Source organism: Salarias fasciatus, chromosome 17, assembly GCF_902148845.1.
Source record: "Salarias fasciatus chromosome 17, fSalaFa1.1, whole genome shotgun sequence".
Lineage (NCBI taxonomy): Eukaryota > Metazoa > Chordata > Actinopteri > Blenniiformes > Blenniidae > Salarias > Salarias fasciatus.
The window spans coordinates 14687910-14747132 of NC_043761.1; the positions used below are offsets into that span (position 1 = coordinate 14687910).

The 59223-nt window shown below is 44.5% G+C and overlaps 7 protein-coding genes across 7 annotated transcripts; 3 read left to right on the top strand and 4 right to left on the bottom strand.

The window, feature by feature from the left end:
* Positions 1 to 2640: 2640 nt before the first annotated feature.
* LOC115404557 (angiopoietin-related protein 5-like) lies at positions 2641 to 4929 on the bottom strand. Its single transcript, XM_030113948.1, has 6 exons — positions 4738 to 4929; positions 4629 to 4656; positions 4444 to 4535; positions 3623 to 3740; positions 3080 to 3259; positions 2641 to 3005 (listed from the first exon to the last, which is right to left on the bottom strand). Exons 1-6 carry the CDS (start codon positions 4804 to 4806, stop codon positions 2710 to 2712), a joined length of 783 nt encoding a protein of 260 aa, XP_029969808.1. The 5' UTR covers positions 4807 to 4929; the 3' UTR covers positions 2641 to 2709.
* A 5972-nt stretch (positions 4930 to 10901) lies between these two features.
* On the top strand, positions 10902 to 14338 carry LOC115404665 (NXPE family member 3-like). Its single transcript, XM_030114069.1, has 6 exons — positions 10902 to 10913; positions 11121 to 11549; positions 11705 to 12000; positions 12075 to 12145; positions 12262 to 12465; positions 13733 to 14338. Exons 1-6 carry the CDS (start codon positions 10902 to 10904, stop codon positions 14296 to 14298), a joined length of 1578 nt encoding a protein of 525 aa, XP_029969929.1. The 3' UTR covers positions 14299 to 14338.
* Positions 14339 to 18355: 4017 nt separating this feature from the next.
* Positions 18356 to 20860, bottom strand: LOC115404244 (angiopoietin-related protein 5-like). Its single transcript, XM_030113492.1, has 6 exons — positions 20641 to 20860; positions 20532 to 20559; positions 20347 to 20438; positions 19527 to 19644; positions 18992 to 19171; positions 18356 to 18917 (listed from the first exon to the last, which is right to left on the bottom strand). The coding sequence occupies exons 1-6, from the start codon at positions 20707 to 20709 to the stop codon at positions 18622 to 18624; spliced, it is 783 nt and encodes a 260-aa protein (XP_029969352.1). The 5' UTR covers positions 20710 to 20860; the 3' UTR covers positions 18356 to 18621.
* A 9219-nt stretch (positions 20861 to 30079) lies between these two features.
* LOC115404666 (angiopoietin-related protein 5-like) lies at positions 30080 to 31464 on the bottom strand. The gene is made up of 5 exons (XM_030114070.1): positions 31452 to 31464; positions 31261 to 31352; positions 30772 to 30889; positions 30475 to 30654; positions 30080 to 30360 (listed from the first exon to the last, which is right to left on the bottom strand). Exons 1-5 carry the CDS (start codon positions 31462 to 31464, stop codon positions 30080 to 30082), a joined length of 684 nt encoding a protein of 227 aa, XP_029969930.1.
* A 3760-nt stretch (positions 31465 to 35224) lies between these two features.
* On the bottom strand, positions 35225 to 36617 carry LOC115404667 (angiopoietin-related protein 5-like). Its single transcript, XM_030114071.1, has 5 exons — positions 36605 to 36617; positions 36414 to 36505; positions 35917 to 36034; positions 35620 to 35799; positions 35225 to 35505 (listed from the first exon to the last, which is right to left on the bottom strand). The coding sequence occupies exons 1-5, from the start codon at positions 36615 to 36617 to the stop codon at positions 35225 to 35227; spliced, it is 684 nt and encodes a 227-aa protein (XP_029969931.1).
* Positions 36618 to 39295: 2678 nt separating this feature from the next.
* On the top strand, positions 39296 to 46803 carry rtel1 (regulator of telomere elongation helicase 1). Its single transcript, XM_030112989.1, has 30 exons — positions 39296 to 39565; positions 39878 to 40076; positions 40186 to 40279; positions 40363 to 40444; positions 40558 to 40618; positions 40834 to 40909; positions 41050 to 41134; positions 41276 to 41341; positions 41442 to 41598; positions 41682 to 41720; positions 41801 to 41876; positions 41944 to 42041; positions 42126 to 42181; positions 42295 to 42366; positions 42449 to 42530; positions 42621 to 42753; positions 42877 to 42990; positions 43131 to 43171; positions 43276 to 43361; positions 43470 to 43547; positions 43639 to 43716; positions 43887 to 44033; positions 44121 to 44236; positions 44376 to 44499; positions 44580 to 44760; positions 44843 to 45000; positions 45076 to 45628; positions 45708 to 45896; positions 45972 to 46079; positions 46589 to 46803. The coding sequence occupies exons 1-30, from the start codon at positions 39464 to 39466 to the stop codon at positions 46660 to 46662; spliced, it is 3525 nt and encodes a 1174-aa protein (XP_029968849.1). The 5' UTR covers positions 39296 to 39463; the 3' UTR covers positions 46663 to 46803.
* Positions 46804 to 47296: 493 nt separating this feature from the next.
* Positions 47297 to 57908, top strand: slc13a4 (solute carrier family 13 member 4). The gene is made up of 16 exons (XM_030112998.1): positions 47297 to 47469; positions 51370 to 51498; positions 53169 to 53305; positions 53398 to 53573; positions 53667 to 53730; positions 54145 to 54184; positions 54259 to 54345; positions 54431 to 54615; positions 55388 to 55507; positions 55725 to 55826; positions 55984 to 56085; positions 56246 to 56364; positions 56765 to 56886; positions 56976 to 57137; positions 57213 to 57350; positions 57475 to 57908. Exons 1-16 carry the CDS (start codon positions 47347 to 47349, stop codon positions 57610 to 57612), a joined length of 1944 nt encoding a protein of 647 aa, XP_029968858.1. The 5' UTR covers positions 47297 to 47346; the 3' UTR covers positions 57613 to 57908.
* The last annotated feature ends 1315 nt before the right edge of the window (positions 57909 to 59223 follow it).

Here is a 59223-nt window from a genome sequence, read left to right on the forward strand (position 1 = left end):
GCTAAATGCAGACACAACTATTATTATTGGCCAAATCTCTTGAGTGAAGAGGGAAGGATGGGATTATTCAAAAACTGTGATTTGATTTTCAGAATCAAATCATGCTGAAAAATGAGCCAAAAAATACACGACTCGGTGCAATTAAAGTGAATATACCTCTCATTGTTTACACAAAAAGTAATCACTTAAGCTATACTGAACAGTATCGGTCTGTGTGGAGTTTACATGATCTCCCTGTGCATTTGTGTGTGTGTATGTGTGTATCATCTAGTGTTGACTCAAAGGCCTCATGACCCTGAACTGAATGAAGCGGGATAGAAGATGGATGGAGGGCACTTTTGTTTGAAGTCGCTCACCTCACGTTATTCTGAATTTGTGTTTGGTGATATAACTGTAAAATAATACATATTTTTAACAGCCTGACAGATCATTGAAATGTTAATATTTCAGTGGGTATACGGACGAGCAGTTCGTCTAAATCGAAGTTTATATTTGAAGGACTTCTATGCAAATATTGGCTACAATATAAAGCGTAATATAAAGTGTGATGTGTATTTATTTCTTTTTTAGGCAACTAACTATGACTCTCAGTGCAGTTCATACTGCAAATTGTTTTAGAGTACCAGACACAACAAAAGACTGAGACAGCAGTGATGCTGCCATCAACGCCAGCAAACTAGCATTAGCCTCAAAGCCCTGCAGTCAGGGTGAGTTTGTAAAAACATGCAGAATAAAACAGCTTGAGGAGAAGCCTTCACTGTATTTTGCACCTGGAGGTTTTATTAAAATTGGCTTTATGTTGAGTTTGCCCTCATTTTTGGTTTGTGGAAAATAGACATTTTCATTATGTGTACACTCCTCCACAGCAAAGAAGAGCTTTAAAATTTCAGTTTAAAGGTTATATTTTTACTGCTTAAGATGAAACTGGGCCGCATGTTGAATCACTCACTGTCAGCAGTAGATTGATGTTTTTTACTTTTTACTTTTAATGAAATGAAGCCATAGTTAGAAAAAAAAAAAAAAACCCTCTACCTAGGTCTGTTTATATGCAAAATAAGACTCATCAGATAAATGCCATCAAAAAGAATGTGATCAAACTGGAAAGTTCTTTGGTAGTTTTCACAGAAGGAGGGCAGAGTGACAAAACTCGCCCCACAACATTGAGGCGCCCAAGAAGAAAATGATCTTGGAAAGCAGGTTTTCCAACTGTTCTCCTCCTTAGCACGACACTTTTGAATTATGAAGTTTTATGTCTTGATGCAACAAGTGCAATCCCTCGTGTGTGTGTGTGTGTGTGTGTGTGTGTGTGTGCGCCCAGTCCTTTAATCCTTTAAATCCTGATGAAAGATTATTGATAAATGTAGCTCAGCTGCTGGCGTACCAAAATGCTGCATCCCAAAGAGCTTTTCCGCATCTTCTTTTACTATTTTTGATGGACTTGCACATCTTCTTTGGCATGGATTACATAAGAAATAGAATATAAGGGATGTAAAAAATGGAAATTTAATCTTTATAACAATTACTGATGTCGTTTTGCACTTGTTGGATAACCTCCAGAAAATGTTGACTGACTTGTGTTGGGATAACATTTTAGTTATATTTAATGTACATAATGTTTACAAAACTACTGGTGAATACTGAATTAGAATGTTTTGGGAAAAACCAAGTTGATGTCTGACAATCCACTTTGCACTGACGTGTGTGTGATTATTTTTTGGGGGAAGTTTTGATCCACTAATTCACTGCTGCTGTGGTTTGTGCGTAATGTACTTTTTTTGGGGTGTTTTCCGGTGTGTGTGTGTTTTGTTTTGTTTGTTTTTTTTTTACTTACATTGCATCTTTTCTGACTTCTGACTGAATTTCTTGTTGTAATTGAACAAAACACTGCTCCCAAAATGAAAAATACTCGGAGGCAGTTCACAGCATCTGTCGTTTTCTTTTAGTTTTCCACCAAACAGTGTGTCCTCAGATCAGATGTGTTTTCAAGCTGTTTCTTTCATCTTTGTTGAGCCGTCCTTTTAAGCGCCTTACTAAAAGCAGCGAGTGGTACTTAAATGACACTATTTTTGCCTTTCGTTCAGAAGTTTCCTCTGAATCTCTGAAGCATCCACGGTTTCTGTGCAACTATACACAGAAGTGTCCTTCCTGTTTCATATAACATCGTGAATGTTGTTTAATGATGCTGGGATTACGCTCAGATATCTCTCTGAACAGATGACAGTCTTTGCACTACTGTTATTTTTTGTTTTTTGCTTTTCGCTTGTTCTTTACGTACTGTCGAGCTGAAGAAAGATGCCTTCTCAATGAAACCTCCTTTGTCTTGATGACATTCAAACCTGGGTGGCCTTTAACTTTTTCAATTTTAAATGAAAAAAGAATTAAATAAAACAGGATTGATGGTGGTTTGTCCCAGCAGCTCTTGAAAAAAAACAATGTGTTCTTTGTCTTTCGACCCATCTCGAGAATTTGCACCTGTTGTGTTGTTATCGTTGTTTTTGTCTATTTATGTACAACCACTTGTTTCAGCTGTGATTATTTTTTAAATAAAGTTGAGTTGATAGAATCTGTGGAAACGAGTTTTACATGTCGGGTGATTTGGCAATCCTTTTGTTCAACGCTCAGGTAAAAGTTATAAATGAGTCACTCAGCTCAGTTTGTCACTTTGTTTAATGACATGAATGTTTTTCCACATGGAATGAAAGGCTCATCTCACTCAGACTTGATCATCATTCTGGTGGCCTTGGCCGAGTAAGGCGTCGGCTTCTTCCAGGTCCTCCAGTGGAGGCCCGATTTCATGCCGATGTGGTCGCCGGACTCGTGGTAGTCACCATTCAGAGCGGCGGAGCCACACCGGCTGAACCACCACCCGCCGTCCGACTGGGCGCATTCTGACACGGTGATTTTGCCGGAGATGCAGGGGTCGCAGTCGTCGTGGTCTCTGTCCGACGTGCTGAAGCCAAAGCCATTCTGGTCCATTTCATACTTTTCACCTCGGATGGCGTCACCTGCAGACAGGAAGTTCATTCAGCATTAATGACATCAACTTGTTCTGATGTTGGAGTTTAAGAGTGACCATTACCCGCAGTTCCTGAGTATCTCCCCACGTGGAGTTCATAAGCCGTGTTTCGATTCCCCAGATTAAAGTTCTTGTATTCGGCGTAAGCGGTTCCACCTTCATGGTCCCACAGGTCCACCCTCAAGGTCGTCCTCTTGGACCGGGTCAGCCAGTGAATCTTCTCCAAACCCAGCCAGTGGTCCCCTGAATTGGAGATATCAGAACTGTCCTTTTTGCGATTGAATCAAATACAAACACTTACAGGTTCATTTTTGATCAAATGTCTTTGATTTTTGTGTTTCTGACATCTGTGAATTTCATTTTTAATTAACCAATTGCACAATTTTTTCCCCGAGTTAAAACTGAAGTTCCAGTGTTCATTAAAAATAAAGTTCAGTATCGGTCTAAAAAGTATCAATCAAGCAGCAATATGAGTAAAAATGCATCAATAAAATAGCAATAATAGTTTATTATTATTAAATGTCTCCAAAAAGAGGCAGTAATAATTAAACTATATAAATAACGTACCAGTCAAAGTTCCCAATGTCCCCTCTGTCCTTCACTTACCTGTCAGCTGACCAAAACCAGCTTCATATGAAGCCCAGTTCCTTCTGAAGGAAACTTTATCTCCGGTGCGTCTCTGAATCACCGTCCAGCCGCCATCTGGACGCATCTCACAGAACACCTGAGCAGACGGGTCAGAAAGAAACACCAAGCTGTTTGAACTGAAACTTGAATTCTGTTCTTACACATCTAAACAGACAGACATGAAGAACACTTTTGTGCAAAAATGTAACATTTTTCTTCATGTTTGTTGTTCAACAAATTGATTGGTTGAAGCAACTGTCTGCTTGACGCTTCACTTTACTTTACTGCGCCATCGGGAACGGACTGTGAAGGCCTCGGGCAGATTTCTTTGATCCTAGCAACAGATGATGCCTGAAATCTGATTGGTTAAATGATTTAATATGAAAAAAACACGTCTGGAAGCAGCGCAACCACGGGAAAACTATGAAAGGAACTGGAACATACCGTTTGGAATCATTTATTAATTATTTATGGGCAAAATATAATTTACATCAGTCTGTAATTCAGATACTTTTTCGGCCAGCAGAGAAGGCTTCTATCAACAACAGTTGTTGATAGAATTAGAAATTGCCTGATCTTTGATTAAGTTGCCAGTTTTTCTGCAGTTGTCCCTGAGAGATGAATCATTGTGTAAAGTTTCATGAAAAAGGAAATAACACTCGAACCCTATGATCAAAAGGAGCAGAACATGTCATCACTCCCGATCCCCCTGAAATTTCAGCAAAATGGGCAAAAACCATGGAGTAAAACTGCTGAAATGACTAAAACCTGTCTGATCTTGATGAAATGTGGTTTGATACCTTGAAGGGGATTCTGCTTGCAGCAGGATGGATCATATAAACTCCGCTGCGTGACTCTGGCAGGCGCCTCTTAATCTCAGTGCAGTCCGATCCTGATGTTTCACATTGAAAGACAGAACGACAACAATAGTGATTCCAAAGATTTCTGGTGTTTGGAGCTTACAAGAGGGAATCATGTGCCATACCCTGAGAAAACACATCAACCGGATGTTTCTAGGAAGAGAAGAAAACAGCTTTAGAGTGAAGTTTGATTGTTTGTGAAGACAGCAGAAGAAAGCAGTTTCCAGAGTTTACCTGCAGTTGTGCTGTGACGCTGGAAAGAAGGACCAAGATCAGTCCACAAAGTCCAATCAGCATCTTCATTCTGACCTGAGGAGCAGCGACAGATTGGTCCAAACAGTCTGATGTCTTCCTGACCTGATCCCTCAGGAAGAGTGTGTCCGTCCTGCTGTTGCCTCAGAATATATAGCAGAGCTGGAACCAGGATGCTCCTCTGTATTATTCACTTAATGTTGCTCATCTGGTTGCATCTTTCTGCACCGACAGCATTCCAATCAGTGGATGCGTGCCGAAATCGCCGCCATCTCACGAAGGTGGACTGGAGCCGCAGCAGTGCATGTGCATCTGGGTAAGAGGCTTTCTTTCATCTCAAAAAAGAATTAATCACTGAATTTTCTGAAAATTTCCAAACAGTTTGGTTTGTTAAAGACGTCACACGTGTGGCTATAACACAGGATGCTTGGATGTTTTAAAAACAAAATCCAACACAATATAACTGAAAAAGATGCCGGAATTTTTGTCCCTCTTGTGGATGTTCTAATAAAACCAGACATTGTAGAATCAACTTTCACTGGCAAAGTGTATATAAAGAATAACATGGAGAGATCTGCTGGTGAAATAAACCCAGACGGGGCAGATTGAGTCCCTCTACTCTGCTCTTCACAGAAAATAAAGCTCACTTCACATTATTCAACATGTTAAAGGTGGCTGACTTCAGTGGATGCTAAACCTGACCAATGGAAGATGCTGAGAAGACGATTGGAGGAAGATCAGACTTAATCTGGTTGAGAGGCACCGATGCTGGACGTTATGGCCAGAACAAAACATCAGTTTTTTGTAGTTATAGTAGTTTGTGGTTTGTAGATATGCAGATGGTGTCAATGAGACAGATGTTTCATCCAAGGCTTTCCTGTTTATGGTATTAATCACGTTGAATCAAAATAAAATATAATAATTAACATGGAAACAGCAATTTTGTGATGCTTAAAAGATAATAATAGCAATAATAAACATAATAGTAATTATAAATTGAAGCATAATAACAATATTAATTATAATAATTTTAATAATAATAGATATAACAATGTTATTCAAGACGCGGCGGAAATGTAGAAGCATGAGAATTTCCCAGAGACCTCAGCTGTTATTGTGTACATACAGTTTTGAATAATTGTACGTTATGGCTGTAAATCCAGATACAACATGCTTTAGCTGGGCGGACGTGTCCAGCAACAGCCATGCTTGGCGGGAGGAAAAGATGCAGAGAATTATGGATGTACTTTAATCATAATCCATCAGAAAATAAAACACAATGCATCAGTCGCATGGAAACATAACAGACCAGTTTTAATAAAAGATCCCAGTCTTTATATCAGCATGTTTCAGAACGGTTTTAAATTTACACGCCAATATATTATTACAGAAAGCTCAGAAATACTTAAAACCATCATTTTACATGTTTGGTCACTCGTAGGTGCTGTGGGGGTTTTTTTCCTTGTAATAAAAAACAACACACATAAGTGCAGAGAACAATTTTTCATGACCATTAACACTGGTGTCCTGATGGGTGTCTCTCAAAAATACGAGCCCCCAGTAGAATACGGACTGGGAGTCGTTACACTCTGGACTCCCCCGTTGCTGTTATTGCATTCACACCTGCTCAGAAGAATAATTTGCTGATGCAATAAAGTGTTTAATGTATTTTAACCAATATAAGTTAGTTATTTCACTACTAAGTGGCTGCGTAACATGTAAAGTTAGCTATTAAATTATGGACAGAACCTGGAGGCAGAGCAGAGGGATTCAGTCTGTCCTGCCTGGGTTTATTTCAATACCAGGTCTCTCCATATTATTCTTTACCTACACATTATCAGTGAAAAGTGAGTCCACGCGCTCTGGTTTGTATGTTATGCTCATGAGAACATCCATAACAGGAACAAAAATCCAACATCTTTTCCACTTATATTGCACTTTAATGTTAAAACTGGTATTTCTTCAGCTGGTTGCTGAGCAGTGTTAAAGCAGTTTGGCATCTACTGATGTATTACTGTGTGTCTACTAGCTGTTTGTGTTCAGCATCCCAAATTTAGATATTAATTACATTTCTCTGTATGTTAAAGTTACCACAATATGTCTGTTCATCACTTGTCGATTGTCATCAGCTGTCATCAATTCTCAGCTTAACTCGATGAAAGCTTCAGAAAACAAAGTCTTTTTTACGAAGTCTTCTTGAGGACAGCACAGCCCAAATTGTTACAAAAAAAATAAAAAATAAAAGCAATAAAGCCCAGAATGTTGTTGTCAGTCCATTTTGTGCACTTGTGCAACCTGCGGCAGGTGACACAGCCCATGCATTAAAGACTAAACGTTCACCTCCATCTCACCAAAAATCAGCACCACGGACAGCTCCTGCCGCAACACGTCTTCCTTGAGGAGCTGAACATTCACAGATCAACTCGGCCCCAAGCGAAGTCGCAGGGCTGTCAGGTCTCACGCACTGAGTGTGACAGTCACGCATTTCGGTCTTTTGTCACGCACTCACGCCACACTTTGTATTTCTCACGCTGAAAAAAAAAAAATACCGGTAAATTTGTAAATTTGTCTGTTGCGCCGCTGCTGTGGAACCGGGAGGAATCAAACTCCTGCAAGCCTCTCACTCACCTGTCAATCAAGAAAGGAAAGGGGCGGGCTAAAATAGCACAACAACCAATGAAAAAAAGCTTTGTGACTGCACGTGAGTCTGGGAGAGAGTGGTGGGATGAGTGCTGGGGATCCATCATCCATTCAGCTCTGTGAAAAATAATTCTATCTGTGTTAAATTTATATTTAAATTATATTCATGTCGGTTAGCTTACATCTGTTATTTAATTCTATCTATCCTAAATTTGTATTTGAATTAAATTAAAATTTTCTATGTATAGTTGAGCTTTGTAAATTTTCACATTTCACATTTCTATTCCATTTATCTTTTTTTTCTCTGTGCTGCTGGAACACTGCATTTCCCCCCTGTGGGACAAATACAGAACTTTCAATCAATTCAAATCAATCTAAATTATTCAAATATCACTGTGTGATGACATGAGACAAGACACCAGCGGCTGCTCCACCTCTGCGGCTGTGACCTGCTCTCCTCCTCCACCCAGCGGCTGCTCCACCTCTGCTGACGCGCCGGCCTTCACTGTGGAGGAGGTGCGTGTGGAGCTGAGGAGGCTCCATGGACGGAAAGCTGCAGGGCTTGATGGGATATCACCACGGCTGCTGAAGGAGTGTGCGTCAGAGCTGGCTGTGCCTCTCCAAACCATCTTCAATCGGAGTCTTCAGACTGGACGGGTCCCTGCGTTGTGGAAGACCTCATGCCTTGTCCCAGTGCCCAAGGTGGCAAGGCCTGCAGGGATGATGGAGTACAGACCAGTGGCCCTAACATCCGTGGTAATGAAGACTTTTGAGAGGCTGCTGCTCCGGCTGCTCAAACCTCAAGTGGAGGGGGCGCTGGACCCCCTTCAGTTCGCCTATCAGGACAGCATGGGAGTGGACGATGCGGTCTTGTTTATGGTCCATCGGGCGCTCTCCTTTCTGGAGGGAGCTGGAGGCTATGTGAGGTTGATGTTTTTCGACTTTACAAGCGCCTTTGATACCATCCAGCCTCAGCTACTGAAGGGGAAGCTTGAGAGGATGGGAGTGGATCCTCTCTTTGTTCGCTGGATCCACAACTACCTGACTCTGAGGTCACAATACGTCCGGCTCGGGGGGGTGTATCTGGGACCCTGATGAGCAACACTGGTGCACCGCAGGGGACTGTACTATCCCCCTTTCTCTTCACACTGTACACTGCTGACTTTGCTCACAGATCTGAAGTATTCAGATGACACTGCAATTGTGGCATGTGTGAAGGGTAGGGATGAAAAAGAGTACAGGGAGCTCATCGCGGGATTCACCACCTGGAGCAGGGACAATGGTCTTATTCTGGACACCTCCAAGACGAAGGAGATGATCATTGACTTTGGCAGGAAGCCCTCTCATCAACCTGTCATCATCGACGGAGAGTGTATCGAGGTTGTTCACACCTACAAATACTTGGGTGTGCACCTTGACCACAAACTGGACTGGTCGGAGCAGCTCGGGCCCTGTATAAGAAAGGACAGAGCAGGCTGTTTTTCCTGAGGAGACTTAAATCCTTTGACCTGTGTGGTGACATGCTGTACATTTTCAAGCAGTCTGTTGTTGCAAGTGCTGTTTTCTTTGGGATTGTCTGTTGGGGTAGCAGTATGAAAAAAAGAGACAGCAATTGGCTGGACAGACTGATCAGGAGGTGTGTGTCTGTGATGGGGAGGAAGGTGGACTCTGTTGGAGCAGTCTTGGAGAGGAGGATGAGGGCTCTAATGCAGAGTATCTTGAGGAACTCCAAACATCCACTGCACGACACAGTTGCAGCTCAAAAAAGTGAGCAGAGGAACAGGCTCCTGTCATTGCGCTGCAGAACTGAGCGCTTCAAGAGGTCGTTCATCCCCTCAGCAATCAGGCTGTATAACAGATGTGCCTGAGCCAAACCAAGTACAATCCGAGCACTTGTATTTATTGTACTGTTGTTATTTATTATTTGCATGTGAATGATCTGTGTGCTGCTGGACACCTGAATTTCTCCCTTGGGAGATTAATAAAGTTTTTTATCTATCTATCTATCTATCTATCTATCTATCTATCTATCTATCTATCTATCTATCTATCTATCTACCAATCAAATTTGATTTCTAACTGCAGATGGCATTTCTACATTTGCAAAAGAATAATGAAACACAATAGATGTATGATAATAGATATCTGTGCTGCCTTTGAGTGATCAGGACTCTGTGGCTGTAGCTCTGTCACTTCACGACTCATTTTGCACCAATATGGTTCCTTCTTTCTGTATGAAGATGTCATTTAGAACTTTCCTGACTGAGGAGTTTGCCACAATGTATCGTTTTAAATGACGTCATCATCTAATTTGACCTCGACATGCAAATGAACCTCAACACAAATTAGAAGATGACATCATTTAGAACATTCCGAGGTGAGGAGTTGGCAACAATGTGTCAGTTTTAAAGGTCTTTTGTTTTTTGCATCATTAAGTATTTAATGTAAATATTACCATTATTCCACATTATGCGCTTTCATTTGAATCTTTTTGACACTGTAATATGTATAACACAACTCACCATTCACTTCAGTTCAGCACCAATAAGGTTCCTTCTTTCTTTGCACAAACTTCATGTCAGCTCAGGTGGACTTTGCAGGAGAAAAAACCAGACTGAAAGCAGAGAATGACAGTTCCATAGCAGCGACGACACTGCAGAGACTGTTATGTTTTTAAGGAGAGTTAAGAAACACACCTTTTTAATCAGCCTTTAACACCCGGCGGGTGCCGGTATCCCAGCAGTCTTCGCCCATCACTTCTCCCGTGGTGGACGGCCCCATTGGTGATGTCACAAAAGTGATTGGCTACTGTTTTAAAGCTTTGACTTCGGTGTCCTGCTGAAAGGACACAAGCGTCTGGCTTGGTCTGCCGCGGCTTCCGTAGTTCAGGGTGCGCGCGCAGACGTGCACTGGAGCAGTACGAGAGAGCACTGTTTGGGCTCTTAAAATATACTAAATTACCTCGTTAAGAATTAATTATGGACGTTACCCGCTCAGGACACTTGGATTACAGCGGACGAGCAGTATGAAGGAAAATGGGCACGTTTTGTGGATTGTGTGGACCGTTTTTTCTTTCAGGCTCGGTTGGTCCCTGTTTGTTGACAACGAAAGTCCCCCCAAAATCTCCAGCTGCATTGGAAACAAAGAAGAACATCAAAAAAGCGCTCCAGAGTGTTTCTCAGCATGAGGGTGAGTAGAAAATGAGGTCAAATCATTTATTGGGTGGAGCATTTCTTTCAGCAGAGTGTGATTTACTGGGTGGAGTGGAAGAAATATTTTTTAATAGCGTCATTAGGGACAATTAATAACATACCTACCTCATGCATCATGATCAGAGCTACTCCACCAGCACACCAGAGCAAAAACCTCATGAAACAAATGTTTAAAAGAAAGTACAGCTGTCGTCTCTCTTGTGTTCAAAGTTAAAGTCACATACTCAACCCTTCACTCACATAATTTAGAAGCTATACATTTTAATTGAATTACAATTTCACGCTGTGTTCAAAATGCAACAGCAAGTCTGTTGGATAGAAACCAGGAGAACCGAAGGGGGCCTAGAACTGAGCTCTGTGATCTGTATCTGAGCACAATGTGCTTGCCAAAAAAAATGCAAAAAATACCTAAACATTTTGACAAAAAGAATCTTTAGCGTTTGCCTTCTTGAGTTTTTACTGTATGCTTCTCCATTTGTCATACGTGTTTGTCAACTTTTTCATGTGTTCCAGAATAAATCCAAGCCCATTATCAACACTCCAGGAAGTGTCACCAGCCGCCACAGCTTGTGCAGCTTTCGACCGATTTCCCCTGAAGAGGCTCTCGAGGAAAAATCCATACTTAAGTCCATTACTTGGCCGAAATCTCCATCTCTGGGACCTTATTATACTCTGAGAAGTACCAGTCACCCAGCCTGTAGCAATTTCACCATTCTCCCAAGAAGAGGAGGAGGAAGCTGGCGCATCGGGGATCAGCTCGAAGTCTTGATCCAAATACGCGACTACCACTGCCGCCCCAAGAAGTATGGCGGGGACGTCTTACTGGCTCGTCTTCACAGTCCTGCTCGTGAGGCCGGTGTGGCAGGAAGAGTGGTGGATCACCTCAATGGAACCTACTCTGCCGTCTTCCCCCTACTCTGGAGAGGAACTGCAAAGGTTGAGGTAATTCTGATAGAAATGTAGATGTTGCTTTCTCTTTTGACATGGAATTTCAGTTTTGCTCTCATGATTGATAATTGATGGTTATGGTCAGTATCGCCTCGTGCAGATTGCCTCACGGTGAGAAGAACTTTGAATCTTTTGTCCCGTCCTGCCAGGTGACGCTGGTTCACTCCAGTGAGGCAGTCAAAGTGCTGAGCAGGCTGACCAGCGAACACCCCGATCGGATATTCTTCAAGAGCCTCTTCCGCTCGGGCTCGGAGACTCACTTCGCCGTGTGCAACGTCTGCCTGCGGCCGAGCCGCGCTCCGCTGTGCAACTACACCGACGTCCGCACGGGCGAGCCCTGGTTCTGCTACAAGCCGAAGAATGTCAGCTGTGACGCCAGGATCAATCACTCCAAGGGAGGATTCGAACAGAAACTCAGGCTTAACGAAGAGAATCTCTTCGTAAGGTGAGAATTATCATTTTATTTATCTGAAATCAAGTCAAGGTAGTTTTAATTTTAACAACCATGTTTTCCGGCAGTGACGTCAACATGAAGGTCCCCATTCTGACGACAGCGTCATCTCGTGTGTTCACAAAGCCCGACATGCTCGGTAAAATATTTATGTTGTAGAGTTCCAGCTGATAGTAGGAAGTGACAGGTTACAAGGTGACCAGGTTGGTTAATTCAGATGCAATCTGTTTCTCCGTTTTGAACCTTTTCTGTTAGGTAAACGTATTTCCGTGATGAGCAGCAGCAGATGGAGACCTTCTGGTTTTTACTACCACGGTGTGTGGAGATCACTCGGTGGAGCTGCGGTTCAGCAGTTCACCCCCGAGCAGATGACTCGGTGTCTTCAAGGCAAGAAGGTCCTCATGTATGGAGACTCCACCATCCGGCAGTGGTTCGAGTACCTGAATCAAACGTTGCCAGGTTGGTTACACAACAAGAATTGAGTTGGATTTACCGTTTTCATTTCACAAAATGTTTCGTTTCACAGTTACACAGCAACATTTTGAAATCGATATCTGTTTACACAGAAGCAGAAATACTGAAAAAGGTTTAGTTTTCATCTTGAGCTACTCGTCGGTGCCATTTGTATTGAAACCACGTAGAGGTGCACAGAGAACAATTGTTGGATATCTGAAACAATGGCGTCAGTGATAATAATTATAAAACAATCTCAAGAAGTGAGGCGTTAACAGAGTTGGTCATTTTCTGCCAGTTTCTCCATATTATCAGACACACTGAGTTCATAACCAGCTTGTCAGGACGAGGGATGTGCCAGTTTACAATTTAATTACGATATTGCACAGCCAAGATTATCATATCACGTCATTTACAACATATTGTCTGATTCATTTGGAGACAAGCCCATTACTGAAACAAACAGCCATTGGTCTTACCCAAGGTGTCAACGCCTCTGCAGCAAAACACAAACACCACAAAAGTCCCACATCCACAGAAGACCCCTAAAGTATGTCATTTTATGCCAGGATGATAAAAACAAGGCATTAACACGTTCGGTCCGACGGACACTGTAACTAGGAAGGCTAGGAAGGCTGCACTTTAAGAGACACCAGGCAGAATGTTCTCTGAGCCGACTGCCTCCCGTGAGGGACAAAACAAACTGAAAACCGATCTTCACATTTCACAGCCAGCACCTCAAATCGCATGTTTCTCACGCAGTTCTTCACCAAATCTCAAAGCTATTCGCACCAAACACAACACATTTTATTTCCTTACAGTTTTGTGGTCATTTTCCACCTATCCAGGCTCTCCTCAGGCCAAAACTAACGTCATAATCCTCTGCAGTAGTGAAAGAGCGTCATGCACCTGGATGTTATTGTCACCATCTTGAGGGCTTGTTGTTAATCTAGGCAAGGGTAAAGTCTCATTTTTTTCTCTCTACTTTATCAACATTTGCTCAGGCATGTTAAAATGCACAGTGTTGTTGATGGATGTTGTTGAAAACGCCCAAAAACACAGTGAAATTTATCAATAGTATTAAAAGCAACACGCCAATATCGTGATAATATCGTGATATTTTGGGCCACCAATATCGTGATATCAATTTTTCATATCGGCACATGCCAAGTCAGGACTGTCAGTCCAGGTAACGGAGAGCTATCTCGGGTATGCTCGGCCTGTTTCAGAGTGCATGCGTCTGTTTAACCAGTTGTCTTTGTGTTTTCATCAGCTATCAGGCAGTTTGACCTTCACACCTCGAAGCAGACCGGACCCCTGATGGCCATGGACTACACCAACAACATCATGGTGACGTTCCGCTGCCACGGCCCCCCGATTCGTTTTGGCCTAGTCCCGATCGGTGAGCTGCGTTACATAGCCAACGAGCTGGATAGTGTTATCGGAGGCAGCGACACCGTCATAGTTCTTGGCATATGGTCGCACTTCAGCACTTTTCCCATGGAGGTCTACATCCGACGGTTGATGAGCATCCGCAGGGCGGTCGTACAGCTGCTGGCCAGAGCTCCGGAGACTGTGGTCATCGTACAAACTGCAAACCTCAAAACTTTGACGCTCTACGAGACGCTGACCAACAGCGACTGGTACTCAATGCAGCGTGACAAGGCGCTCCGAGCCGTGTTCAAAGGTACCGGCGTTCATCTAGTGGACGCCTGGGAGATGACGCTCGCTCACCACCTGCCACACAACCTCCACCCAGATCGTCCCATCATTAAAAACATGATCAACGTGCTTTTATCATATGTCTGTCCAGCAATCCATCCGTCCATCAATTTTTAACCACTTTTCCAAGACCGGGTCGCAGGGGAAGCAGCCTAAGCAGGGACGCCCAGACTTCTCTGTCCCCAGACACTTCCTGCAGCTCTTTAGGAGGATACAAGGTGTTCCAAGGCCAGCCGAGAGACATAGTCTCTCTAACGTGTCCTCAGTCCCTGGAGTCTCCTCCCAGTGGGACATGCCCGGAACACCTTCCCAGATAAGCGTCCAGGAGGCATCCTAAAAAGGTTCCTGAGCCGCCTCAGCTGGCTCCTCTCGATGTGGAGGAGTAGCGACTCTACTCTGAGCTCCTCCCTGGTGACTGAGCTCCTCACACTATCTCTAAGGGAGCACCAGCCACCCTACGAAGGAAGCTCAGTTCAGCCGCTTGTATCCGAGATCCTATTCTTTCAGTCATGACCCAAAGCTCATGACCACAGGCGAGGGTAGGAACACAGATTAACTGGTAATTTGAGAGTTTAGCCTTTCAGCCCAGCTCCCTCTTCACCATGAAGGACAGATACAATGGCTGCATCACTGCACCAATCTGGCTGTCAATCTCATGGTCCATCCGTCCCACTCATGAACAAAACCCCAAGATACTTAAACAGCTCCACTTGAACCACGCTCTCTTCGCTGACCTACAGGGGGCAGATCACCTTTGTCTGGTCGAGGACCGTTGCCTCGGGTTTTGGCGATGCTGATCCTCATCCCCATCACTTTGCCCTCCGCTCCAAACCACCCCAGTGCATGCTGTAGGTTCGATGAAGCCAACAGGACAACATCATCTGCAAAGAGCAGAGATGAAATCCTGTGGCTACCAAACCGGACCCCCTCCAGCCCCTGGCTGCACCTCGAAAGTCTGTCCATAAAAATTACGAAATTAGAATTACTGGTGACAAAGGGCAGTCCTGCCGGAGTCCAACATGCATCGTGAACAGGTCTGACTTACTCTGGACAATGTGGACCAGACTTCTTCTTTGAAGTCCAGCGTCTTCTCCAAAAGTCAACAAATCACATGTTGGGCAGTCCCACGGACCCTCAAACAGCCTATGGAGGGTCTAGAGCTGGTCCAGTGTTCCACAACCAGGACGAAAAACACATTGTTCCTCCTGTATCCGAGGTTCAACTATCGGTCGAATCCTCCTCTCCAGTACCCTGGAATAGACTTCCCCGGGAGGCTGGGCAGTGCCATCCCACTATAGTTGGAGCACATCCTCCGTTCCCCCCTTTTAAAAAGGGCAACCCCCAAGGCGACTAAATGCAGACACAACTATTATTATTAGCCAAATCTCTTGACTGAAGAGGGAAGGGTGGGATTATTCAAAAACTGTGATTTGATTTTCAGAATCAAATCATGCTGAAAAATGAGCCAAAAAATACACGACTCGGTGCAATTAAAGTGAATATACCTCTCATTGTTTACACAAAAAGTAATCACTTAAGCTATACTGAACAGTATCTGTCTGTGTGGAGTTTACATGATCTCCCTGTGCATTTGTGTGTGTGTGTGTGTGTGTGTGTGTGTGTGTGTGTGTGTGTGTGTGTGTGTGTGTGTGTGTGTGTGTGTGTGTGTGTGTGTGTGTGTGTGTTTGTGTGTGTGTGTGTGTGTGTCATCTAGTGTTGACTCAAAGGCCTCATGACCCAGAACTGAATGAAGCGGGATAGAAGATGGATGGAGGGCACTTTTGTTTGAAGTCGCTCACCTCACGTTATTCTGAATTTGTGTTTGGTGATATAACTGTAAAATAATACATATTTTTAACAGCCTGATAGATCATTGAAATGTTAATATTTCAGTGGGTATACAGACGAGTAGTTCGTCTAAATCGAAGTTTATATTTGAAGGACTTCTATGCAAATATTGGCTACAATATAAAGCGTAATATAAAGTGTGATGTGTATTTATTTCTTTTTTAGGCAACTGAATATGACTCTCAGTGCAGTTCATACTGCAAATTGTTTTAGAGTACCAGACACAACAAAAGACTGAGACCTGAGCTGAGACAGCAGTGATGCTGCCATCAACGCTAGCAAACGAGCATTAGCCTCAAAGCCCTGCAGTCAGGGTTAGTTTGTAAAAACATGCAGAATAAAACAGCTTGAGGAGAAGCCTTCACTGTATTTTGCACCTGGAGGTTTTATTCAAATTGGCTTTATGTTGAGTTTGCCCTCATTTTTGGTTTGTGGAAAATAGACATTTTCATTATGTGTACACTCCACAGAAAAGAAGAGCTTTAAAATTTCAGTTTAAAGGTTATATTTTTACTGCTTAAGATGAAACTGGGCCGCATGTTGAATCACTCACTGTCAGCAGTTGATTGATGTTATTTACTTTTTACTTTTAATGAAATGAAGCCATAGTTAGAAAAAAAAACAAACAAAACCTCTACCTTGGTCTGTTTATATGCAAAATAAGACTCATCAGATAAATGCCAACAAAAAGAATGTGATCAAACTGGAAAGTTCTTTGGTAGTTTTCACAGAAGGAGGGCAGAGTGACAAAACTCGCCCCACAACATTGAGGCGCCCAAGAAGAAAATGATCTTGGAAAGCAGGTTTTCCAACTGTTCTCCTCCTTAGCACGATACTTTTGAATTATGAAGTTTTATGTCTTGATGCAACAAGTGCAATCCCTTGTGTTTGTGTGTGTGTGTGTGTGTGTGTGCCCAGTCCTTTAATCCTTTAAATCCTGATGAGAGATTATTGATAAATGTAGCTCAGCTGCTGGCGTACCAAAATGCTGCATCCCAAAGAGCTTTTCAGCATCTTCTTTTACTATTTTTGATGGACTTGCACAGCTTCTTTGGCATGGATTACATAAGAAATAGAATTTAAGGGATGTAAAAAATGGAAATTTAATCTTTATAACAATTACTGATGTCGTTTTGCACTTGTTGGATAACCTCCAGAAAATGTTGACTGACTTGTGTTGGGATAACATTTTAGTTATATTTAATGTACATAATGTTTACAAAACTACTGGTGAATACTGAATTAGAATGTTTTGGGAAAAACCAAGTTGATGTCTGACAATCCACTTTGCACTGACGTGTGTGTGAATATTTTTTGGGGGGAGTTTTGATCCACTAATTCACTGCTGCTGTGGTTTGTGCGTAATGTACTTTTTTTGGGGTGTTTCCCGGTGTGTGTGTGTTTTGTTTTGTTTTGTTTGTTGTTTTTACTTACATTGCATCTTTTCTGACTTCTGACTGAATTTCTTGTTGTAATTGAACAAAACACTGCTCCCAAAATGAAAAATACTTGGAGGCAGTTCACAGCATCTGTCGTTTTCTTTTAGTTTTCCACCAAACAGTGTGTCCTCAGATCAGATGTGTTTTCAAGCTGTTTCTTTCATCTTTGTTGAGCCGTCCTTTTAAGCGCCTTACTGAAAGCAGCGAGTGGTACTTTTAAATGACACTATTTTTGCCTTTCGTTCAGAAGTTTCCTCTGAATCTCTGAAGCATCCACGGTTTCTGTGCAACTATACACAGAAGTGTCCTTCCTGTTTCATATAACATCGTAAATGTTGTTTAATGATGCTGGGATTACGCTCAGATATCTCTCTGAACAGATGACAGTCTTTGCACTACTGTTGTTATTTTTTGTTTTTTGCTTTTCGCTTGTTCTTTACGTACTGTCGAGCTGAAGAAAGATGCCTTCTCAATGAAACCTCCTATGTCTTGATGACATTCAAACCTGGGTGGCCTTTAACTTTTTCAATTTTAAATGAAAAAAGAATTAAATAAAACAGGATTGATGGTGGTTTGTCCCAGCAGCTCTTGAAAAAAAACAATGTGTTCTTTGTCTTTCGACCCATCTCGAGAATTTGCACCTGTTGTGTTGTTATCGTTGTTTTTGTCTATTTATGTACAACCACTTGTTTCAGCTGTGATTATTTTTTAAATAAAGTTGAGTTGATAGAATCTGTGGAAACGAGTTTTACATGTCGGGTGATTTGGCAATCCTTTTATTCTACGCTCAGGTAAAAGTTATAAATGAGTCACTCAGCTCAGTTTGTCACTTTGTTTAATGACATGAATGTTTTTCCACAGAGAATGAAAGGCTCATCTCACTCAGACTTGATCATCATTCTGGTGGCCTAGGGCTGCACGGTGGCGTGGTGGTTAGCGCTCTTGCCTCACAGCAAGAAGGTCCTGGGTTCAAATACTGGCTGGGGCCCAAAGTTGAGTTGATAGAATCTGTGGAAACGAGTTTTACATGTCGGGTGATTTGGCAATCCTTTTATTCTACGCTCAGGTAAAAGTTATAAATGAGTCACTCAGCTCAGTTTGTCACTTTGTTTAATGACATGAATGTTTTTCCACAGGGAATGAAAGGCTCATCTCACTCAGACTTGATCATCATTCTGGTGGCCTTGGCCGAGTAAGGCGTCGGCTTCTTCCAGGTCCTCCAGTGGAGGCCCGATTTCATGCCGATGTGGTCGCCGGACTCGTGGTAGTCACCATTCAGAGCGGCGGAGCCACACCGGCTGAACCACCACCCGCCGTCCGACTGGGCGCATTCTGACACGGTGATTTTGCCGGAGATGCAGGGGTCGCAGTCGTCGTGGTCTCTGTCCGACGTGCTGAAGCCAAAGCCATTCTGGTCCATTTCATACTTTTCACCTCGGATGGCGTCACCTGCAGACAGGAAGTTCATTCAGCATTAATGACATCAACTTGTTCTGATGTTGGAGTTTAAGAGTGACCATTACCCGCAGTTCCTGAGTATCTCCCCACGTGGAGTTCGTAAGTCGTGTTTCGATTCCCCAGATTAAAGTTCTTGTATTCGGCGTAAGCGGTTCCACCTTCATGGTCCCACAGGTCCACCCTCAAGGTCGTCCTCTTGGACCGGGTCAGCCAGTGAATCTTCTCCAAACCCAGCCAGTGGTCCCCTGAATTGCAGATATCAGAATTGTCCTTCTTGCGATTGAATCAAATACAAACACTTACAGGTTCATTTTTGATCAAATGTCTTTGATTTTTGTGTTTCTGACATCTGTGAATTTCATTTCTAATTAACCAATTGCACAATTTTTTCCCCGAGTTAAAACTAAAGTTCCAGTGTTCATTAAAAATAAAGTTTCAGTATTGGTCTAAAAAGTATCAATCAAGCAGCAATATTAGTAAAAATGCATCAATAAAATAGCAATAATAGTTTAAATGTCTCCAAAAAGAGGCAGTGATAATTAAAATATATAAATAACGTACCAGTCAAAGTTCCCAATGTCCCCTCTGTCCTTCACTTACCTGTCAGCTGACCAAAACCAGCTTCATATGAAGCCCAGTTCCTTCTGAAGGAAACTGCAGCTCCGGTGCGTCTCTGAATCACCGTCCAGCCGCCATCGGGACGCATCTCACAGAACACCTGAGCAGACGGGTCAGAAAGAAACACCAAGCTGTTTGAACTGAAACTTGAATTCTGTTCTTACACATCTAAACAGACAGACATGAAGAACGCTTTTGTGCAAAAATGTAACGTTTTTCTTCATGTTTGTTGTTCAACAAATTGATTGGTTGAAGCAACTGTCTGCTTGACGCTTCACTTTACTTTACTGCGCCATCGGGAACGGACTGTGAAGGCCTCGGGCAGATTTCTTTGGACCTAGCAACAGATGATGCCTGAAATCTGATTGGTTAAATGATTTAATATGAAAAAAACACGTCTGGAAGCAGCGCAACCACGGAAAACTATGAAAGGAACTGGAACATACCGTTTGGAATCATTTATTAATTATTTATGGGCAAAATATAATTTACATCAGTCTGTAATTCAGATACTTTTTTGGCCAGCAGAGAAGGCTTCTATCAACAACAGTTGTTGATAGAATTAGAAATTGCCTGATCTTTGATTAAGTTGCCAGTTTTTCTGCAGTTGTCCCTTAGAGATGAATCATTGTGTAAAGTTTCATGAAAAAGGAAATAACACTCAAACACTATGATCAAAAGGAGCAGAACATGTCATCACTCCCGATCCCCCTGAAATTTCAGCAAAATGGGCAAAAAACATGGAGTAAAACAGCTGAAATGACTAAAACCTGTCTGATCTTGATGAAATGTGGTTTGATACCTTGAAGGGGATTCTGCTTGCAGCAGGTTGGATCATATAAACTCCGCTGCGTGACTCTGGCAGGAGCCTCTTAATCTCAGTGCAGTCCGATCCTGATGTTTCACATTGAAAGACAGAACGACAACAATAGTGATTCCAAAGATTTCTGGTGTTTGGAGCTTACAAGAGGGAATCATGTGCCATACCCTGAGAAAACACATCAACCGGACGTTTCTAGGAAGAGAAGAAAACAGCTTTAGAGAGAAGTTTGATTGTGTGTGAAGACAGCAGAAGAAAGCAGTTTCCAGAGTTTACCTGCAGTTGTGCTGTGACGCTGGAAAGAAGGACCAAGATCAGTCCACAAAGTCCAATCAGCATCTTCATTCTGACCTGAGGAGCAGAGACAGGTTGGTCCGAACAGTTTGATGTCTTCCTGACCTGATCCCTCAGGAAGAGTGTGTCCGTCCTGCTGTTGCCTCAGAATATATAGCAGAGCTGGAACCAGGATGCTCCTCTCTATGATTCACTTAATGTTGCTCATCTGGTTGCATCTTTCTGCACCGACAGCATTCCAATCAGTGGAGGCGTGCCGAAATCGCCGCCATCTCACGAAGGTGGACTGGAGTCGCAGCAGTGCATGTGCATCTAGGTAAGAGGCTTTCTTTCATCTTAAAAAAGAATTAATCACTGAATTTTCCGAAAATTTCCAAACAGTTTGATTTATTAAAGACGTCACACGTGTGGCTATAACACAGGATGCTTGGATGTTTTAAAAACAAAATCCAACACAATATAATTGAAAAAGATGCCGGAATTTTTGTCCCTCTTGTGGATGTTCTAATAAAACCAGACATTGTAGAATCAACTTTCACTGGCAAAGTGTATATAAAGAATAACATGGAGAGATCTGCTGGTGAAATAAACCCAGACGGGGCAGATTGAGTCCCTCTACTCTGCTCTTCACAGAAAATAAAGCTCACTTCACATTATTCAACCTGTTAAAGGTGGCTGACTTCAGTGAATGCTAAACCCGACCAATGGAAGATGCTGAGAAGACGATTGGAGGAAGATCAGATTTAATCTGGATGAGAGGCACCGATGCTGGACGTCATGACCGGAACAAAACATCAGTTTTTTGTAGTTATAGTAGTTTGTGGTTTGAAGATATGCAGATGGTGTCCAAGGCGTTCCTGTTTATGGTATTAATCATGTTGAATCAAAATAAAATATAATAATTAACATGGAAACAGCAATTTTGTGATGCTTAAAAGATCATAATAGCAATAATAAACATAATAGTAATTATAAATTGAAGCATAATAACAATATTAATTATAATAATTTTAATAATAATAGATATAACAATGTTATTCAAGACGAGACGAAAATGTAGAAACATGAGAATTTCCCAGAGACCTCAGCTGTTATTGTGTACATACAGTTTTGAATAATTGTACGTTATGGCTGTAAATCCCGATACAACATGCTTTAGCTGGGCGGACGTGTCCAGCAACAGCCATGCTTGGCGGGAGGAAAAGACGCAGAGAATTATGGATGTACTTTAATCATAATCCATCAGAAAATAAAACAGAATGCATCAGTCACATAGAAACATAACAGACCAGTTTTAATAAAAGAACTCAGTCTTTATATCAGCATGTTTCAGAACGGTTTTAAATGTACACGGCAATATATTATTACTAGTGCTGTCAGTTTTAATCGCATTGATCGCAATTAATTGTGATTAATTCATGGAGAACTGTCAACAATTAACTTTTTTAAAGTTGAGATTAATTGCAATGAAGAATCTAATCCTCATAAATCAGTCCCAATGTCAGGAAAAAGCACTATTATCCTCTAGTTCTTTTCTTTGACCCAATTGGCAGACCTCAATGGATTCATTGCGATTGAAATTGACAGCACTAATTATTATAGAAAGCTCAGAAATACTTAAAACCATCATTTTTCATGTTGGGTCACTCGTAGGTGCTGTGTTTTTTTTTTTCCTTGTAATTAAAAAAACAACACACATAAGTGCAGAGAATAATTTTTCATGACCATTAACAATGGTGTCCTGATGGGTGACTCTCAAAAATACCGAACCCCAGTAGAATACGGACTGGGAGTTGTTACACTCTGGACTCCCCCGTTGCTGTCATTGCATTCACACCTGCTCAGAAGAATAATTTGCTGATGCAATAATGTGTTTCATGTATTTGAACCAATATAAGTTAGTTATTTCACTAGTAAGTGGCTGCGTAACATGTAAAGTTAGCTATTAAATTATGGACAGAACCTGGAGGCAGAGCAGAGGGATTCAGTCTGTCCTGCCTGGGTTTATTGGTCTCTCCATATTATTCTTTACCTACACATTATCAGTGAAAAGTGAGTCCAGGTGTTCTGGTTTGTATGTTATGCTCATGAGAACATCCATAACAGGAACAAAAATCCAACATCTTTTCCACTTATATTGTACTTTAATGTTAAAACTGGTATTTTTTCAGCTGGTTGCTGAGCAGTGTTAAAGCAGTTTGGCATCTACTGATGTATTACTGTGTATCTACTAGCTGTTTGTGTTCAGCATCCCAAATTTAGATATTAATTACATTTCTCTGTGTGTTAAAGTTACCACAATATGTCTGTTCATCACTTGTCGATTGTCATCAGCTGTCATCAATTCTCAGCTTAACTCGATGAAAGTTTCAGAAAACAAAGTCTTTTTTACGAAGTCTTCTTGAGGACAGCACAACCCAAATTGTTACAAAAAAAATAAAAGCAATAAAGCCCAGAATGTTGTCAGTCCATTTTGTGCACTTGTGCAACCTGCGGCAGGTGACACAGCCGTTCACCTCCATCTCACCAAAAATCAGCACCACGGACAGCTCCTACCGTAACGCTGAACATTCATGGATCAACTCGGCCCCAAGCTAAGTGGCAGGGCTGTCAGTTCTCACGCACTGAGTGTAACAGTCACGCATTTCGGTCTTTTGTCACGCACTCACGCCACACATTGTATTTCTCACGCTGAAAAAAAAAATACCGGTAAATTTGTAAATTGGTCTGTTGAGCCGCTGCTGTGGAACCGGGAGGAATCAAACTCCTGCAAGCCTCTCACTCACCTGTCAATCAAAAGAGGAAAGGGGCGGGCTAAAATAGCACAACGACCAATGAAAAAAAGCTTTGTGACTGCACGTGAGTCTGGCAGAGAGTGGTGGGATGAGCGCTGGGGATCCATCGTCCATTCAGCGCTGTGATAAATAATTCTATCTGTGTTGAATTTATATTTAAATTATATTCATGTCGGTTAGCTTACATCAGTTATTTAATTCTATCTATCCTAAATTTGTATTTGAATTAGATTAAAATTTTCTATGCATAGTTGGGCTTTGTAAATTTCCACATTTCACATTTCTGTTCCATTTATCTTTCTTCTCTCTGTGCTGCTGGAACACTGCATTTTCCCCCTGTAGGACAAATAAAGAACTTTCAATCAATTCAAATCAATCTAAATTGTTCAAATGTCGCTGTGTGATGACATGAGACAAGACACCAATCAAATTTGATTTGTAACTGCAGATGGCATTTCTACATTTGCAAAAGAATAATGAAACACAATATCTGTACTTCCATTTAAAAGCTGCCTTTGAGTGATCAGGACTCTGTGGCTGGAGCTCTGTCACTTCACATGACTCACTTTGCAACAATATGGTTCCTTCTTTCTGTATGAAAATGTCATTTAGAATTCCCTGAGGAGTTTGCAACAATGTATCGTTTTAAATGACGTCATCATCTAATTTGACCTAGATCTGCAAATGAACCTCAATACAAATTAGAAGATGACATCATTTACAACATTCCAAGGTGAGGAGTTGGCAACAATGTGTCAGTTTTAAAGCTCTTTTTTTTTTTTGCATCAGTAAGCATTTAATGTAAATATTACCATTATTCCACATTATGCGCTTTCATTTAAATCATTTTGACACTGTGTATAACACAACTCACCATTCAGTTCAATTCAGCACCAATAAGGTTCCTTCTTTCTTCACACAAACTTCATGTCAGCTCAGGTGGACTTTGCAGGAGGAAAAACCGGGCTGAAAGCAGAGAATGACAGTTCCATAGCAGCGACGACACTGCAGAGACTGTTCTGTTTTTAAAGAGAGTTAAGAAACACACCTTTTTAATCAGCCTTTAACACCCGGCGGGTGCCGGTGTCCCAGCTGTCTTCGCCCATCACTTCTCCCGTGGTGGACGGCCCCATTGGTGGTGTTTCCCATGATGCTCAGTGCCATTGCAATGTCTCCCAAATGCACATGACCAAAGTGGGAGTGTGTGCGTGCATTTGTGTATGTGTGTATGAGTGTGTGTGCAATTTTAGCGAAGGCGTGGCTGTTTTTTATTTCATTATGTTGTGGAGGTTGCGAAAACAGGAGGCGGACGAGGGAGGAGAGTCAAGTGTCGTTTATTGTCCACACACAGCGATCATTCCAGGAAGCCCCACTGACAGCTCAGCTCCGCCCTTTTAACCCCCACCGTCAGCCCACCACAAATACCCACTACTCTTCTTTTATTTTTGACTTTGTTGAATGAAATAAACACACTTTCTTCACATGGAATAAAAGGCTCTGCTCACTCAGATTTGATCATCATCCTGGTGGCTTCGATCCAGGAAACGCCCTCCCAGGTGATCCAGTGGAGTCTCGATATGTCGGCCATATTGTGATAACCGTTCAGATTAGCGGAGCCACAGTCACTGAACCACCAGCCGCCGCCAGAGAAACCGGAGCAACTCTTAATAGCGTTGCCGAGGTAGTCGAAGCAGTCCTTGCAGTCAAGATTGGGCCGATCTGACGTGCTGAAGGCAAAGCCATTCTGGCTTGTGTCAGTGTTGGTACCCCAGATGGCATCACCTGTAGACAGGAAGGTACAAAACATTCCAGGAAGTTTAGATCTAATGTAGCTTTCATGATTGCTTTGAATGAGATCAGCTTGTTCTGATGTTAAAGTTAAAGAGTAACTATTACCTGCAGTTCCTGAGTATCTCCCAACATGGAGTTCATAACCCGACTCTGGAATCCCCAGACTGAAGTCCTGATACTGGGCATAAGCAGTTTTCTTTCCATTGTTCCACAGGTCCACCCTCAAGGTCATCCTCTTGGACTGAGTCAACCAGTGAATCTTCTTCAAACCAAGCCAGTGGTCCCCTGATTTACCCAGAAAGCACAAAGAGTTGATGGTGCCTTTCGGGAACAACACCTCAGCAAGTTACAAGTTAGTTTTTTATTGTCTCACATGCAGGCATTACTGCTGCCTTTACTTACAAGTCAGGTGACCAAAACCATACTCATATGAAGCCCAGTTCCTTCGAAAGGAAACTTTATCTCCGGTGCGTTTCTGAATCACCGTCCAGCCGCCATCTGGACGCATCTCACAGTACACCTGAGCAGAAGGTCCAGAGAGAGAAACCAAGAGTGTTTAGCTGTTTGAACTGAAACTACAATTCTGTTATTATACAAATATAAACACTTAGAGCCTCAATGAACCAACAGAATTATATGTCCTGAAATAATTTCGTGCAAAATTTGAATATTTTTTAGTATTTGTTAAATCAGTTATATACACAAAAAAGTCTCAACAAGGTGAAATGACTAGAAATGGCTGAAATAGTTATGACAGAGTGCTAACAGCACGAATGTGTAAAAGACTGAGGTTGAAAACAAAGAAATTGTGATGAAATTGTGCTAAAATCAGCTAAATGGAGTAAAACTGCTGAAATGTGGTTTGATACCTTGAAGGGGATTCTGCTTGCAGCAGGATGGATCATATAAACTCCGCTGCGTGACTCTGGCAGGAGCCTCTTAATCTCACTGCAGTCCGATCCTGATGTTTCACATTGAAAGACAGGGAGAAAGAAAATAATTATGCCAAATATTTCTGGTGTTTGCACTTTACAAGAGACATTAAGGACACATGCCTTACCTTGAATTGACATATCATCCTGTCTTTTCTAGCAAGAGACAACAAACATCAAGCAACAGCTTTAGAGTGAAGTTTGACTGTGTGTGAAGACAGCAGAAGAAAGCAGTTTCCAGAGTTTACCTGCGGTTGTGCTGTGACGCTGGAAAGAAGGACCAAGATCAGTCCACAAAGTCCAATCAGCATCTTCATTCTGACCTGAGGAGCAGCGACAGGTTGGTCTGAACAGTCTGATGTCTTCCAAACATGAACTGATCCCTCAGGAAGAGTGTGTCCGTCCTGCTTTGGCCTCAGAATATATAGCAGAGCTGGAACCAGGATGCTCCTCTGTATTATTCACTGAATGTTGCTCATCTGGTTGCATCTTTCTGCACCGACAGCATTCCAATATGGACAAATGATTAATGGAGAGGACTGACCAGAGCAAACTATGAAAGGTTAAAGTCATAAATCTTGTTCAGGTCAAATATCTCCTGCAGACTAAAAGAGTCCAGTCAGTGAAATTAAAAATTCCCAGTGAGTTGATTGTTAAGAATACAGACCTGTTGTGTTACACATATCACTCCTCTTCCTCATTAATAAGTGAGTGTTTTAATAAAAACCTGATAACGACACATGTCTTGTTTGCTGGTTTTAGGATCCATCAACACAGACAGACTCTGTACCGGACAAACCTGTTTTAGCAAATATTCAGAGGAAAGCTTTCTGTCACTGGTTCTTAGTGTTTTAAGTAAAATCCACTTCAATTCTTCAAAATTTGAGTCCAGTTTCATTTCCATTTGTAAATTACAGAAAATCTGATGAGTTGTTCTGTTTTTGGAGAAAAACTTTGCTGATTTGACAACTTGGTTCACAAACGACCACAAAGAATGAAGACTTTTCACTTTTCTCAAAGCACACCAACAGGAATCATGGACTTTCATCTACCTGTAATACAGTTTTATAGAAATCTCACCTTTATCTGCTATTTGAATGAATTGTAGATTGTGGCTGACAAGCTTTTAATTTGTATTAGGAAATTTTAATTTTGACCATTTTACATTAATTGATTCAATCAGCAATCCTGCAACATAAAAAAAAAAAAAATCACAGTTTGTAATGTTTGTTCCCCTGCAGCACTGATATTTCACATTTGTCTGCCTTCAACGTCTCCCCTTCTCCTACTAACCCACAGTCCCAGACAGCACAACCCAAATTGTTACAAAAAAGAAAGAAAAAAAAGTAATAAAGCCTGGAATGTAATAGCTGGCTGATAACCTAACAAAGGTTCTGAGCACAGTCGATGTCTGACTCAAAGGCAAAGCTGTCATGACCAGGCCCATGGGCCATTCGTTCCTGTTTACTTGAACATCCTTCAGGAGAACCACGTCTCCTTCTTTGACATTTGATTTGTTGTCAAGTCCATTTTGTGCACTTCTGCAACCTGCGGCAGGTGACACAGCATTAATGACAAAATGTTCACCTCCAACTCACCAAAAATCAGCACCACGGACAGCTCCTACCGCAACGCGTCTTCCTTGATGAACTGAACATTCATGTCTTACAAGAAGGGTGGCAATGTGGCTGCTGGAAGGGATGAGCAGAGGGTGCTTTTTATTGTGTGAGTTCAGCTAAAGAGAGACGGCCACCGAGGATTTTAGGACACAGTTCAAAATAAGACGTGCGACCACTATACACTGCATGTGTCGAGGCAATATTTATTACTGAAGTGCTGTGGGTTTGTCCGACACAGACCTCACACAGTGACCCAACCCAAGTCCAATTGTTGTGCAGAAGGACGGTTATTTGGTCCGTTTATGTGCTCACATACCTTATGTAACCTGATGATGTCCCTTCCCAGTATGGTAAAGGGATTGGAACATCGTGGTCAACAGGTTGGTTTTCAGTGGAGATGATACCGAGCAATCTCAGGTGAAGGTATCTAAGTTCTGTTGAGCGGCATAGAGTCACATTCAATCAAGGGAGCTAACTGGATATTTGTTTTTCCATCATATCCAGTTGTATATGATGTTCACAGGTCTCCTTCCTGCAGTTTCTACTTTTCCTGAGCAGGTTTTCAGTGTGTGTGGTGCAGGCTTCTCTTTGATTTTAGACTGATTACAGAACTCTGTCTTAACCACAGAACTGTTACTGTGTTCGTCAATCGCTACATGCACGTTAAGTGCTCTGTTTTCCTGACCTCCTGAGTCAGTCTCCACCAAACAGATCTTAGTGCTGGATTGTGGGCTGTTACTTTGACCGAATACCTCTGTGCACAGGGAGGTGACAGAAGCAGAGATCCTGATTTGCTCTACACCTTTGGCTTTGCTCTTCACCTCCTGATGTGGCACTCTTGGTCACAGGAGTCGGACCTAGACGAAGTGCCGATGCGTGCTTGGGACTCCTGCACTCAACACATTCAACTGATGTTTTACAATCTTTTGCAAAATGCGGAACTGAACCATAAAACCTGTAGCAAATGCAATGTTCTTGGAGAAAGGCTTGGTGTTCCTTGGTAGAGTTGCCCTATGACTCTGGGTTGATGCAACAGGACTCATGATGTGAATTTATGTGTTTAAAATCATTTTATGAATTCTTTGAGGAACCGTTTTTAAACATCATGAATTGCTCTCTTCAGACGGGTGTCTTCCTCGCTGCCTTTAAAACGGCGGTGGTGAACTCCCTTCTCAAGAGGTGCGATCTCGATCCCAACATTCTCCATAACTACAGACCTGAATCCAACTAACTGTTTTTAAGTAAAGTTTTAGAAAGACTGGTTTTTAACCAAGTCATTGACTTTTTAATCAGAAATAACATGTTAGAAAAACATCAGTCTGGTTTGAGGGTGAACCGCAGCACCGAGACGGCCATTTCTAAGGTGTTAAATGACATCAGGTGGAATTTAGATCATGAAAAGCTCACAGTGTCGGTTCTACTGGACGTGAGTGCTGCCTTCGGCATAGACCATCACATTTTAATAAACAGACTGAGTCCCCTGGTGGGCCTCTCTGGTACTGTTCTGAACTGTCAGTTCTTTTCTCACAGATCGATGTTTTCATGTAAGTATGGATACATGTTGCTCAGGAACCCATGAAATTAGGTGTGGGGTTCCCACAAGGCTTTGGTATTTTAAAATTTTCAGTTGTTAGCCTGTGACAGCCAAGCATTCATAGCAACGTCGCTTTTTTAACCTTCGATTTCGGCTTTCCTTAATATTGTGAAGTAGAAATCACCAAGCGCTGGACTGTTCACCCGCTAATAGGGAACGTGAGCTGGATTTAGACCGCCGTGAGACAGGTTAGTTTTACCCCACTGATGATGTGTTGTTGCAATAGTAATGTTTCCCAAATGTGTGTGACCAGAGCGGGAGTGTGTGTGTGCATTTGTGTATGTGTGTATAAGTGTGTGTGCAATTTTATCGAAGGCGTAGCTGTTTTTATTTTATTATATTGTGGAGGTCGCGAAAAGACGAGACGGATGAGGGAGGAGAGTGGAGTGTCGTTTATTGTCCACACACAGCGATCATTCCAGGAAGCCCCACTGACAGCTCAGCTCCGCCTTTTTAACCCCCACCGTCAGCGCACCACAAATACCCACGCCACCAAACCCCGCCCCTTCTAATGTAAGGAATCCCCCTCCCAGCAGACACCACAGTATATTAATTTTGTTTTAATCATTTTAAAATTGTATTTTTTTTTATTTTTTTTTTTTTGAAAAGCGCACTATATAAAAATTGATTATTTTTGACTTTGTTGAATGAAATAAACACACTTTCTTCACATGGAATAAAAGGCTCTGCTCACTCAGATTTGATCATCATCCTGGTGGCTTCGATCCAGGAAACGCCCTCCCAGGTGATCCAGTGGAGTCTCGATATGTCTGCCATATTGTGATAACCGTTCAGATTAGCGGAGCCACAGTCACTGAACCACCAGCCGCCGCCAGAGAAACCGGAGCAACTCTTAATAGCGTTGCCGAGGTAGTCGAAGCAGTCCTTGCAGTCAAGATTGGGCCGATCTGACGTGCTGAAGGCAAAGCCATTCTGGCTTGTGTCAGAGTTGGTACCCCGGATGGCATCACCTGTAGACAGGAAGGTACAAAACATTCCAGGAAGTTTAGATCTAATGTAGCTTTCATGATTGCTTTGAATGAGATCAACTTGTTCTGATGTTAAAGTTAAAGAGTCACTATTACCTGCAGTTCCTGAGTATCTCCCAACATGGAGTTCATAACCCGACTCTGGAATCCCCAGACTGAAGTCCTGATACTGGGCATAAGCAGTTTTCTTTCCATTGTTCCACAGGTCCACCCTCAAGGTCGTCCTCTTGGACTGAGTCAACCAGTGAATCTTCTTCAAACCAAGCCAGTGGTCCCCTGAATTACCCAGAAAGCACAAAGGGTTGACGGTGTCTTTCGGGAACAATGCCTCAACAAGTTACAAGTTAGTTTTTCATTGTCTCACATGCAGGCATTACTGCTGCCTTTACTTACAAGTCAGGTGACCAAAACCATATTCATATGAAGCCCAGTTCCTTCGAAAGGAAACTTTATCTCCGGTGCGTTTCTGAATCACCGTCCAGCCGCCATCTGGACGCATCTCACAGTACACCTGAGCAGAAGGTCCAGAGAGAGACAGCAAGAGTGTTTAGCTGTTTGAACTGAAACTACAATTCTGTTATTATACAAATATAAACACTTGGAGCCTCAATGAACTAACAGACTTATATGTCCTGAAATCATTTCGTGCAAAATTTGAATATTTTTTAGTATTTGTTAAATCGGTTATATACACAAAAAAGTCTCAACAAGGTGAAATGACTAGAAATGGCTGAAATAGTTATGACAGAGTGCTAACAGCACAAATGACTGAGGTTGAAAACAAAGAAATTGTGATGAAATCTTTCTAAAATCAGCGAAATGGAGTAAAACTGTTGAAATAACTAAAAACCTGTCTGATCTTGCTGAAATGTGGTTTGATACCTTGAAGGGGATTCTGCTTGCAGCAGGATGGATCATATAAACTCCACTGCGTGACTCTGGCAGGAGCCTCTTAATCTCACTGCAGTCCGATCCTGATGTTTCACATTGAAAGACAGGGAGAAAGAAAATAATTATGCCAAATATTTCTGGTGTTTGCACTTTACAAGAGACATTAAGGACACATGCCTTACCTTGAATTGACATATCATCCTGTCTTTTCTAGCAAGAGACAACAAACACCAAGCAGCTTCAGAGTGAAGTTTGACTGTGTGTGAAGACAGCAGAAGAAAGCAGTTTCCAGAGTTTACCTGCGGTTGTGCTGTGACGCTGGAAAGAAGGACCAAGATCAGTCCGCAAAGTCCAATCAGCATCTTCATTCTGACCTGAGGAGCAGCGACAGGTTGGTCTGAACAGTCTGATGTCTTCCAAACATGAACTGATCCCTCAGGAAGAGTGTGTCCGTCCTGCTTTGGCCTCAGAATATATAGCAGAGCTGGAACCAGGATGCTCCTCTGTATTATTCACTGAATGTTGCTCATCTGGTTGCATCTTTCTGCACCGACAGCATTCCAATATGGACAAATGATTAATGGAGAGGACTGACCAGAGCAAACTATGAAAGGTTAAAGTCATAAATCTTGTTCAGGTCAAATATCTCCTGCAGACTAAAAGAGTCCAGTCAGTGAAATTAAAAATTCCCAACGAGTTGATTGTTAAAAATACAGACCTGTTGTGTTACACATATCACTCCTCTTCCTCATTAATAAGTGAGTGTTTTAATAAAAACCTGATAACGACACATGTCTTGTTTGCTGGTTTTAGGATCCATCAACACAGACAGACTCTGTACCGGACAAACCTGTTTTAGCAAATATTCAGAGGAAAGCTTTCTGTCACTGGTTCTTAGTGTTTTAAGTAAAATCCACTTCAATTCTTCAAAATTTGAGTCCAGTTTCATTTCCATTTGTAAATTACAGAAAATCTGATGAGTTGTTCTGTTTTTGGAGAAAAACTTTGCTGATTTGACAACTTGGTTCACAAACGACCACAAAGAATGAAGACTTTTCACTTTTCTCAAAGCACACCAACAGGAATCATGGACTTTCATCTACCTGTAATACAGTTTTATAGAAATCTCACCTTTATCTGCTATTTGAATGAATTGTAGATTGTGGCTGACAAGCTTTTAATTTGTATTAGGAAATTTTAATTTTGACCATTTTACATTAATTGATTCAATCAGCAATCCTGCAACATAAAAAAAAAAAAATCACAGTTTGTCATGTTTGTTCCCCTGCAGCACTGATATTTCACATTTGTCTGCCTTCAACGTCTCCCCTTCTCCTACTAACCCACAGTCCCAGACAGCACAACCCAAATTGTTACAAAAAAGAAAGAAAAAAAAGTAATAAAGCCTGGAATGTAATAGCTGGCTGATAACCTAACAAAGGTTCTGAGCACAGTCGATGTCTGACTCAAAGGCAAAGCTGTCATGACCAGGCCCATGGGCCATTCGTTCCTGTTTACTTGAACATCCTTCAGGAGAACCACGTCTCCTTCTTTGACATTTGATTTGTTGTCAGTCCATTTTGTGCACTTCTGCAACCTGCGGCAGGTGACACAGCATTAATGGCAAAACGTTCACCTCCAACTCACCAAAAATCAGCACCACGGACAGCTCCTACCGCAACGCGTCTTCCTTGATGAACTGAACATTCATGTCTTACAAGAATGGTGGCAATGTGGCTGCTGGAAGGGATGAGCAGAGGGTGCTTTTTATTGTGTGAGTTCAGCTAAAGAGAGACGGCCACTGAGGATTTTAGGACACAGTTCAAAATAAGACGTGCGACCACTATACACTGCATGTGTCGAGGCAATATTTATTACTGAAGTGCTGTGGGTTTGTCCGACACAGACCTCAAACAGTGACCCAACCCAAGTCCAATTGTTGTGCAGAAGGACGGTTATTTGGTCCGTTTATGTGCTCACATACCTTATGTAACCTGATGATGTCCCGTCCCAGTATGGTAAAGGGATTGGAACATCGTGGTCAACAGGTTGGTTTTCAGTGGAGATGATACCGAGCAATCTCAGGTGAAGGTATCTAAGTTCTGTTGAGCGGCATAGAGTCACATTCAATCAAGGGAGCTAACCGGATATTTGTTTTTCCATCATATCCAGTTGTATATGATGTTCACAGGTCTCCTTCCTGCAGTTTCTACTTTTCCTGAGCAGGTTTCAGTGTGTGTGGTGCAGGCTTCTCTTTGATTTTAGACTGATTACAGAACTCTGTCTTAACCACAGAACTGTTACTGTGTTCATCAGTCACTACATGCACGTTAAGTGCTCTGTTTTCCTGACCTCCTGAGTCAGTCTCCACCAAACAGATCTTAGTGCTGGATTGTGGGCTGTTACTTTGACCGAATACCTCTGTGCACAGGGAGGTGACAGAAGCAGAGATCCTGATTTGCTCTTACACCTTTGGCTTTGCTCTTCACCTCCTGATGTGGCACCCTTGGTCACAGGAGTCGGACCTAGACGAAGTGCCGATACGTGCTTGGGACTCCTGCACTCAACACATTCAACTGAAATTTTATAATCTTTTGCAAAATGCGGAACTGAACCATAAAACCTGTAGCAAATGCAATGTTCTTGGAGAAAGGCTTGGTGTTCCTTGGTAGAGTTGCCCTATGACTCTGGGTTGATGCAACAGGACTCATGATGTGAATTTATGTGTTTAAAATCATTTTATGAATTCTTTGAGGAACTGTTTTTAAACATCATGAATTGCTCTCTTCAGACGGGTGTCTTCCCCGCTGCCTTTAAAACGGCGGTGGTGAAGTCTCTTCTCAAGAGGTGCGGTCTCGATCCCAACATTCTCCAGAACTACAGACCTGAATCCAACTAACTGTTTTTAAGTAAAGTTTTAGAAAGACTGGTTTTTAACCAAGTCATTGACTTTTTAACCAGAAATAACATGTTAGAAAAACATCAGTCTGGTTTGAGGGTGAACCGCAGCACCGAGACGGCCATTTCTAAGGTGTTAAATGACATCAGGTGGAATTTAGATCATGAAAAGCTCACAGTGTCGGTTCTACTGGACGTGAGTGCTGCCTTCGGCATAGACCATCACATTTTAATAAACAGACTGAGTCCCCTGGTGGGCCTCTCTGGTACTGTTCTGAACTGCGTCAGATCTTATCTCACAGATCGATGTTTTCATGTAAGTATGGATACATGTTGCTCAGGAACCCATGAAATTAGGTGTGGGGTTCCCACAAGGCTTTGGTATTTTAAAATTTTCAGTTGTTAGCTTGTGACAGCCAAGCATTCATAGCAACGTCGCTTTTTTAACCTTCGATTTCGGCTTTCCTTAATATTGTGAAGTAGAAATCACCAAGCGCTGGACTGTTCACCCGCTAATAGGGAACGTGAGCTGGATTTAGACCGTCGTGAGACAGGTTAGTTTTACCCCACTGATGATGTGTTGTTGCAATAGTAATGTCTCCCAAATGTGTGTGACCAGAGCGGGAGTGTGTGTGTGCATTTGTGTATGTGTGTATAAGTGTGTGTGCAATTTTATCGAAGGCGTAGCTGTTTTTATTTTATTATATTGTGGAGGTCGCGAAAAGACGAGACGGACGAGAGAGGAGAGTGGAGTGTCGTTTATTGTCCACACACAGCGATCATTCCAGGAAGCCCCACTGACGGCTCAGCTCCGCCTTTTTAACCCCCACCGTCAGCGCACCACAAATACCCACGCCACCAAACCCCGCCCCTTCTAATGTAAGGAATCCCCCTCCCAGCAGACACCACAGTATATTAATTTTGTTTTAATCATTTTAAAATTGTATTTTTTTTTTTTTTTTTTTTTTCTGAAAAGTGCACTACATAAAGATTGATTATTTTTCACTTTGTTGAATGAAATAAACACACTTTCTGCACATGGAATAAAAGGCTCTGCTCACTCAGATTTGATCATCATCCTGGTGGCTTCGATCCAGTAAACGCCCTCCCAGGTGATCCAGTGGAGTCTCGATATGTCGGCCATATTGTGATAACCGTTCAGATTAGCGGAGCCACAGTCACTGAACCACCAGCCGCCGCCAGAGAAACCGGAGCAACTCTTAATAGCGTTGCCGAGGTAGTCGAAGCAGCCCTTGCAGTCAAGATTGGGCCGATCTGACGTGCTGAAGGCAAAGCCATTCTGGCTTGTGTCAGAGTTGGTACCCCGGATGGCATCACCTGTAGACAGGAAGGTACAAAACATTTCAGGAAGTTTAGATCTAATGTAGCTTTCATGATTGCTTTGAATGAGATCAACTTGTTCTGATGTTAAAGTGAAAGAGTAACTATTACCTGCAGTTCCTGAGTATCTCCCAACATGCAGTTCATAACCCGACTCTGGAATCCCCAGACTGAAGTCCTGATACTGGGCATAAGCAGTTTTCTTTCCATTGTTCCACAGGTCCACCCTCAAGGTCGTCCTCTTGGACTGAGTCAACCAGTGAATCTTCTTCAAACCAAGCCAGTGGTCCCCTGATTTACCCAGAAAGCACAAAGGGTTGACGGTGCCTTTCGGGAACAATGCCTCAACAAGTTACAAGTTAGTTTTTCATTGTCTCACATGCAGGCATTACTGCTGCCTTTACTTACATGTCAGGTGACCAAAACCAGATTCATATGAAGCCCAGTTCCTTCGAAAGGAAACTTTATCTCCGGTGCGTTTCTGAATCACCGTCCAGCCGCCATCTGGACGCATCTCACAGTACACCTGAGCAGAAGGTCCAGAGAGAGAAACCAAGAGTGTTTCGCTGTTTAAGCTGAAACTACAATTCTGTTATTATACAAATATAAACACTTGGAGCCTCAATGAACCAACAGACTTATATGTCCTGAAATAATTTCGTGCAAAATTTGAATATTTTTTAGTATTTGTTAAATCAGTTATATACACAAAAAAGTCTCAACAAGGTGAAATGACTAGAAATGGCTGAAATAGTTATGACAGAGTGCTAACAGCACAAATGTGTAAAAGACTGAGGTTGAAAACAAAGAAATTGTGATGAAATCTTTCTAAAATCAGCGAAATGGAGTAAAACTGTTGAAATAACTAAAAACCTGTCTGATCTTGCTGAAATGTGGTTTGATACCTTGAAGGGGATTCTGCTTGCAGCAGGATGGATCATATAAACTCCGCTGCGTGACTCTGGCAGGAGCCTCTTAATCTCACTGCAGTCCGATCCTGATGTTTCACATTGAAAGACAGGGAGAAAGAAAAGAATTATGCCAAATATTTCTGGTGTTTGCACTTTACAAGAGACATTAAGGACACATGCCTTACCTTGAATTGACATATCATCCTGTCTTTTCTAGCAAGAGACAACAAACACCAAGCAACAGCTTCAGAGTGAAGTTTGATTGTGTGTGAAGACAGCAGAAGAAAGCAGTTTTTAGAGTTTACCTGCGGTTGTGCTGTGACGCTGGAAAGAAGGACCAAGATCAGTCCACAAAGTCCAATCAGCATCTTCATTCTGACCTGAGGAGCAGCGACAGGTTGGTCTGAACACTGATGTCTTCCAAACATGAACTGATCCCTCAGGAACAGTGTGTCCGTCCTGCTTTGGCCTCAGAATATATAGCAGAGCTGGAACCAGGATGCTCCTCTGTGTTATTCACTGAATGTTGCTCATCTGGTTGCATCTTTCTGCACCGACAGCATTCCAATATGGACAAATGATTAATGGAGAGGAATGACCAGAGCAAACTATGAAAGGCTGAAGTCATAAATCTTGTTCAGGTCAAATATCTCCTGCAGACTAAAAGAGTCCAGTCAGTGAAATTAAAAATTCCCAACGAGTTGATTGTTAAGAATACAGACCTGTTGTGTTACACATATCACTCCTCTTCCTCATTAATAAGTGAGTGTTTTAATAAAAACCTGATAACGACACATGTCTTGTTTGCTGGTTTTAGGATCCATCAACACAGACAGACTCTGTACCGGACAAACCTGTTTTAGCAAATATTCAGAGGAAAGCTTTCTGTCACTGGTTCTTAGTGTTTTAAGTAAAATCCACTTCAATTCTTCAAAATTTGAGTCCAGTTTCATTTCCATTTGTAAATTACAGAAAATCTGATGAGTTGTTCTGTTTTTGGAGAAAAACTTTGCTGATTTGACAACTTGGTTCACAAACGACCACAAAGAATGAAGACTTTTCACTTTTCTCAAAGCACACCAACAGGAACCATGGACTTTCATCTACCCATAATACAGTTTTATGTAAATATCACCTTCATCTGCTATTTGAATAAATTGTAGATTGTGGCTGACAAGTTTTTAATTTGTATCACGAAATATAAATTTTCCATTTTACATTAATTGATCAGTCATGCTGCAAATTTAAAAAAAAAAAAAAAAGTCACAGTTTTTCATGTTTGCTCACCTGCAACACTGATATTTCACATTTCTCTCCTCCCCTAACCCACAGTTCCAGATTATATTAGAATCTCACCAGATCAATTTAATCCAGATGTTTGAGTTCGGAGGATCCCAGCAGTGAAGGTCGGAGATCTGGGCGGATTTTCAGGCCCTGGATAAACAACAGAGGTTTGAATCAGGAGATGTTGAAGAAATGTCTGGCTTGTGTCTTTATGCCTGCAGAGAAGGGAAAATACAACCAACCTGAACCAAGCACATCCAAAGAACTAGCTGGAGAACACATTTATATCCAGTCAGGTGTTATCACTGCAGATATGAGATGATGGAAACACGTCCGCCATGTTGATCAGCTCGGGGTTAAAGCAGCCAACAACTGGTACAAGCTGCGTTGTCTGGAACAGAATGTGAGAGCTGCAGGCAGATGAGCTGACAACACAGTTATCGTCATGTGTCGGAATCGTTCCAGGAAAACATCAGACTGACACGAACCCAGAGTATCTTCAGTGTGTAATGTGTTCGCATGTTTTGCATTCCACAGTGGGAAATTAGGCTGTGTACGTTTAATCATCGGATTTAGATGTGTTCAAACAATATGGCAGTGAGTTGTTATCAGCAGGGCTGAGTGATAAAGTGTGTCTTTCATTGTAGGTCAGTCAATCCACATGAAACTAGTGACATTCTAATGTATTTATTTAATCACTGGAGTGTTATAACACTGAAAGAGCATCCTGATTCCCTGAATGGCTCCAAAGGCTTCACAACATGATCTATAACTCGTAAAAGTAAATGGTTTATGATTCCATAATTTTTGAAAGATAGATGCAGCGCTTCATTAAGCTCATTTACTCAATCCCATCTCATCTTCTTTAAATATCTGTAGCAGTCTGCACCAAACCTGCACTCCTTACTTGGAAACAAAGGCTCTTCTTCTCTTGATTTTATGAATCTGGACCGTGTTTGTGACAGCATTTCAAGTGAAAACACATAGATTTCATATATTTGTTTCAGAAACATCACACATTTACACAACAACATTTTCACAGAAACCTCCGAACTACTTAGAATATAATTTTTCAGGTTTTGTAATGAAAGCACACGCAAGCGCAGAGAATTATGTGCTATGCCCATCAACAATGGGGAGAACACAGACATATAAACAGTGTCAGGACATTTTTTTTTTTTTAACAGCAGCGCACACAAACACAACTGAGCCCTGAGCTGAGACCTCCTAATGCTGCTATGAAAGACATTTTCCTCATTGCTTTGAAAGCAGCCTCAGAACCATGCTGTCAGGGTGAGTTTGTAAAAACATGCATAATGCAGCACAAACTGTCATTAAAATTGGCTTCATGTTGATGTTGAGGTCATTTTTGCTTCTAATTGTTTATTTTTTATTTATTATAGACATTTTCAACACTTATGTTCTACGCAACAACAAATAAAAACGGTGTAGTTTAAAATTAGAGGTCATATGGTATTATTGTACCCACTACCCTTGCGATCGACACTCAATTTTCCATGCGTCTTTGAAGGCAGCAGAATGACGCATCCGTCTGCGCGTGCGCAGTACACTGGAACCGGAACTGGCGCGAAGGAGCCGGTGGGGAGTGATGTTTACTTTTTATTCTGCTCGGTTTCAGGGTTTAATGTTGACTCTAAACTACGCCAGCGTCCGGAATCCTCTGAAAGAGGAAGAAAGGAGGATTCAGTGAAAAACTTGGAGGCTTTTCTTGAGGTCGTTTTGAACCGAGTTGAGTCAGGATGCCTTCACTGACCCTGAGAGGAGTCACGGTGGACTTTCCTTTTCCCCCCTATGACTGTCAGAAAGACTACATGGACAAAGTCATCGAGTGTCTTCAGACGGTGAGACCACAGTGACCTCTCCAGGATCGTCACTTTTCACACATGAGTGTGGAGAAGATTCTTTAAATACTGCAGCACCTCTGTGTTATGTACCAATAAATTATTTAACTTTTTTGAGAGTTTAAGTTGTGATATAGATTTAATGATGGATAATTGTTGGATTATCTGCTATTTATGTGTCTCTCGTGCTTCTTCAATCTTCATCCACATGACCACAGCACCACAGGTCATCATGTAGCAGAATTCAGGATTATGTCTCCCTGAAGATGAGGTGATGGTATGTCTGTCTCTCTGTCTGTATGTCTGTCTCAGAAGACGAATGGAGTCCTGGAGAGTCCCACAGGAACTGGTAAAACCCTCTGCCTGCTGTGTGCCACCCTGGCCTGGAGGCAGCACTTCAAGGACACCATCTCTGCCCGCAAGATCGCCGAGCGGCTGAACGGAGAGGAGATGTTCCCAAACACTCCCCTGTCTTCATGGGGGACGGCTGCTACGGACGGGGACAAACCAAGTAGATTTACGCCTCCTTTCATCCGCTTTGTCTCCCTGAAGAACAATCAACCGGTGACTGCAGTATCAGTGGAATGTTGTCTTATTCATCTGTCCTCACTGTCTTCCAGCTTACTACACAGACATTCCCAAGATCATATACGCCTCCAGGACACACTCGCAGCTCGCACAGGTCATCAGCGAGTTAAAGAACACTTCCTACAGGTGATGGTGTGGAGAAGGTGACTCGATCCACTCACACACTAACACACACAAACTCTGATGTCTGTGTGTGTTTGCTGATCCAGCCCAAAGGTGTGTGTGCTGGGGTCCAGAGAGCAGCTGTGTATCAATCCAGAGGTCATGCGTCAGGAGAGCAACCACGTAAAGGTGAGTTTCTCACTTTTTTTGTCTCTTCCGTAATGTTATTTCTCTCTCCGACACAGTAACTAAAAAAACACATTTACATTTACGTCTTTACCAGTAAGTCTGCTGTGTTTCAGGTCCATATGTGCAGAGGAAAGGTTTCCACTCGCTCGTGTTTCTACTACAATAATGTTGAAGGTAATATTCTCTGTATGCAGATGTGTATGGCATAAGGGTTTACCAACATGGGCAGAAAGGAGAAACTAGCAGTAAAAATGTTCCCATAATTACCTTTGAATTTAGGTTTTTAGTGTTTTTCTTTGTTGTGGTGCAGAGTTAACGTGATGAAAATATTCAGATTTTTGCAAAAAGTAGACAATTACTAGAGAAAATTGTACATTTTGCTGTTGCAGAGAAGAGCACAGACAGAGACTTGACCCATTCCATCCTAGATGTGGAAGATTTGGTTAAATATGGCAACAAGCAGAGGTAAGATTCGTTTGTGTGTGTATGTACGTATGTTTCGCTTTGCTCGCACACCTTCAGCACCCCGGTGTGGACAGAGAGCGTCTTCGCAGTGTGTCGCTCGCTGCTGTCAGATCTGTTTGACATCGAAGCTGCTCCTGCAGGGTCTGTCCGTACTACCTCTCCCGTTCCCTCAAACAACAAGCCGACATCATCTTCATGCCGTACAACTACCTGCTGGATCCCAAGGTGAGCCGGATGTCAAATTCATTGAAAACTTAAAAGTTTTGAGTGTTTATGGCATTTATAGCGTGTTGTTTCAGTCTTCTACAGATGTACTCAGTCGTTCTCATGTAGTTTTCGGATTCAGCTCCTCTCTTTGCTTCACAGAGCCGCCGGGCGCACAACATCGAGCTGAGCGGAGCGGTGGTCATCTTCGATGAAGCTCACAATGTGGTGAGAGAGCAGGAACTCTCTTGACCAAATGATTCATCTCAGCTAAACAGTGAAACCCCAACAGTTTTGTTTCTTTTCCTTCCTTTTCTGCCGTCCGCAGGAGAAAACCTGCGAGGAGTCCACCTCCTTCGACCTCTCCCCGTACGACGTGGCGTCCGCCATCACGGCCGTGGACCGGCTGCTGGCCGAGCAGGCCAAAGAGGCCAGCCACGGAGACGCCGTCTCTCCAGACTTCAACGTGGAGTCGCTCGGCTCTGGTCGGACATCCGTCCACTTCGGCTTCTCACACCCAGTAAACACACGTTTCCTTCAACGTAACGTTTCGTCCTTCTCCACTCAGGTTTAAAAATAGATATAACAACTGTTGCTAAAGTCAAACGTGAGTATTCCTTGATGATGAAAACATTGTGCTTCACTTCAGCTTCAGATTTGATTAAGGTGTTTGTGTCTGATCCACAGAGATCTTATTGGATCTGGAAGCTGCCATCGATTCCTATGAAGTCCCGAGCGAAAGAGGCATCACCAAACCTGGAATGTGAGTTTGATTCCGCCGCCGTGAGATTGTTGTTGTGCTGCCTCTCATCTCCGTCCGCCTCCGTCAGCTTCATCTACGAGCTGCTGGAGAGAGCCCACCTGACCTACAGCAGCAAGGCGGCGGTCAGCGAGGCCCTGGAGCAGATCATCGGACACCTGGCCGGACGTCAGTGCCGCTCCGTCTCCTCGGCACGTCCCTCAATTCCCCCCGTTTATCAATGCACCAACTGATCGCCACGTTTCTCTGCAGAGACCGGGATCTTTCACAACACGGGCGGGCTGCAGAAGCTGAACGAGATGATCCAGGTACAACCGCCGGAAGGGACGCCGTGTTTGTAATATAAAGAGAAAAAAAATCATTTTGGTCGTCAGTTTTCATTGAACTGCAGCAGCAATTCCTCTGTCTCCTGTTGGATTAGCTGGTTTTCTGTGGCGAGGCAGCAGAAAAGGACAAGCAGCTGCTGATGCAGACCAACACCGCTTATTTCAAGGTGCGTCTTCAAGAAAAAAACATTTCCACCTCTATCAAGAAAAAAAAAAAAAACACATCCTGTCATGATCTGTTTTCTTCAGGTTCACATCCATCAAGACAACAGCTCCAACAGGAGGAAGCAGAGCGCCGACGTCTGGGCGTCGTCCTCGTCCAAGAAACAAGGTGGATGATAGTTGAATCCCGTCACCGTGAGGTGAGCTGCTCCTTTGCTGGAGTCTGACCTGCTGACCCGAGTCCCTCTGCGCCCTGCAGGCAACGTCCTGAGCTACTGGTGCTTCTCTCCCGGCTTCAGCATGCAGGATCTGGTCAATCAGGGAGTCCGGAGCATCATCCTGACCAGCGGGACGCTCTCCCCTCTGACCTCCTTCACCTCCGAGATGAGGATGTGAGTTCAGCGTTTTTTCATTCTGATTTAAAAGTGTATTTTTATTCTTTTTGTCTCGGGTGTTTTGCCTGAGCGGAACAGCTTCGTCTTTTCGTTATTACCTCTGTTAAACTGCGCTTTCAGACAGTTTCCGGTGTCTCTGGAGAACCGGCACGTGATCGAGCGGGACCAGATCTTTGTCAGTGTCATTGAGCGGGGCCCGGACGGCGTGCCGCTGAGCTCGGCTTTCGATCGGAGGTGAGCGTCGCGCTCGCTAACATTTTTAAATGAAGGCTTCCAAAGTTCTTCTCTTTGTATTTTCGTCTTGAGTGAAAATCCTTTGGTACCAGGTCGATGTATTCGTGGAAAGAAGCCGATATTCTTTATTTCTGTTGCAGGTTTGATCCTAAAAATATGGCGTCTTTAGGCAACACTGTGGGTGAGTTCACACCAGAATACTGAATATTAACAGTTATGTCTTTAGTTAAAACTCAGTACCGTGAAATACTCGATCCGTCTCGTGATCATTTCTTTGTTCCTCAGCGAACCTGAGCCGCGTGGTTCCTCACGGTCTCCTCGTCTTCTTCCCCTCCTTCCCTGTAATGGAGAAAACGCTGGACTTCTGGAGAGTGCGTACATTAAACCACACACAGTGTTCACAATGTAATAAAAAAAAATCGACATCATATAAAAGAACCAGAATCATTATAAAAGTGTGTTTTTTTTCCTCTCGCCAGACTAACGGACAGGCGAATCGCATCGAGAACGTGAAACCCATGTTTGTAGAACCTAAAGGGAAGGGAACCTTCACCGAGGTGTGGAGGAGAACCCTTCTACGTGTTTTTTTCTTTCTTTAATGACTTACTTCTATGTATTTCATGAATCATTTGTTTCTCCCGCCTTCAGGTGATCGACGGTTACTACAGCAAAGTGAACGACCCGACGTCTAAAGGAGGAAGCTTCTTCGCCGTGTGTCGAGGGAAGGTGAGGAAACGATGGGGATGAAACCAGAGGCTCGGTGTGAGGATAATCTCCTCCAGAGGGCGCCAGAGAGCTTCAGGAGAAGAAACTGATCCAATCTGTGTGTGTGTGTGTGTGTGTGTGTGTGTGTGTGTGTGTGTGTGTGTGTGTGTGTGTGTGTGTGTGTGTGTCAGGCCAGCGAGGGTCTGGACTTTGCAGACACGTTCGGCCGCGGGGTCGTCGTCACCGGCCTGCCTTTCCCCCCGAAGCTGGACCCTCGAGTCGTCCTGAAGATGCAGTTCCTGGATGAGATGAGCAGAAAGAGAGTCCCCGGGGTGAAGGTCAGGGGTCGGACCGGAGTCCTCGCTCAGGATACGTCAGTGTGCGTCTCTGGCTCAGAATGTGTGTGTGTGTGTGTGTGTGTTCAGTATCTGTCGGGACAGGAGTGGTACAGGCAGCAGGCGTTCCGGGCCGTCAACCAGGCCATCGGGAGGGTGATCCGCCACAAAGAGGACTTCGGGGCGATCTTCCTGTGCGACCAGAGGTCAGAGGTCGCTCACGTCTCGCACCGAAGACGTTCACTGTTGTGCTGAGAAACTGCAGGATGCTGGAAATGTGGTGAAACGTCTGATCTTTATAGAACGTGTTGTGGAAGAAGAGGACTAAGGTGTTTGTTGTCGCAGGTTTAAATCCGCCGACGTCCGGGCCCACCTCCCGTCCTGGGTCCGGCCGCACGTCCGCCCCTACGACAGCTTCGGGAACATAGTGCGGGACGCCTCGCAGTTCTTCAGGGTCGCACAAAAACTGGTAAAAACAAAAAAAAAACCCACAATGCCGTTTGATCACAGAGGAAGAAGAGCCTCTTCCTTTTGGTTTTCTCGTCTCAGAGGCCGGTGGTGATGAAGCAGGCGGCGCCGCCGCCGGCGAGCCGCCCGGCGCCGGGCTCACCGGACTCACCAGACTCCCGGTCATCCGGCTATGCCTCCGGCTCCTCCGGGCTGACCTCGCACACCCAGAAGGCCAAGGCGCTGGACACACACCTGCCCAGCCTGAAGAGGAGGAGGACCGGTGTGTGTGTGTGAGCGGGAAAGTCAGACTTCACGAGGAGCCGAGCCGAGAAATGAGAAGCTTCCTTCCGTTTCTCCACCAGACGATCCGGGCGGCGCCGCCGGCATGGCCCGCATCTGCGTGGAGTACGAGACGGAGGTGCAGGAGAGCCAGAGGAGGCCCGCCAGCCTGCTGGCCGCCCTGGAGCGAGGCGACCGCCACGGCGGAGACCCCGGCGATGGCGGCCACGGCGAGGAGAAGGTTCGTCGTCTCGGTTCTCATCCCCGCTTCACTCGGCGCCCGCGGCTCACCTCCGCTCGCTTGCCCCGCCCGCAGGCCGGCCGCTGGTCCACGCTGTCGCTGCAGCACGAGAAGAGGATGGACGACGAGGCGCGGGGAGGCCGGCGGAAGATCCGGCTGCTGCAGGAGCAGCGGCCCGGCGAGGACGACGACGACGACAAGGCCGGCCGCGCCAAGAGGTTCCTGGCCGACATGAAGAAGTCGCTGAGCCAGGTGAGCTTCGAGCGCCTGGTCCAGGCCCTGCAGGCCTACAAGAAGACGGACGACCTGGAGCGGCTGCTCGCCGAGACCGCCGTCCTCGCCGAGGACGCCAACACCCACGGCCTGCTGCGCGGGTTCTACCAGTTCGTCCGTCCGCATCACAAGAAGGCGTTCGACGAGCGCTGCGCCCGGCTGACGGGGCGGGGCTGCGGGTTCAAGCCCGACCACTCGCTGTCCAGAGACGAGAGGAAGGCCGCGATGCTGCAGGGCGCCGCCCCGGCTCCGCTCGGGCCTCCCGCCGTCGGCGTCGCGCCGTCGGCCTCCTGCAGCCAGCTGAACGGAGGAGGGGAGCACCTGAGCCAGCAGGGCCTCCGACAGCCGCAGACCAGTACTGCTTTTCTTGTTTAATCCTAAAAACGTAGGTTTCCTGTGAGTCTTTCCAGTGAATCGTGAACTGTGTCGCTCAGGCTCGGCCGCCAAGACGGAGCTCCACGCTGCGTTCCTCTCCGACGTGAAGCGAGCGCTGGGGGCGGAGCGCTCGGCCCGCCTCTTCCAGGCCGTCCACAGCTACAAGAAGTCGGACCACTACGAGAGCCTGGTGGCCACCGTGGTCGGCCTGCTCACCGAGCGGGACGAGGACTTCGGCCTCCTGACCCGTGAGTTCCCTCCCTCCTGCGCCCCCGAATGCCACCCAGCCTCCCGGCTGAGCCCTCCTCCTCTTCCCCCAAAAGGCTTCGGGATGTTCGTCCGCCCGCACCATAAGAAGCAGTACAGGGAGATGCTGGAGGCGCTGACGGGCGCAGACCCTCCTCCCGCCGAGAGCCCAGAGCAAACGCAAGGTGAGCTCAAAACACGGCCAGCGAGAGAAGAAGATGAAGGCGCCATCAACCATTAAAAATGATCTTTTATTCAGATTTAAAACGAATATATGCTTTTACATCATGTATTATTGGATCATCAAGGGTTTTTTTTTTTAAATGCTGCTTGAATAAAACTTCTTAAATCGTTGTAAAACTTGGTGAAATCCATCTAAAAATCCATTCTTATTCCATCTAATTTGATATAAATACATTTAACTATTAATAATAGATCAGCATCACTTAATTATTAATGTAAGTAGCAGTAATGGTTCAAATTGTCATTAAAGTGCCAGCATTTGTCAAGAAGTATAAGAGATGATCAGAAATAGTTAAAACAATTAAATTAAATACCAGTAAAAATGAAAGATTTTCAGTAATTGTGAAAAAGTTCGTTGGATTTTTACATTTTGACGTCTCAACAATGAGACAGGTTCCATATCTTGTGCAGCACACACACTCATTCCCGTGTTTGTGTGTTTCTACTCCAGCCGCCGTTCTGTCGCCTCCTCTGAAGACGCAAAGCAAGATCTCCAGTTTTTTCTCCAGCAGCCAGCGGAGGTAGAAGTGGAGCCTCCAGCAGACCGAGCATCATGAAATAGACGTCCAGACGCCGCCTGCTTCGTTTTAATCCAAAGCATCGAGACAGGAATATGTAAAGTTCTTATGAAATGTTTTTTTTTATTATATTTTTTGAAATAAATGTGTGAACTCCTCTTGATGTGTTTGTTTCTGTTTCTGGAGTCAATCTGATGAAGAGTTTGAATTATTAGATAGGAAAAACACTGAGAGAGATTTAACTCTTTTTAATACAAGATGTTTTCTTTGTGCAGAAACGTCACGCACACACGCACGCACACACGCGGACTTCCCTGATCTCCAGTGATTGGCTCCGCCCCTTCTGAGCGGGGTGGGGGGGCTGAAGTCCAGCCTCAGCCCCTTTAAATGAGCCCGGAGACTCACCTGAGCTCCCCGAGAGCTCCAGACCGCCGGCGGCAGCAGAGGAGGTCCTCCTGGCTCCGTGCTCGGCTCGCGCACCACCACACGGCAGAGAGCGCAGTCTGTGCGTAAAAGCGCACGGCCGACGGAGAACTTTTACGCGCTCCCAGGAGGACCGCTTCTCCTCCTCCTCCTCCTCCTTCTCCACGGTCGGCTGCGGCTCTGAGGCGTCCCCGTCGCCCCCCTCCCCTCCTCCGTCTTTTTTCTGCTTGAATTGTGCCCGATCCGACCCACGCGCCCCGGGTCACCCATGAGGCTGGAGGCCGCAGCCAGGATGGATCTGTTCAGGAAGCTGTGGAAGGCGAGGAAGCTGATCCTTGTGGTGTTCATCCCGCTGTCCCTGCTCCCGCTGCCCCTCATCCACCCCACCAGCGTGAGTAAAATGAAAAGTTTTGTTTTTTTGGTAAACATTTTAAAGAAATAAGATGAATTGTGCGGAAAAAGCGCATTGCAAACAGGATTATTTATGACAGCGTCAATACTCTGACAGTTTTAATCAATGTACCAGCAAAAAAAGAAGAAAAAAAAAACTGTAATGAGGACAAAGTGTTAATTTCAACAAGTAAGATGAAAATCTAACAAAGTATCCGGTTGATCTGCTGTCAGACAAAGGGAATCAATCAGAAAACACTTCGAGGCCTGTTCAGGGGCTCAGGGCAGCGCTGATCACCAGCTGGGCTGTTTGTGAGGAGAAGAGATGTCTCCACATACTGATGAGATGCAGATCAGCTGAGAAGAAGGGAAGAAAAAGTCTTATTTTGACTCTTTCTGGGAGTTTCTGTTCAGAAAATAGGTGATCAAAGAGTGATTTTATTCTGTTTCTTTTCTCAAGATTACATAAATCTGCTCTGGTTCAAACATCCATTTAATACACGTCTCTAGATTTAAAGCAGATCCCCATATCATGTGCCTGAAACTGTTAATTCCAGTAATGAAACAGAGAAAAATGCGTATTCTTGGCTAAAATGGCTCAGAATGGCACAGATTGACCTTTAACCTTTTGTTTTGCAACTCATTAGCTTTTTAAAAACATTCGGTCGACCATCATTAACTAAACGTTGTCATATATTCTTTTCCATTTGTTGATATTTTCAGTATTTAAAAAAAAAAAAAAAAAAAAAAAACAGTTCAAACTTTCAGAGTTAAAGCTGGATAAACTGCTGAGCAGGTCGATTTTCATCCTCTCCGTCAGCCAATCAGGAGGCTCGCTGTTATGTCAGCGGTGCTGGATGTCTGGCGAGAGTCGGCGCCGCAGGACGAGGCCAAGAAAGAACAAAAAAAGAAGGAAAAAAAACTCACTACAAAGGAAAAAAGAAACAATCCAAGCAATTAAGTTATATAATCAACCTTGCCACCACGCTGGATTTTCGGCCCCACGTGGCTTCCTTACGACACCAGGGACCCCAGACTGTGTCAGGAATGTGACAGGGGTTCAGAGTGTGTGTGTGTGTGTGTGTGTGTGTGTGTGAAGTGGTACTGCGTCCAGCTGCATGGGAGCAGAACATCTGTAGGAGGCAGTCAGGCCGGGTCAAAGAGAGCTGCTGGCAGAAACAATCCAACGCATTTCACATTTTTTTTTAATGAATTCTGCTCCAGGAAGACAAAACGCAGGCGTCTGTTCCGGCGTTACAGCGACGGCCGTTCGATTGAATCAAGGAGATCGATTCCGCGGATCCAGGTTTCTCAGGAGTCCTCGTCCCTCGTTACTTCTCTCTTGTTAATCAGAACAATCAATGAGTTTCTGTTGCGTGTTCAGGCCTGAAAAACCTTAAGATGACCGATCGGAACACGTTTTCCAAAGTTTCAGACCATTTAAACTTTCCCTATGTGTGTTAATACCTAAACCACCTGTTCCTTCTTTAACTGTTAGAAAAATCTTGATCAGTGTTGTCCGTTCTGATCCATACTAACATTCAGAAGGATAATTAAGAATAAACTCGCATAAAAATCAGTTTTGTTCAGAGACGGACCCTCCTCTGCTAAACGTCTCAGGCTCTGTCGGCCTGTGCTTGTTGTACTTTTTACTCTTTTCATGTTTTCTCATCTTGATTTCCGGTAAAATTCAGATTTCTTGCGCTACAAATACCAGAAGAGTTGGAGAATAAACACCCTGTACATCAGTGACAGGTCTGCTTGTGGTCTAGATTTAACATGCATTACATTTTAATTCAGTATATCATGTGTTCTGATCCTTTAAGTATTTAGTTTTTAAAACCTGATCACATAGACGGGTCAAAAACATGGATTTCAATTCGGATTTTGGGCAAATCGACCAAAAAAAAAAAAAAAAAGATTAAAAGCTCTCGAACCGTTATTGATACTAGAATATTTCAAAATCCTTAAATCTATTATTTGAACAGGATTCTCCGAAACCATTTCTTTCATTGAACATCTTTAAATTTTCAGTGAAATTTGACCGGAACCTGTTTTCTTTCGTGCGTTGCCATTGCTTCAGAATTTTTATGCATGCAGTATTAAAGCTGCATGATATGTGAAAATACTGAGTATTGATTAACGCGATATCTTTATTTTAGCATCTGTTCTTCCAAATAACAGTGCTCTTTCTCTTGCCCCGATGCACATCAACATTTCAGAAAATCAGCTGCTGTTGTTATTTTTGGTCATTATTTCTTGATTTTTATGCTTCTGAGTAAAATAAAGTAGGTTTGTCAAATCAATGAAACTGATCATGAAAACTGTGCAAATTACACATTTGATTCGTCTTTAAAAAAAATCTGTAATTTTGAGTTTACAGTGCCCGAGTCACTGCAGTTCATTCAAGTCTTTAGCTGTGTGTGTGATAATACGGCGATATTGATTAGTTTAATGCCTTTTTTAATGTGTTATCTGAAGGAAATGTCATTTATCTGTTTCTGTGAAAGGATGGCTTGGAAAGGAATGTTCTCTTAAAAAAAAAAAAAAAGTAGTTTTCAAACTTCTCTAAGCGGCCGTCTCCTTCGTGTCGTCCTTTTTTCACTGAAACAGACCAAAATGTAGCGTGAATCGGCTCTCAGAAGATGATCGGATCGTTTGTGATTGCATCAGCAGGTTGTGAGGCTCCTTATCAGGGAGTATCGCTGACACGTCTCGGGATAAAGTCTGAGTGGTTAAAAAGCCGCAAAACAAGCGCAAACAGAGACCAAAGAAGAAGACCAATCAATGCTGGAGGACTGCTGACCTGTTTTTTTTTCTTTTCTTTTGTCTTTTCTTGTCTCTCCTCGTGCGATTGAGCCGCTGAACAGTCGAAGCTCTGAAGCCAATCAGACCGAGTGTCCTCCGATAACTGCTCGCTTTTATCCATCGAACAGCCGACCTGACCTTTATTTATGTTATTGTTCCTAAAGTAACACCTTTGTCACAGTTCCTCGTGCAGTGATGCATCATGGGAACAAGTATCCATCTTGTCGGCGGTGGGTTGGGGGTCCGCGGGGGGGGGGGGGGGCTTTGATAGTGAACCCAAACACCTCGTCCCGTTCTCAGCCTGATCCAGCAGCTGCGCCGCTAATGCCTGGAAACACTCGTCTCCCCCGGCCAAGTTAAACCCGGCAGGGCGGCGTCCAAAACAACAAAAAACAAAACCCAAAAAAAAAAAAAAAAAAAAAAAGCCCGGCGCAGACGTCAGAGCCGCAACATGTGCTCTGACTTCCACCGCCGGCGGCCGGCCTCCGCCGCCTGATAAAATGTGACGGTCCGCGTACGCTCAGACTCGGCGGGCTGGAATCCAAAGCCGCTGACCGCCGAGCGGGTCCGGACACGCGTCCTCCCGCCGGCCCGCCGGGACCCGGCTCCCCCTCTGTGTTTATTATTGTAAGATTAAGGAACCATGTTCTTCTTACGTAAAAGTGCCGCGGGCTCTGGCGGGAACTTCTCACTCGCGTGGTCACAGTTTCTTATTCTGACTCAAATCGTCTTGATTAAACCGAAATTTTTCTCCACGCCGGTTTTCATAAGGTCTTAACAGACGTCACGAGATTCCTCTTTAGTTTTTTTTGCGGTTGTCACTAAGCCCGCTGGTGTTGCCACAGTGGTACGCGGCGAATATTATGCAACGGCGGCCAGATTAGTGCAGCGTCAGGGTGTGAGTGTGTGAGCGTGAGGTGTTAGGAGGGAGAGAGAGTGTGTGCGAGCCGCGCTTCACCAACAATAACAAAACGCCACAGGATCAACTCCGCGACTGAAACCTCAGACCGAGTGTCGTTAGCAGGATCCTGGCGCCGCCGTCAACGAAAACGGTGAAAATGTTCATGTGTGTTGTTGTTTTTCCGTGTCGCAGGAGGCATGCTGCGCCTACGTGCTGATGGTGACGGCGGTCTACTGGGTGTCCGAGGCCGTTCCCCTGGGAGCCGCCGCGCTGGTCCCGGCCTTCCTCTACCCGCTGTTCGGAGTCCTCAAGTCCAGCGAGGTCAGTCCGTCGTCTGAAAAAAGACACAAATAACTACAGGCTAGATGAGAAATCACCTGTTCAGTCCATTTAATCTGTCACAACACCGCTGTATGTAGATGAACAATGGTGGGCAGGGGACGATTGTTTCTTTGAAATGTTGTCAATGTTGTCCACAAGTCCTCAAACATCTGAAAGTCCGATTTGCTCGGACAGCTTTTCTTGAAAGGTCCGTCCTGAAAACGGCTTTAGCAATGAATCAGAAACCAAATCCGTTTCTTCTCCGTCAGCCATCGTCGCTACAGATGCAGTTTGCTAGCTCCGGCCGGTCCGCTGTCTGACTGTCCAATCAGAGGGTCTGAATCCGCTGATGTCACCGTAGGCCTGCTAGAAGGCCCCGAGTCACCAACTCGCCATCTGATTGGCTGAAGCAGCAGCCTGGTCCACGCTTACTTTACACTACAGGGCCAGCAGAACGGACTCTGAAGGCCTCCAGGCAGATTTCTTTGACCCTAGCAACAGATGACGGCTGAAATCTGATTGGTTAATTGCTTTAATTTGAAATAAAACGATAAGATAATAATAAGAAGAGGAAAACCATGGAAGGAAGCGGACCGACCTCACGGAACTATTTAAAAATGAAAGAATTGGGCAGCGTGCCGGTTCTGTCGCTCTAAAAGCGGAACAGTAAGAGCGAGCCTTTATATTTAGGGCAGCCAGTAAAGACGGCGGGGATTAGGAGGAATGCACAGGTCGCTGTGGGCTGCTGGGATATCCGGTTTTGTGCGTGTTACAGTTCTGGCAGTAAGAGTCACCTGATCAGATTGCTCGCTGTGCCTGCGGACGTACAGTAAGTCCAGATCAGGAAGAAAAGGGCTTTCTGTGCTCTTGAACTGCACACAGTATGTTTCCAGCTTCACAGCATGTCTGGAATCAAACTCCGCCGTCATTTTTTTTTTTTTTTTTTTTAATACTAGTAACACAGTTTCCTCTGCAATGAGCCCCATTGTGCACCTGTCTCTCCAGCATTACATAAAAGGTGAGCTGAACGCCTCATGTGACCCAATCGCATTGACAAACAGTGACAAAGCTGCCCGTTAACACTTCCCGTAAGGCGATTGCAAAAGTTGTTCCATAAATATTGCCAGCAAGAGTTTTACGCAACATTTTCAGTCTATTACGGTTCGTTTGGTTTCTCCTCTCGGCTCCTTCCATCTCTGCTGCTGGTTTACAGTAAAAAAAATGTAACCTTGCTCTCCTGTTGTGACAGCGGCGGTACGAACAGTGGCCCACATCTTAATCACCCAGTTTCCTCAATAAATGAGGTTTTTGTTGTGATGGAGGGAAGTGGAAGGAGATTTGGGAGTTCGTGGCCTCGGCTGGAGCCGAGTTTGTTCCTGAAGCTTAAATAAAGGACGCGTTTGCAGCTACTTCAACAAGGAAACATGAGATTTTGCAGGAGAGAGTTGGAGAAAGTCGGCCTCCTGTGTGTTACTGTGAATAAAGAAGCATCAGGAACAAAGACGGGGCTTTAGAGAAGCTTGGAACAGGCTGAGGACATCATTTATGTCTTTGAAAAGGGTGACTCAGGATGAAGAGAAAGATCAATCACTTAAAAAGAAAGAGAGAGCCAACTTAGAATTCAAAATACACTGGATGTAATGGTCAAAGCTGACTCCACGTTCGTCTAGGTGGCGGCAGAGTACTGCAAAGACACCACCCTGCTGCTGATGGGGGTCATCTGCCTGGCCGCCTCCATCGAGAAGTGGAACCTGCACAAGCGCATCGCCCTCCGCATGGTGATGATCGCCGGCGCCAAGCCTGGAATGTGAGCGCCGCGCACGCGGGTGACGTTCAGCCGACGGGAAGCGGGGGTCCTCAAACGCCTCTCCCGTCCCCCTCTCTCTCTCTCTCCTCCAGGCTGGTGCTGGGCTTCATGTGCTGCACCGTCTTCCTCTCCATGTGGCTCAGCAACACGTCCACCACCGCCATGGTGATGCCCATCGCCGAGGCCGTCCTGCAGCAGCTCATCTGCACCGGCCTGGCCGACAGCCTGGACGACTCGGAGACGGGCGACTCGCCCGAGGAGGACAGCGGTGCGCCGCCCGGCTCCGCCTCTCGACCCGTAGATCACCGACGCCGACGGCGAGTTGGACTGATTGTTGTTTTCTTTCTTTTCTTTCCTGCAGCTGCTTCAGTCAAAGAAGAGAATTTGGAAAAGAACCAGTTGGAGCTGCTGTATCGCAACGACAAGTACGGGTTCCCGGTTGTTTCTGTTTGTTTCGCACCCTGAAGTGGAACAAAGTCTCAAGAACATCAAATGATGGATGAGACCAAAAAAGATTTGTCTGTTTTTTGCTGATCTTCAGCTGTTAGTGTTCCTTATCGACTCTAGTCTGTTTCCATGTCTATACACTGTATTGATTGGGTTTATGATGTAACCCTGAACTGGGTTATGAGTTTTCTTACTTTATGTTAGGAGTTTTTATGCTGTTTTAGCACAGCCTTCTTCACATTTTGCACTGTTTAAGAGCAAAATGAGCTTAGTTTGACACATTTTACATGGGAAAATATGTGAGCGGTTGCACATAAAATCAAAACACTTTCCACACATTAGAGGTTTCTCCTCGTTCATTTACCGTTTTGATCCTCTCGTTCTCTCTACAGTAACGAATGCACTAAGCAGGAGCTCTCCACTCTGAATGAGGTGAGTCACAGCAACGTTTTGTTCAACCGGGAATCGGAAGACGCAGACGGTAAATCTCTCGTTTCCTGCGTCAGGGCCGCGCCGGAGAGATCAACGGTTTTGGCCTGAAGCCGATCTCGAACCAGGAGTTCGTGAGACCCGCCAACGGACACCTGCCTCAGGTCAGTGACGCCGGCGGAGACGAGCGTGCGGCGGTCGAGATGGACGGAAACGAGAACAGTTGTTTCCCGGTGCCTCTCCTCTCAGGTCGCCATTGAAATCCCCAACGTGAAGCGGGTGAAGGCGAGGCGGGACTCCCAGTACCCCACCAAGAGGGACCACATGATCTGCAAGTGCCTGTCGCTCAGCATCACGTACGCCGCCACCATCGGGGGACTCATCACCATCACCGGCACGTCCACCAACCTCATCTTCGCCGAGCAGTTCAACACGTGGGTGCAAACGGCGCAGTCGGCGACGCCGAACCGGGCCCTCGAGCACATTTACAGCCTGATTGATTTCTTGGCCGCCGCGCCGGCCGGATTGAAAGGGTTTGCTAACGCAGTGTCTGGTTGAAGCACGCGGGTTCCGAGATCAAACTAATCAGCCTCCGCGGCCCTGACAGAGCCGATTTCCTCCAGCCGCGGCCTTAAGCCCGGCAGAATGGCCTCCTTCATGTCGCAGCTTGTTGGACAAAGGTCAGGTTTTGATTCTGTGTGTTTGCAGTTGTAATCCTGATGTGATGTTACCGGGAACAACCGCCGGCCCACGCAGCGAAGAGAGGAAAAACAAATCCTCTCGAGTCATACATTTGATTTAAAAGTGACCGATTTGTTGGTCCTGGTGGATAAAATGAAGTCTATTAGTATTTTAAAACTAAAACATCGAGGAGAGCGCTGAGGTGTTTGTCACAGCTTTGATCGCAGAGGCTGCGAAGTTCCCCGAGAGCGACGCGAGTCTTTTTAGGATGAACGAACCCGATACACCGGACCCGATGGCGACGACCCCAGCAATGTTGTTCTTTAGATCTTCATCTGTCCAAACATTTCTGACAGCGTCTTACGTCTCGGTGAACCCAGATCCGCGGCGCTCTAGAACTCCTGCTGTCGATGTATGGAAATATTTTAACTCCATCCAATCCAGTCTCCTTCAAAAGCCCTGCATGCAAAATGTCAAAAATGTCAAAACTCTCATGCTGTGTTTTTTTTTTCTTTGTCTTCCCAGTCGCTATCCAGATGCAAAAGTCATCAACTTCGGCACATGGTTCATCTTCAGCTTCCCCATCGCTCTGATCATGCTGGTGCTCACCTGGCTGTGGCTGCACTTCCTCTTCCTCGGCTGCAAGTGAGCGCACAAATCCGATTTTTTTTTTTTTTTTCCTGCCGATGGGCCTCCTCCTCCTCCTCCTCCTCCTCCTCCTCCTCTTCACGCCACAACCGCACGGCGCCGTCAGAGATAATCCTCCCTCGCCGTGCGTCGGTCGGCTGCGGCGCCGTTTGAGAAAAAGTGCGGCGCTGTCAAGCGCGCGGTCGATGACGCCCGTGTTTCTGTGTTTTCCCAGCTTCAGAGAAACATGCTCGCTGAGTAAGAAGCGCAAAACCAGGAGGGAGATGCTGTCAGAGAAGAGGATCCACGAGGAGTACTCCAAACTGGGGCCCATCAGGTGTGTGGCGGCTCGACTCCTCACCCCTGACGCGACGCCTCTGAGTCGTCCATGAGTTCATATCTGGCTCCGGCTGCCAGACGTGACGCCGCGCCGTCCCGGTCGCTGTCACCGGGGTAATTGTAGCTGATGTGCCTCTGCGGTGTGTGTGTCCCAGCTACCCAGAGGTGGTGACCGGTGTTTTCTTCATCCTGATGACTCTGCTGTGGTTCACCAGAGAGCCGGGCTTCGTGCCCGGCTGGACGTCCCTCTTTGAGAAGTACGTGCCAGATCAGCAGAGAGCGAGTTTTTTTAACGGCCAGCGTGTTGAGTCACGCACACACACACACACACACACACACACACACACACACACACACACGGGAAAACTCTCCACACGACTGAGTCTGCTTCTATTTATTCTGTTTCTTCCCTCTCAGGAAGGGCTACAGGACCGATGCCACGGTGTCGGTTCTGCTGGGCTTCCTGCTCTTCCTCATACCAGCCAGACGGCCCTTCTCCTCCTCCTCCTCTTCCTCCTCCACCTATAGGAACTCAGGTTCGGCCCATTTCACTCTTTACAACTTATGCTTCGCCTTGAATGAAAAGAGTTTACCTGGGGGTTTTTTTCTACCTTCTTCTCATTTTTACAATAGGTAATGAAAAAAATGTATAAAATCTGCATATAAAAGTATTTAATTGGAAATTTCAGTTTTCGTGAGAAAATGGGCCTATTTCTGGACCCTTATGTTTCAAAACCCAAGCATATAGATCATAACGGCTGTGTAGAAGAAAACCGCTCAGCTTCAGAAGCTGCTGCTTTATCTTGAATTCCAGTTTCTAACTCAAGACGAGATGTTCTAGTTTTGACCCTCGTCTGTAAACTGACATGTCAAAAGGTGCACGGATGTAGTTCAGGCGTTCACACTGTTCCCTTTAATGTCTGGTGGTTTGATTAGACGACAGTTCGGAGTCCGACCCGCTGGCTCCCATGATCACCTGGAAGGACTTCCAGAGGCTGATGCCGTGGGAGATCGTCATCCTGGTGGGAGGAGGCTACGCACTGGCAGCAGGCTGCAAGGTAAGAAGTACAGAATCACTCAAACGCTGGTAAACCAGTGCTCAGGAAGCTGAGGGAGCTGGTGTGTGTGTGTGTGTGCGTGCGTGCAGGTGTCCGGCCTGTCGGTGTGGATCGGCAGGCAGCTGGAGCCCATGAGCGGCCTCCCCCCCTGGGCGGTCACCCTGCTGGCCTGCCTGCTGGTGTCTGCAGTCACCGAGTTCGCGTCCAACCCGGCGACTCTCACCGTCTTCCTGCCCATCCTGTCGGCGCTGGTACGACTCCCCTCCCCCCGTCTTTTCTTTCTCCTCGGCGTCTCCCCCTCCTCACGCCTCTCGTTCTGTGTCCAGTCGGAGACGCTGCAGATCAACCCTCTCCACACTCTCATCCCGTCCACCATGTGCGTGTCGTTCGGGGTCATGCTCCCAGTGGGGAACCCCCCCAACGCCATCGTCTTCAGTTACGGCCACGTGCAGATCAGCGACATGGTACGATTTCCACACACACACACACACACACTCTGCACCTGCAGCTTCAGAGGGAACATCGCGTCTCTTACGTAATCAGAAATACAAAGACGCTGTAAGGACCCGTTTTCCTCCTGGCCACCAGGTGAAGGCCGGCTTCGGGGTGAACCTGATCGGCGTGGCGGTGGTCATGCTGGCCATCACCACCTGGGGGACTCCGCTCTTCAGCCTGACCGAGTTCCCGGCCTGGGCCGTGTCCAGGAACGTCACGGGCGGCTTATAACCACCGCCGCCGGCACGAAAACGTGACCGAATGTTTTGACGTGGACAGAGGTTTTCTGTGCGAGGAGACGAGGAGGACGTGGCACGTCGCGCGGAGGGCGGCGCGCCGATCCTGAACGGCTTTAAAGGAGGAGGATGGAAGGAGGGCGGCGTGCGTCGGCTTCATCGAACGGCTTCGTCAAAGTGGCCACTAGGGGGAACTCTAAACCAACACAAAGTCATATTTTTCTCTCTTTTTTTTTTACCTTTTCAATGCAGTTTGATGAGATTTTCTCGTCACGTTTTCATCAAATCATTCAAAAAAAAAAAAAAGAACTTTGTGGCTACTGAGAGGAAGATCCTTGATTTGTAGTAGAAAATACATTTTACTGACTGATTGTGCCTTCTTGTGAACATTTAGCTGATGTTTAGACGAACCAGCATCTTTGTATGTTTGCTCAGAGACACGCGGTCACATACGTTTCAGCACCGTCGACTTCGGATTCTAAATTTGTCCAGTGTGAACGAAATATCTCCCTGCAGAGAGGTTTCTCTGACGTACTGTACACAGACATATTCCACATGTACAGAAACAGCAGCAACCCTTCAGCACTGTCCAGGTTTAGCTGCTGTCGTTTCGTCCTACTGAGAGTCTCAGCCTTTTTGACACGTCTTCACCAAAGTCTCCAGAGCTGATCCGCGCAGCCAGAAATGCTGTGAATGTTCCGATTCTTCATGCTGCTCGGGGCAGTGCGGGCCCCCGACTCGCAACCTTCTTCAAATCACGGCAAGAAACCGCCTTCACCGTCCTCCACGTGTTCGGAATGCCAGATGTGCTTTATTTATGTGAAAAAAAACAGCAATATGTTGGTTGACTAATCATGTTTTTTTTTAATACTAAATTGATTTCTAAGTTGTATTTTGCTCTTTTTTTGTGCAGAGTGGGTAAATTTTGGAGAGTCCTACCCCCATCGAGCCCCCCGTTGCAGCGTTTTGTGTTTATGTTGTTAACACAAATGCTTTCATTCATCCAGTTCAGGGTCATGGGTCGCTGGAGTTGTTTCCAGCTCTCAGCTTTCACTGTGGCATAATTTAAAATTACAGCATAGTGTGAGAGGACATAAAACCAAACAATCACTACAGAAAATAACTACAATCACAAGATGATGCCAGTTTTCATGAAACCTTCTGGTGCAAAATGCAGTGAAATGTTCAGAGAACTTCTCCTGTCGCTGTTGCATTATGCAGGTTTTTCACAAACTCACCCAGACAGTATGATTTTAAAGGTTTTCACAGTTTGCTTGGTGGTTTGGCGGGCCCGAATCTGAGCCTCTTGGGGTCCGGTTTTGGCTCACAGACCTTATAGTTGACACCCGAATATAAAACACAGAAACCCTACTTACCACACGAACATATAGAAGTTTAAATTACAGTAGATAATTTATCCTTTTAACTTTATTTACACAGCACAAATGGAATTACCATATTAAAGCTTTAAAATCATATTAAATAAAACAAGTCTTTAAAAATAGCACACAAAGTTCTTCAAAAGTTGACGGAGGGGCTTGTTAGGTATCACTGACATGAAGTCTTTGTTGTAGCCTTTAGTGCCACGGCCAAACTGCAGTTGCAA

Bases quoted from the DNA above. Each gene is read 5' to 3' on its own strand.
- LOC115404667 (XM_030114071.1), bottom strand. The intron at 36,035-36,413 runs GTATCAAACCAC...CCTTCTGCTCAG, and splicing joins CAAGCAGAATCCCCTTCAAG to GTGTACTGTGAGATGCGTCC. The intron at 35,506-35,619 runs GTAATAGTTACT...TCCTGTCTACAG, and splicing joins GAGATACTCAGGAACTGCAG to GTGATGCCATCCGGGGTACC.
- LOC115404244 (XM_030113492.1), bottom strand. From the start codon at position 20,709: ATGAAGATGCTGATTGGACTTTGTGGACTGATCTTGGTCCTTCTTTCC. The intron at 20,439-20,531 runs GTATGGCACATG...GTGAAACATCAG, and splicing joins GGTTGATGTGTTTTCTCAGG to GATCGGACTGCACTGAGATT. The intron at 18,918-18,991 runs GTAATGGTCACT...TCCTGTCTGCAG, and splicing joins GAGATACTCAGGAACTGCGG to GTGACGCCATCCGAGGTGAA.
- slc13a4 (XM_030112998.1), top strand. From the start codon at position 47,347: ATGAGGCTGGAGGCCGCAGCCAGGATGGATCTGTTCAGGAAGCTGTGG. The intron at 54,616-55,387 runs GTGGGTGCAAAC...TTGTCTTCCCAG, and splicing joins TTCGCCGAGCAGTTCAACAC to TCGCTATCCAGATGCAAAAG. The intron at 56,086-56,245 runs GTACGTGCCAGA...CTTCCCTCTCAG, and splicing joins TGGACGTCCCTCTTTGAGAA to GAAGGGCTACAGGACCGATG.
- LOC115404665 (XM_030114069.1), top strand. The intron at 11,550-11,704 runs GTAATTCTGATA...CCGTCCTGCCAG, and splicing joins GAGGAACTGCAAAGGTTGAG to GTGACGCTGGTTCACTCCAG. The intron at 12,466-13,732 runs GTTGGTTACACA...TGTTTTCATCAG, and splicing joins CCTGAATCAAACGTTGCCAG to CTATCAGGCAGTTTGACCTT.
- LOC115404557 (XM_030113948.1), bottom strand. From the start codon at position 4,806: ATGAAGATGCTGATTGGACTTTGTGGACTGATCTTGGTCCTTCTTTCC. The intron at 3,260-3,622 runs GTAAGTGAAGGA...TCTCCAATTCAG, and splicing joins TGGTTTTGGTCAGCTGACAG to GGGACCACTGGCTGGGTTTG. The intron at 3,006-3,079 runs GTAATGGTCACT...TCCTGTCTGCAG, and splicing joins GAGATACTCAGGAACTGCGG to GTGACGCCATCCGAGGTGAA.
- LOC115404666 (XM_030114070.1), bottom strand. The intron at 30,890-31,260 runs GTATCAAACCAC...CCTTCTGCTCAG, and splicing joins CAAGCAGAATCCCCTTCAAG to GTGTACTGTGAGATGCGTCC. The intron at 30,361-30,474 runs GTAATAGTGACT...TCCTGTCTACAG, and splicing joins GAGATACTCAGGAACTGCAG to GTGATGCCATCCGGGGTACC.
- rtel1 (XM_030112989.1), top strand. From the start codon at position 39,464: ATGCCTTCACTGACCCTGAGAGGAGTCACGGTGGACTTTCCTTTTCCC. The intron at 40,619-40,833 runs GTAATATTCTCT...TTGCTGTTGCAG, and splicing joins CTACTACAATAATGTTGAAG to AGAAGAGCACAGACAGAGAC. The intron at 45,629-45,707 runs GTACTGCTTTTC...TGTGTCGCTCAG, and splicing joins CCTCCGACAGCCGCAGACCA to GCTCGGCCGCCAAGACGGAG.